This window comes from Neovison vison, chromosome 11 (assembly GCF_020171115.1).
Source record: "Neovison vison isolate M4711 chromosome 11, ASM_NN_V1, whole genome shotgun sequence".
NCBI classification, from domain to species: Eukaryota; Metazoa; Chordata; class Mammalia; order Carnivora; family Mustelidae; genus Neogale; species Neogale vison.
Window position 1 is genome coordinate 68,444,070 of NC_058101.1, and position 68,598 is coordinate 68,512,667.

At 57.4% G+C, this 68,598-nt stretch overlaps 2 protein-coding genes across 5 annotated transcripts; both read left to right on the forward strand.

Moving 5' to 3' along the window:
• The first annotated feature begins 11,584 nt into the window (after positions 1-11,584).
• Positions 11,585-36,949, forward strand: CTBP1 (C-terminal binding protein 1). 3 transcript variants are annotated; one of them, XM_044267972.1, is made up of 10 exons: positions 11,593-11,736; positions 21,056-21,251; positions 22,810-22,964; positions 29,799-29,943; positions 31,319-31,525; positions 33,152-33,366; positions 34,306-34,436; positions 34,984-35,111; positions 35,608-35,725; positions 36,019-36,949. In XM_044267972.1, the coding sequence occupies exons 2-10, from the start codon at positions 21,245-21,247 to the stop codon at positions 36,203-36,205; spliced, it is 1,293 nt and encodes a 430-aa protein (XP_044123907.1). In that variant the 5' UTR covers positions 11,593-11,736; positions 21,056-21,244; the 3' UTR covers positions 36,206-36,949. The 3 variants fall into 3 exon arrangements, with proteins under 3 accessions (XP_044123905.1, XP_044123906.1, XP_044123907.1); XM_044267970.1 differs by lacking the exon at positions 21,056-21,251 and having other exon boundaries at positions 11,585-11,736; XM_044267971.1 differs by lacking the exon at positions 21,056-21,251 and having other exon boundaries at positions 11,585-11,736; positions 36,022-36,949.
• Positions 36,950-62,309: 25,360 nt separating this feature from the next.
• On the forward strand, positions 62,310-66,361 carry SPON2 (spondin 2). Of its 2 annotated transcripts, none has more exons than XM_044267975.1 (6): positions 62,310-62,541; positions 62,944-63,212; positions 63,427-63,650; positions 63,721-63,912; positions 64,232-64,412; positions 65,625-66,361. In XM_044267975.1, the coding sequence occupies exons 2-6, from the start codon at positions 62,990-62,992 to the stop codon at positions 65,807-65,809; spliced, it is 1,005 nt and encodes a 334-aa protein (XP_044123910.1). In that variant the 5' UTR covers positions 62,310-62,541; positions 62,944-62,989; the 3' UTR covers positions 65,810-66,361. The 2 variants fall into 2 exon arrangements, with proteins under 2 accessions (XP_044123910.1, XP_044123911.1); XM_044267976.1 differs by having other exon boundaries at positions 62,311-62,541; positions 62,987-63,212.
• Positions 66,362-68,598: the final 2,237 nt, after the last annotated feature.

A 68,598-nucleotide genomic window follows, 5' to 3' on the forward strand; every position in this document is an offset into this window, starting at 1 on the left:
CTGATCTTCTGGGTGCTCCCTGAAGGACTCTTGCAAAAAAAGTCTTGCCTCTGTTTCACTCAACTAGGAAGTCTCCAGGACGGAGAAGTAGCTATTGGGGGGGAGGGAAAATTCCTGTTAAAACTTTTAAAGGCACATGTATTTATTAGCTGCTGGTGGCTGGGGGGCAAACAACAGACACATTGAAAAGCTTGGCAGGAGAGGCTGGACTGGGAGCTTCTGTGGGTCTAAGCTGCATGAACATTCCCTGGGCAGAGGGCAGCCTAAGTGGCCTCAACTGTCATTCCTGGGTGGCCTTCAGGCTCCATGCAAATTGCAGTGAGGGAGGAGGCAGAGTATTAAACTGCTTGGATGAGTGTCAAAAGTGTGCCCCAATCCATATACATGGCCATCTGCAAAGACTGGGAGCTTTTGTGGTCTGGGAAGGTATTGCTGTTCTAGACTTCTAAAGAAGTCTTCATAAAATCACTAACTGACCACTAAGCTAGTTCAACAAAAACGTCAATGGCCACATGACAAACAATGCAGACCTCACAAAATTAGTTCAGGAAAGTCATTAAACAACAGCAACCATGAGAAGTGATAACAAATTGTGAGGAAGGAGGAGAATCTGATTTCCAAGGATGCCACACTATAATGTGCAAAATTTGCAGTTTTCAACAACAATAAAGGTTATGAGGCATACAAATAAATGAGAGCATATGGTCCGCACACAGAACAAAAAGAAGTGTCTAGAAACTGTCCCTGAAAAAGCTTAGACACTAGATTAATCATACAAGGGCCTTAAATAAACTAATTAAATATGCTCAAAGAGCTAAAGAAACCATGTAGAAATAACCAAAGGAAACCATGGAAACATTGTCTAATGAAATGGAGAATGTCAGTGAAAATATAGAAATTATTAAAAGGAACCAAATGGGAATTCTCAAGTTGAAAAGTACAATAACTGAAAAGAAAAAATTCAGTTGTGTTTCAACAGGAGATTTGAGCGGACATAAGAAGGACTCAGTGAACCCGAATATAGATCAACAGACATTAGAAAGTCTGAAAAGAAGAAAGAAAAATAAGCCAACCTAAGGGACTTATGGAATAGCACCAGGTGAACCAACATATGCATATTAGGAGGAGGGAACAGGGAAGAAAGAATATTTGAAGAAATGATGACCAAAACCTTCTCAAATTTGATGAATACCATGAATGTACCCATCCAAGAAGCTTAACAAAGTTCAAGTTTGAAAACTACTCCAACGGATCCACATCAAGACATGTGACAATCAAGCTGCTGGAAACCAAATACACTGTAAACATCTATAAGAGGTTTTCTCTAAGAATGACAGCTGATTTCTCATCAGAGATCATGGGCACCAGAGAGCATTGGTGTGATGCTTAGAAAAACAAAGAAATGCCAACCAAGAATTCAGTACCCAGCAGAACTATCCTTCCAAATTTAAGTAGAAATTAAGACATCCTCAGATAAACAAAATTTGAGAGAATCTGTCACTAGGAGACCTGCCATGCAAGAATGCTAAAGAGAATCCTTTCAGGTTGAAATGAAAGGACACTAGATGGCAATTCAAAATCATACAAAGAAATACAGAATAACAATAAACATGAAAGCCAGTATTATTGTGCTTTTGGTTTCTAAATCCTCTTTCATTTCCTGTTGCTTTAAAAGACAGTTACATAAAACAATAATTATAAACCCCGTTGATGGGCATGCAATGTATAAAAATGTGATTTGCAACAAAAGCAACATGGAGGAATGAAACTATGTAGGAGCAAAGTTTGTATACTATGGAAACCAAGTTTGTATTAATCAGACTAGATCGTCATATATTAAGATGTTACTTGTAAGCCACATGGCAGGCCCTAATAATAAATATACAGAGAGTTAAAGAAATGAGAAGAAAATCAAAATGTTACACCAGAAGATATCTACCTAGCCAAAAGATGCAGAAATGGAGGAATCTAGGTAAAATAAAAAAGATGTAAGACAAATAGAAAACAAGTAGCAAGATGGCAGAAGTTCTTCTGTATCAATAATTACACTAAATATAAATTGATTAGACTCTCCAATCAACAATCAACCAAAAGAGTGTCTACATGTCTATCATTTGATGAATGAACTAACAAAATGTATATCTATATAATGGTATTTTGTTCAGCCATAAAAATGATGCACTGATACATGCTTGAAACATTGTATCAAGTGAAATAAATCAGACACAAAAAGCTACGAGTTGTATGATTTAATTTATATGAAATATCCAGTATAGACAAGTTCACAGAGACAGAAAGCAAATTAATGGTTGTCAGGGTCTGAGGGGAGGGGAAATGGGGAGTGGCAGCTAAATGGGTATGGGGTTCTTTTTGGGGTGATGAAATTGTCTAGAATTATTTATTGATGTTGGTTGGATGACACTGTGAACATACACTGGAAGCCACTGAATTATACACTTCAAAATGGTTAAATTTGATGTTATGTCAGTTTTACCTCAATGAGAGAGTAGTTTGCGCTAGATTTTATCAGTTTTTCTCATATGTGTTGTGATGATTCAGTAGAAAAGTTCCATTGATTTGTTAATGTGTTAAATGTTCATTTATTTTCTAATGATAAGTCCTTCCTTCTTCCATTCCTGGAATAAACCTGATTTGGCATAATTATTATTTTTGTGTATGTTGATAGATTCCATTTGTTCATATGTCATTTTATAAATTTGTATTTCTGTTTCTAAATATTATTAGTCTACATCTTATTTTAAATTCAAGATTACTTGGGTAGCCTTCCAACTTCTTAATCATCCAAAACACTTTGTATAAGATTTGGATGGCCTATTCTTTATTTTTGTTTTAAAGATTTTATTTATTTATTTGACAGAGACAGAGACAGAGAGGGGAAAAAAAAAAGCAGAGGGAGTGGGAGAGGGAGAAACGGGCTTCACACCGAGCAGGGAGCCTGATTCGGGCCTTGATCCTATGACCCAGGGACCATGACCTAAGCCAAAGGTAGAGACTTAACAACTGAGCCACCCAGGCACCTGGAGATAGCTTTTTTTTTTTTTGGCCTATTCTTTAAATGCTTGATAGAATTTTTCTTTAAACCATCTGCATCTCTTTCTTTGGGTGGGGTACTTCTATAAACCACTGACTCATTTCCTTTATGGTTATCGAGCTGTTGGGGTATTGTATTTTTTCCTCGAGTGATTTTGTTATGTTCAATTTTTTATAGAATATTGTTTATCTTATTTAAGCTTTGAATCTATTGACAAAATTGGTTATAATCTTTCCTTTTGATTTTCTGGTCTCTGTTCTTTCTGTGGCTGTGTGTCCTTGTTCGTTCTTAATACTGTTCAGGGATGTGCTCTTTCCTCCTTTCTTCTTCTGTCTTGCCTCATTATGACCCTTCTAGTTTATGTTGACCAACCTATTGCCGGGCAACACATGGCATCAGAATTTAGTGGCTAAAAACAGCAAACATGGATTCTCTCACAGTTTCTGTGTGTGAGGAGCCAGGTGTGGCCGAATTTGGTGGCTCTCTCTCGGGCCTGACAGGCTGCAAGGCATTGGCTGGGGCTGCAGTCATTGGAGGGCTCAGCTGGGAGGATCCACTTCCAAGCTCACTCCTGTGGCCTTCAGCTGGAGGCATCAGTTCTTCCCGTGGCAGCTGCTTTCTCCAGAGTAGGGGATCTGGGGAGCACAGAAGCCACAAACTTCTTGTGGCCTAGTCTTGGAGGGGATGTCCCATCACTTCTGCTGTATCCTATTCCTTGGAACAGTTGGCCAGCCTCGCCCTGGCTCAGGCAGGGACTTGGCTGCAAGTGAGTGCCAGGAGGTAGGGTCACTGGAGGCCATCTTAAAGGCTTCTTACCACAAAGAGCCAGTTTGGAGTTTTGTCCATTCTGCCTAATGTTTGCTTTTCTTTCCAGTTTTTGATCCCACAAATCACTTCTTTAGTCTTCATTGTTTTCTTTGCATCTCCAATGAGACAGCTGCTTTTCTGCCTTTCCTGCTCACTTGTGCGTGAACCTTCAGGATAGAAATTCCTTCCCAAGGTCCAACTTGGCTACACCCTCAGAAGTTTTGCACATGGTGTTTGCTTGTGGTTGGGTTCTACCTGTTTTCGGGTCCCCTTCTGATTCATTCCTTGAACCATTAGTCAAATATTATTTTACGGTTTTACAGTTCCAAATATTTGGTGATTGTTTGTCCTGTTGTCACTGCATATGGTCGGAGAACATGATCAAAATAACATAGTTTCTCAGATATTTTGTTTAGATTTGGTTTGGTGGCCATGCAGTGTGCCCCTTGCTGGTAAACATCCCACGTGGGCTTGAAAATGGGGAATTCTTCAATTCCGTGTGCAGGGTTTACATCTACTGAGTCTCACTTGTAACGGTTCCTCAAGTTGTTGTGACCTTATGAATTCAAGGTCTCTCTTCTCTGTCCTGAGAGATGTGCATCTCAACTTCCTTCTGACTGCACAGCACATCATTTGTTCTTGGACTTCTGCCAATATCTGCCTTACAGGTTTTCAGGCCACGTGTTTGGCACATACAAGTTCAGTGTGATTTAGCCTCCCCAGCAAACCTCTCCCGGATTGGAGGCGGCCCCCTCCTCCCGCCCACGCTGTTCCTCTTCCCCTGCCTTTTATCTGCATCAAGAATGTCATCATAGCTCTCTGCTGGTGACCAGCTACGTCTCGCCTCTCTTTCCTTATTGCTTTAGCTGCGTCCTGCAAATGAGGACACAGCTACATTTCCTGTTCTCCACCCAAGTCGATTAGTGATTTTTTAAAAACTGGCTAGTTCAATCCATTGAACTTTACTGTATTCAGAGTCCTGATTGAGTTTTCCCCCATTTTGTGTTTTCCCTTTACCAGACTTCATCTTTACCTTGTTATCCCCTTTTCTGACCCCTGTGAGATCCCCCGCTGACTTGGAAGCTCTCGGTGTCCTGATAGCACCTGACTTCCCTTTTTAAAACCCAGTCCTTGACTTAGGAGCAGGGACGGACGCTGCAGGGCCAGCCTCTTGAATGACGCAAGGGCCTGGTGGAGCTGGGCTGGCTCAGCATGGTCCCTTCAGCTCCACTGCTCTGTTCCTCCATGGTTGGGGCACTGTTCATAGTCTCAGTTGCTTTGTGCCACAAACCTCTCCCTCTGTCCCACTCAGCTCCCCCTGAAGCTCCAGGAGAGCCTTCTACGCGGATTGGGAGGAACAGTCAGCTCTGAATCATGTGTGTGTGTGCAGGTGACTTTGTTTCAGCCCTCGCTGGACGGCAGTCTGACTGTGCGCTTGGGCACACTGCCCATTCTGCCTGGGAGCTAGAGCGTTGCCTACCACCATCAGGTTAGCAATGACTGCACCTTCCGTCCCGCTAGCAGACTCCCCATTGCCGTCCTGGCCATCTGCCATCTGGGAAAGGTGCAGGAGGACTGGAGGTGAGGTGCCTCTGCCTGAGAGCCAGGGGGACTGAGACCATGGGGCGAGCCTGGAAGCGGGCATCACCAGCCATGCCTTTAGATGAGGCCACAGCCCCCGGCCAGTGCCAGGACTGCAGCTGAGCAGAAATCTGTCAGGAAGAGGATCCAGCTAAGCCACACCTGGGTTCTGACCCACAGGAGCTGTGAGGGAAGAACTGTGCAGTTTTGCGGTAAATTTTACACCACAATAGAAATCAATGCTATGTGTAAAATCCCAAATTAATAGTTTTCATTTTGAAACTTTGAAGACACAGATACACAATTATTATTAGATTTTTATCATCATTGCTGACAAATCTGCTGTCATAATAACTACTTGTGAGGCAATCTGAGGGTTTTTTTCCTCTTAAATTTCATGTTTTTTCTATTCTTGGTTTCATTCGCATCCTGGGCGTTGCGAGCCTCTCTGGCAAGTGCAGTGATTGGCTGCATCCAAACCGCCTTTGAACCCCGGTATTGAGTCATTTTAGCAATTATGGCTGCGTTGTCCAAACACCCCAAATCTGCCCATTCTTCCCCTCCCTTGGAAACTCATCCCTATTCATTCACCTCTCCTCTCGTCCCTCCAGTCCTTTCACTGTGTTTATTGTGTTCACTGTGGGAATTCACATGCTCTTATCCCATGTTATTCCATGTTCTTTGCTGGAGGTCCTCCCTGTTTGCATGTCTGCTCCCCATCCCTCTTCCCCCCGCCCCCCACCCGCTGGCTCTTTCTTGGTGAGTTTTGTACTTTCTGATTGTGAGTTCATCTTTTATTGGTAGGAATCATATGGGGCTGGGCCAAGAGCTTCTCCCCCATGCCGTTATACTTCTTCTGTCCTGGGCCCAGGTTTGTATGCTAGTTTATCTGTTGTAGGGATAAAGCGGCCTGGACTGTGACTGTTCTAGAATTCAGGACCCACACTCTGTGAGGCTGCAGGCCTGGGTTATGGGCTCTCCACAGAGATGTGTCCAAGCTGGCCAGGCATTCTTCTGGGCAAGATCTCCTGCTCATGCCCTCCCTGAGAGGTTGTTTTGCCTTGTGTGGGCCTCGCATGCCTCTCTCCTCCCTCACGAGGGTGCAAGACATCTCCGGCGCCTCTGCCCTCCATGGTGCCCATGACAGTCCCAACTTCCTTGGGAGCTCAGCTGTAGTGTGAAAGGTAGTTGTTTCCATCCTGTACTTGCACATTCTGCAGGGACAGGGTCAGGAGGATCCTGTCGCCTTGGAGGGACAGGGATACCACACATGGGAGGCTGTGTCTGCCTTCCTTCCGGGATCATGTTCTGGTCTTTTTCCCCTCGGTGTCAGTCTTCTATCACTATCATAACAGGGTATCAGAGCAGAAACTGACTGCTTCCCAGCTCTTGATGCCAGAAGTCTGAGATCAAGCTGTTGGCAAGGTGTTTCCATCTGAGGGCACCAAGAACAGTCTGTTCCTGCCTCTCCCCTCACATCTGGGGCTTTGCTGGCAATCTCCAGAGCCTTGTCAATGCATCTACCTACACATGACATTCTCTGTGTCTCTGTCCCAGTCATTCAGGTAGGGCCCACCCAAATGACCTCATTTTAACCTGACTGTGTGAAAAGACCCTATTTCTAAGTAAGGTCATATACTAAGATACTGGGGCTCTGACATGTGAATTTGAGGGGGACACAATTCAACCTATAACATCCTCTCTTACCTAAAACCCTGTGAATGGCTCATAAGCTCCATGCTTTTGCTGAACTCAGCTGATGTGACTTGTCTTGGAAGCTTTGTCCCTGAGTATCCGATGTCAATATTGTCCTAACCAGGGGAGTTGCTGGGAGCAAGGGGCTTGCTGTGGCGAGGACCTCCATACCTTCCTCAACCCTGCAGGCTGCGGAAAGAGGCCACCTTCAGTTGCTGTGACTTGTCTCACTGAGCCTAGCAAGCCTGCCAAAAGTGACGTTGTGTTCTCATTTGCTGATGGAGGAAACCAGACTTGGGCCGGTAAAGCAGCAGGTCGACCTCTGGGCCCCACGGCCCTCCCTGAGCCTGTGCGGGTGGAGCCTCTTACCCGTCCCATCTCATGGCAGACAACCGAGGCTTACAGGACTTAGGAGTGTGCAGGACAGTCTCAGTCTGTGTGGGACAAATGCTGCAGGAATTTGTCCACTTCTTTCCTTTTTTAAAAGATTAGTTAATTTATTTGCCAGAAAGAGAGGAAGACAAGCAGGGGGAGAGGCAGAGGGAGAAGCAAGCTTGCCGCTGACAAAGGAGCGCAATGCAGGGCTCCATCTCAGGACCCTGGGATTATGACCTGGGCTGAAGGCAGACTCTTCATGGATAGAGCCGCCGGCTGCCATGGGACTTGCTTACTCCTGTCTCCAGTGCAGCTCATGGTGATTCTGTTTTCCCACTGTTTCTTACTGTAGCTGCTTTGTCACCTCAGAATTTCCAAGGACACAGGATCTAAAGCTCTGGCTTTATTGGCCAATGAGCACAGTCTTGGGTTGCACCCCAGGCCCTAGGTGAAACGTGGCTGCCCCCAGTGTCTGTGCCAGAATGAGAAGTGACGGCAAGGGGAGTGGATGTTCCCATCTTCCCAGTGGCAACCCGTGTGAACGCTTTGAATGGGGTTCTGCCTCCACACGTGACCACAAGAGACTCACAAATACGTGGAATGCAAGGTCACAAACACGGAGCTCTACGAAGAATCATCCACACGTTAGTGGCTCTTTGTCGACGTGGTTTCTTCCAGGTCGTCCCCCAGGGGCTGAAGCTGGTGCTACAGGACCAGAGCTCTGGGCCCCAGCTTCTCACTGAGGGGACTCCTCAGCAGCTCCGGGACAATTGCGTCCATTGCAGGGCAACGGGGACTGGGTCCCTGCCCTGGGCAGGCCCAAACACTCACGCCCAGAAGGGGCGGGTGCGGAGATGGAGGGAAGAGAGTCAGGCAGGGCCTGCACAAAGCTGGGCTGCCTCTTTTCTGCATGGGAATCCGTGCAAATCTAGTAACAGTAACTGAAGAAAGCCCCTGGGGATGGAGGGTTGGGGTCTGGGGCCACATAGAAGCCATGATCAGACACTGACAAGGCCACAGAGAGTGGTGTTAGGGAAGGTACCAGAACTCTGGGGGCGCCTGGGTGGCTCAGTGGGTTGAGCCTCTGCCTTCAGCTTAGGTCATGATCTCGGTGTCCTGGGAATGAGCCCCACGTCGGGCTCTCTGCTCGGCAGGGAGCCTGCTTCCCCCCTCTCTCTCTGCCTGCCTCTCTGCCTCCTTGTGATCTCTGTCAACTAAATAAATAAATAAAATCTTTAAAAAAAAAAAAAAAGAAAGAAAATATTCTGAAATTCCTTAAGGAAAGGAGTCTGACCGCCAGGCAACATCTCCGTGGACTGGTGGAGTGGGCCTGGCCTCTTTCCCAAAGAGGAACCCAGGCTAGCCTTCTTGGGCTCAGGGCTGTCCTTCGCAGTCACAGCGGAGTCTGTGTTTGGGTTTGCTTCAACAGATGGTAGAGCTGAGTAACCAGGGTATACTTTGGCTGTTAAACCCAGCCTCAGATCTTCTTGTGAGGAGCAAAGGAGTGGCGTTCCTCCCATGCTGTCCTTCCAGGTGGTGAGTTTTCGGGGGGAGGGGGAGCTTTACCTGGAGGGGACAGTTTCCTGGGCCAGGCAGGGTGGGGTGTGTACTGTCCTAAGTGTCAGGGTCCACCCTGTGGGCTGCGTGGGGACACCCAGGGCAGGAATGAATTTCCCTTGGGCCTTCTTATCTGCCCATCTCAGGTCCTTGTGTTCAGGCCAGTTCTCTGAAGGTAATTCAGGGTCTTCAGGGTCATATGCAAAGATGGGGAGTGACTGGTGACCGGGGGTGGAAGGCATCAGGGTGGCGGGCTCCTGGAGGTGGCTTTGGTGCCTTTGGCCAGTCCTGAGGACAGGGGAAGCATGCAGCATGGCATGGGCATGTTTGGAAGAGCACGCCACTTCTTTTCACATCTCCATTGAGCAGGGTCCCACCTCAAATACATGGAGGTAGGGGAGCAAAAACCCCTGCCTCCAGGGAGCTGGCAGTACCGCAGGGAGAAAGTTCAGACAGAAAGGTAATTTCCATACCAGGCAAGAGAGTAAGGAGGGAAGAACAGGGGAAGGCAGCGGAAATAGCATGTACAAAGGTCCTGAGGCCAGGGGGAAGAAGGGCCATATGGCTGGAACATAGTCGACAGGGAGGGACTCCTAATTGAAGGATGAAAGGGAGGTTAGGAGAAGGTTAGGTGGCCCAGACCCAGGGCTCTCTGTGATAAGAAGCTTGGACTTCCTGTTTGGTTCATAAGAAACCACAAAGGGATTTGAGCAAGGGATGACAGCATCAGTTTTACATTCTAGGGCCCCTCTCCAGTAAGAAGCCATGCCCTATGACCCTGGGCTGTGTGAGAGTGAGATGGAGGGGATAGGCATTGAGGGGCACCATGGGTCTTAGCACAGGACAGGAGGAGCTGGAGCTGCTGGTCCAGGCCATGTCGAAGGCTCTGGTCCTAGACTCTGTTAAATGAGAGACCACAGCCTGAGGAAGTGAGGGAGATGTGGGTAATGCACCCAGGTCTGGAGTTTTGATCTGTCCCCTGTGACTCATTTTGAGCCTGTGTTTAGGAAAGTTCTCGGAGACATTTGCTAAATGTGCACTTGTACCCTGTTTTTTTCATTTCCCCGGTGTTCTAGTTAATCTGATTTGAGAGGTATTTTCATAGGTGAGTACGAAATAAGGTTTAAAACCATTTGTTTTGCAAATAGATATCCAGTTCCCTATTACCTTTGATTGAATCCACCCAAGCTTCCTCTTCAATTTTAGAATTTAAAAAACAATAGCAGGATTGATAACAGGATTTCTGGATTGTTCCCCGTGTCCCAGTGAGCAGTACAGTAGGTCAGTGCTAGCAACGCAGTGTCGCAGTGTCATGTGCTAATGTGTTTTCACCTGAGATGACAGTTATGTTGCCTATGCTCACTGTCACCTGAGAACACTCCAGCTCCCAGGATCAGGGTCTGCCAGGGCTGGCCTCAGTCCCTTTTCCATCTCCCCATCATCTCACCCTAGGGGCCTGGCTAGCTCCCACCCCAGGGCAACTCTCATGACCCTTCCACTGGTGCCTTTCTGGAATGAAGCATAGGTTGCTTGGGCCGGGGGTAGGGGAGCGCTGGGGACTCTGCTTCAGCCACATCTGGCCACCTCTGAGGGACCACTGGGATCAGGAAGTCCCTACTGAGTCTACTTTATGCTGACTTCTGGCCGCTGTGTTCTCTGCAGGATCAGGTGGCTCACCCTGGGGCCTCCCAACCAGGGGTGCACCTCCTTCTGAGCCCCAGGAATCCAAGTATAAGGCCAAGTTTGCCCAAAGAAACCCTCTGGGATCCCTGCTGCAGCCTCCTGCATGGGCCCAGAGCCTGAAGGCCAACAGCTGTGCACTTGCAGTGTCTTCTCGCGGTGGCCTGGAAGCGCTCCAAGGTATGGGGCAGATGCGGGTCTCACACCACGCCTGGGTTGCCCTGGATGCGGGGGTAAGGCAGGTGCGGCCTGGCGGTTAAGGCTCAGCAGGTGTGGAGCAGATGGGGCCTGGTGAATGTGTGTGTATGGTTAGTGTGTAGATGGATGGTTGTGCGGGTGTGCGGTTCTGCAGCAGCTATGTGTGTGTGTGTGTATATGTGCGGGCAGGTGGGCCCAGTGCGGGGCAGATGCGTGTGTACGTGTGCGCGCGCACGGGGCAGGTGGGGCCTGGTGGTTGCAGGGCAGGTGCGTGGCAGGTGCACGTGTGTGTATATGTGTGCGGGCAGGTGGGGCCCGGTGGTGGCGGGGCAGGTGCGCGTGTGTGTGCGCGCGCGCGCCCGGGTGCGGGGCAGGGGGCATCTGGTGGGTGCGGGGTAGGATTCTGTGCGGACTTAGGCAGGTGTGGGCAGGCGCGGCCCGCAGGAGAGCCTCGCTGCCCGGGCGGGGCGGGCGGGGCGGGCGGGCGCGGCCTACAGCCGCCCGCGTCGTGCAGCGCGGCGCCCGCGCCTGGAAACAGGAGACTGCTGGGCCGGAAGCCCCGCCCGCGCGCGCGCCGCCTGTCCCCGCCCGGTGGAGCGGCTGCTGGCGCGGCGCGGCGCGGCTCGGCACGGCGGCGCCCGGGCGCAGGCGAGCGGGCGGAGCAGCGGACGGCGCCCAGGCCGCCCCACGCGCCGGGCTCGCGGCGGAGCGCGCCGGACTCGTCGGGGCCCGCGGCCGCCCGCGCCTTTCAATGGGCAGCTCGCACTTGCTCAACAAGGGCCTGCCGCTCGGTAAGGCCGCGCGCGCGCATTTCCGGCCGCGGGGGCGGGGCGGCGGGCGGGGCGGGCGGGGGCGCGCGGGCCCTGGCTTTGTGTGCGAGTGCGCGTGCGCGCCGGCATCCGCGCGCCGTCGGGGGCGGGGTCAGGGGCGGGGCTGCAGAGGGGCGTGCGCGTGCGCGAGCCGCGCCGTGTGAATGCGCGTGCGCCGGCGCCGCCGTCACGCCCGCCCCGCCCGCCTGCTCGCCCGCCCTCCGCCGCCGCCGCAGCCGCCCGCGCAGGTGACACAAAGGGGCGCAACACTCGGGCCCCTGACCCCTGGTCCAGGCCCCGCCACACCCGCGGCGCGCCCCGGCGTCCGGACCCGGCTGACCCACGGCCCCCTCCCGGGCCCGGCCCCCTGCCTCCAGGCCCGCGCGCACCCTGCGGGGGCCGGGCTCCTGGCAGTCGCGTGGGCTCGCCCCGCCTGGGCCTCGGGGGCCTTTGCCGGCGTCCCTGCTCCCCGGGGCCCCGGCGCGCCGGCGTGCGGAGCCACCTCAGGGGCCGGCGTGGGCCGGCGGGGCGCGGTCTGCGTGTGGGCCCCGATCCCCGCGTGCCCCCGGGCGGCCCCGCACCGCGGCATCTCGTTTGCCGCACGTTTACAGTCAGGAGGTCGCGCCGGTGGGGAGGGCGGCCCGGGCGCACGCATCCCAGCTCGGCGTCCTGGTAGCCGCGCGCGCCCTTGGCTCTCCCGTCGCCCCCGCAGTCGCTCGGAGCGGTGGCCCAGCCTCTGCTGCCCCCACGGCAGCTGTCCCCCTCGGTGTCCTGAAGGGTGACCGGGCCCCTGGCGGCAGCTCGGGACCACACGGGGGGCCTGCGACTGGGGGCGGCGGGCCAGCGGGGGACGCGCCGGGTGGGTCCTGGCTTGCTGGCCAGCTCCGTGCCTGGTGCCCCTGTCGAGCCCGAGCGTCGGGGGCCATCTTGCAGTTCCTGGTCCACTTCCAGTAGCCCGGGATGGGGCCTCGTCCACAGGGGCGCTCCTGGGGGCGGCCGGGGAGGGGCCGGCCTGGGTGGGCCCGTGGCCGCCGCTCCTCCTCTTCCTCCCCTCTGCCGGGCCGTCGGAGCCTGGGGCTCCCTGCAGCCACACCTGAGCCTCCGCGTTGGAGGTTAGATCTTTCTCTGGTTGGGTGCCCTGCCCAGTCCTCTGCCCGCCTGCTGAGAAATGAGGGCACCACCTCTGGGCATGCCTGGGAGACGGCCTTCACGCTGGCAGCATCTTGGAGAAGCCCGGAACCTGGCCAGCAGCCAGACCCTTTTGTAGCGATCATTTTCCCCGTGGTTTAGGACAGATTAACCTTCTGGATGGGGAAGAGAGGAACCGTTTGCCATCCAGAAGCTGAACAGGATTGTCTTTTTTCCGGTTAGTCTGAATGGAGTACTCAAAGACATGAAATCCTCACTCAGCTCCCACTTCTTGGGGTGGCTGGAACGTCCACATCCCCTTTTCCAGGATCAACCTCCCCTTCAGGAGCAGTGACGTCGTTTGTATAAAAACATACACGAGAGAGTTTTTGGGAGTGGCTGGCCTCCAGCAGTGCAGGCCTTGGAGGCCCCTGGATCTGTGCACACCCATCCTGGGGTCCTTGCAGGCCATCCGTTCTTGGGGGGGGGGCGCATCTCCTAGGTTCTTGGGGGAGTGATCAGAGACGGTCAAAACACAGACCCAAGCCCATCCCAGGGATATCCCAGCCAAGCCGTTGACCAGGGTCTGTAAGGTGGAGATGGCCAAGATGGCCATGTGAAGCCATCTAGGATCACAAGTGAGCATCTGCCAAGTGTTGGGGTCTGGTGTCAGGGCCATGGTGGGGACAGGGTCAGGGTGAGGGGCCCGTGCTTTCCGTAGCTCCTGTGTATGCTCACCATCATTGTCCTGCTGTTCCTAGAAGACATCCTGGCCATACGTGGCGTCTATGGTTTGTCTTCTTTCTGCCCTTCAGAGCTTTGCCAACGTTGGCCATGGTTCTCTCTGGAGCCAGGCTTTGGTCTGTCCCCATTCCTTGCAGCCCCTGGCCGTGCCTGCTATGTGCTCCACTCCATTGGCTTTCCAGGTTTTTTCTCACTTGGGTTTTAGCACCATCTTTGAGCACATGGTTTGCTTTGGGCATCTCTATGAGATCTTGGGAGAGATGCATACCTGGGGCATCACTTGCGTCTGCTGTGTGCAGGCATGTCCCGTCCAGCCTCCCTGGGGGTGTCTGTGCGGTTCCAGCCTGTTCTGCCTGGATGGGTTGCTGCTTCCTCTCTCTGAGAAATGAACCTGTGCTGGAGTGACTTGTTTCAGCCCTGGACCCCCTCTCCTGGCTGCATTTGGGGTTTTCCTTACAGCCTCTTCTTGAGTTTGAGGACACACAGGGGTGGGCGCCTGGAAGCCCAGAGCTGCTGAGGTCCTGCTAACTGTTCTGAGAGCCCCAGGCCCTGGGAGGCTGGAGCCGCCCTATTTCTATCCGTGTGTACACGTGGCTTGGCCATGGGGTGAGCTGTCAGATGTTCACTGGGGGAACCCCGGGGCAGAGTTGAGCACATCCCTGTAGGAGAAGGGCCCTTGGGGCTCAGAAGTGGGTCTGGCCTTGGCGCCCCACCAGCCAGGTGGAAGCTGAGATTGGCAGCGACTTCCTGTGGCCACCCAACCATGAGCAGAGGGCTGGGCCCATGACATGGCCTTTCTCCGCGTGGCCTCTCACCTGCCTTGGAGCACCCTGTGCCAGTGCCCTTGGGGTGTTGCCAGGTCTGAGCAGCTGGAGCATGGCTGGTTGCTGGCTGCCTGCAGCTCTTGGGTGTGGAGGAGCTACCCAGTCCAAGGCTTGTATACCATGAGGCGTTTTATCCTGTGACAGATGCCTTTCTAGAAGACTCCTGGTTTCCCTGTACTGGTGGTGTGAAGGAGGACCCATGGCAGGCTCCGGGGGAGGGGAGGCTGTGTCTGGCCCTGGCACCGTCGTCTGCATGGGTCGGGGGCAGGCCGCAATGCACTTGCCTCCAGGTCCCAAACGGGACTTCACATCCCATGTTACTACTGTCTGCGGAAGCTCAGCTGTGGATCTGCCCACAGGCTGTGCCCTGGCGTGGGGCCTGTGCTTGTCTGCCCCGACGAGCCCCGAGATGTACTGAGGGGGGCACCAATGTTCTGCCAAGCCAGAGAGCTCACAGACTTCTCGTTATGTGCCAATGCCAAGGGGAGGCCGATGCACTCCTGTGGCCCCCTGGGGGAGGTCCTTTATGTCCTTGCCAGCCCTACAGCCTGGCCCTAGACTGGGGCTGGGAGGACCGTGACTGCCTGGTAGGACTGGAACTTGGGACAGTTGAGAAGAAATCCTAGTGCGGGTGGGGCCGCTTTTTGGACACCCCCAGGCATGGACTCTGGAGCCATGTCAGACCCCCGCTCCTTACCCCTGGGCCCTTTGTCAGGCTGCCTGCTTTGGGCTGCAGAGCTGTTAACTCTGGTCTTCCTGAGTCTGTGACGTTCGTGTGGTGCAGGGAGGCCTGGCCTTGGGAGACGCGTCCCCACTTGGGGTCTCCTCACAGCAGCTGTTGAGTGTCACACGCAGAGGGCAGGAAGGTGACGGTCCTTCAGCCCCAGATTCTCGGGTGTGGGATTCTGAGGCACCACCAGGCTAGCAGGACACGTGTGCACACACGTAATAGTGCGAGAGAATAGCATGTGGGAGTCTTGGGATGAGAACATGCGTCTGCAGTAGACTTACTCAAGTGTGGGGGAGTGAGTGCCTTGCTGGTTCACCATGAATTAAGGGGACAGTGCTGTGCCAGTGGCCGTCAGCCCATCAACCAAGGGAGCAGGGAGCGGAACTCCTGGTCTTCTAGGAAAGGGTCCCACACAGCAGGGAGTGATGTCTCCCTGCCACCAGCTCTTCCAGAGCCCCTTCCTGGGAGGCTGTGAACTATAATGGGAAGCCTGTTATGGCCGAGGGCCTGGCTTCATGGAGGTGGAGGGAAGGGCTAGCAGGAGCCAGCCATACTAAGGACTTCGTGTTTATGCTGAGAGTGTTACAAGCTCTGGGTCTCCTTTCTGAAGCCTCTGATTTGGTGGGGGGGCGGCACTGCTCTGGGGTTTGGGAGACCGGAGTCTGGGGCCCGAGCAGGTGGGAGATGGCCTAGTTTCTGAGGTTGGAGAAGCATCAGGGAGCACTCTAGGGGCAAATTCTGGGTGTTGAGTGTGGATGCTTGTCAGAGTTGCAAGGGGGAGGCTTGACCAGCCAGGGATGGGATCCCAAGGTCAGGCGGGGCTGGGTTCTCAGCACCCCCCAGGGGTTCCTGCTGGTGTAGATGCCAGGGAGCTGCTGTAATTCGTCGGGGAGGGGGAAATTCCTCGGGTGTCTCCAGAGTGTGCCAGCTGCACCCCCAATCCCTCTAGGGGTCTGGGGTGGAGCAGGAGGGGCAGCCTGGAGGTCAGCTGGGTGGGGCTGAGCAGAGGAGAGCTCCGCCCAATTGCCCAATCACGGGTGGGGAGGCCCTGGGGGCTGTGGTCCCTTCCCTTGCCTGTTGTCTTTAAAATGAACTTTGAGACCAGTTGTAGACTGGCAGGAAGATGCTGAAGGCAGCATAGTCGGTCTGCAGTCCCCGCAGGCAGCTGCCCAAGTGGGACCCCTCCCACTGCCGCCAGACCAGCACTTGCCTGTCTGACCTGAAATTCTGTGCCCATGTTTGGGGTCCTCCTGCTGTCCCATGCCCTACCTCACCGCAAGGGCCTCCTGTGTCATCAGCCATGCTGACTGCTGCATTTCCCCCACCACCTTACTGAGTTGTAGGAGTGTAGGTGTGTGTGCTTGGTCACCTCCCTCCGTGGGCGCCCAGCCCCCCAGGGCCACCACCTCTCAGTACAGCTTATCATAAGGGAATAAAGCCTGTGCACATGACAAGGAGGTGGTCAGGATTCAGTCACTGCCTATGAGCTGCGGGTGCGGGAGCTGCTGTGTGCCCCATGCCTGCGAGGTGTGGAGCTGGTGCCCATGAGCCCCTTTTCCAGTGAAGCTGTGAGCAGCCCAGGTGTCCATCCAGAGTGGGACATCAGAATCGGGCCGGAGGTGACTACGGAGGAATCCTGGGGGAAGGGCTGGGGCAGCAGCAGCCTGCCACGGGCATGAGACACCCACCCTGCATCCCACCCTTCCAGACCCCCTGGCTGGTTTCTGAGCCCCACCCCTGACACTCAGGCCCATCCCTGGTCGAGGGGCTCTCGGGCTGGCTGTTTGGAGCAGGTGGCTCCCAGGAGTCTCATGTCAGTGGCTGTGGGACAGGCACCCGGGAGATGTGGAGTGGAGATGAGGGCCACAGGCCAACCCAGGGTCTGCCCATCAGCTGTCCCTTTGTAAATGTGTGCTATCCCCTGGTGGCAGACAGTGAGCAGAGGCCTGGCCTCCCGTAGGTGCACGCATGAGTACCGCGTCCCTAACTGCCTGCCAGGCGTTTTGCTCTGGAAGAAAATGACTGCATACGCTGTAGCTGTATCGGCTTCCTTGACTGGGGGGCATTTCTGTTTTGTTTCGGTGGTGGGGGAGGACAGGGTGCCCCTTGGATCTTCTGTAATGTGTAGCTCCCTGATGGCTTCCTGGGGTGTGGGTCTGAGCCACCATGGCTGTGCTCCTGGTGGGGTTCAGCATAGGGGCAGCACCTGCCACCTGGGGGGTGGCTGCAGAATGCAGCCAGTTGTTAGCTGAGACCACCTGAACCTGCCCTCCGCAGTTTAAATGTGTTCAAATAGCAAGCATTTTACAGTAACATCTCTATGATTTTGTTTTCTGTTTTTTGTGTTTTATTACATTCATTTTAATGAATGTCCTTTAGTTTTTGTGATTTTATCCTTTACGGCAAAGCTGTCTTACAGATGGTTAGGCATGTAGTGCAGATGCTTGAGAAAAGATGCTTTCATTGAAAATCTCAGACCTGGTTGGGCAGCGGTGACCAGAAGACCCATGGCAGGCGCCGGCGGCCTGCTGGCCCTGAGGCCCTGTCTCCCCAGCCCTGTCCTTAGCCCCCACATTGCTCCTCCACATCTGGGTGATGGCCACCCCATGTGTTTCTGTTGTCCTTCTCCGTACCCCCTCTACCGCCTGTGTCTGTGGTCGTTCTGCACCGTGAGGTCACCTGGCAGAGCTTCTGTTGGGCGTTTTCCAGGAGCGAGGCAGAGTGTGGTATTTCCACGCCCCCCGCACTAGCCCAGATGCTTCTTTTTGTCACTTGGTCTCACGCTCTCCGGCACAGTCGGGTGGATGGCAGGGTCCCATGTCACTTGCTGTTGCTGGGCTGGGCTCAGCCTCCCTCGCCCTAAGATGCGGTCATGCTGTCTGTGGGGCCCCGGGGCCAGGATGGGCAAGAGCCAGGCTCACCTTTGTGTATGTACAACCTGGGCCTGGAATCACCATGCATCTGCACACTGGGTCCTGCGACCTGACCTTGGGGCCCCATGCCTGCCTGCGCTCCCCTGGGTGGGCACATGTCACCACCCCTGGGAAGGCAGCCTGGGACGCAGCCTGGCCTATTAGGCTGCTTGTGCGCTTCTGAACCTCAGTCAGCTGTTGGCAAAGCAATGCTTTCTTTTGAAATCATTTTCACGCGAAAGGTGAGCCGGGGAGAAGATCGAGCACATATCACTGGTATGTGCTTTCTGCTGGGGCCACGCCGACCATGGAGGACTCAGTGGGGGACTCCGGTAGCTGTCAGGCATGCCTGGTGCTTCCTTCTCTAGGACTTAGGAAGAAAACTGCAGAAAGCCTCGTGACCATGACCGCGTGTTTGGTGTGACCCCTTCCAAACTCTCTGTCGCCTGCACATGCTGAGCATGATTCACGGGGCCCTCCAGGCTGAGGAGGGCTGAGCGCCCTGGGCTCTGTGGAGGGGATGGCTGTGGTCTTGCCCAGTGTGAGGCCACTGCTGTCTTGTGGCTGCTGTTGGAGTAGGTGTGGGGCCCATGCCGGAAAGTTGAGGAGCGCGGAGACCTGGCGAGATGGAATAGACTTGGCTTGCAGGGCCTGGGGTTCTGTGGCGCTCTCTCCTGCCTCTGCCTTGTCACAGCCCCAGTCTGTCTGCAGCTGTGTCCACCCTACCCTCCCTTACCATCTGCAGGCGCCTGGCAGCATGGGGTTCCTGTGGGGCCTGTTCTAGGGCGCTCACCACTGTGCGGGGGCGGGAAGCCCTGAGGAAGCTGGGCCAGCCAGCCAGACCAGAGTGCTTTGTTGGACTGAGGTTGGTTGACCCCTGATCTGAGGCCTACATCCTTAAGGTGGCTACGTCCTTGGCGGCCAGCTTGCTGCTCCATGTCCAGACACCTTGCACTCGCTGCCACTTCCTACACCCATAGAGGCCAGGGCTGGACGGTCCCTGTGGGTCCTTGAGAGCTCTCTGGGGTGTCACCCTGTCACAGAGCACCCCCTCCTGAGTCATGAGGTGTGAGTGACGTGTCTTGTTTCGTGGCTCATCGGGCATGTTCTTTGTGGAACAGAGTTAAAGGAGGGTCCATCACGGACAATTTCCCACATTTTGTATTTTCTTGAGCCAGGTGTCCTGAAGATACAAGTTTGTGAGGAGAAGTTCATGTGCGTCAGGAGGATTCAGGCCCTTGGGGCCTCGAGCCCCTTCCTGCCATCTGTGCCTGACCTCAGAGTAGCACTGGTGTGGATCTGACCTGGGCAGAGCATGTCACGGTCCCCTGCCGGGGGCCCACCCGTTGCTGCTCACCTGCCTGTGAAGGACTCTTAGCTGTGACTGCAGTGACAGGGAGAGAAGGGGCTCCGACATCCTCTACTGAGGGAGGGTCCCTCCTCTCACAGAGGGAACAGCTCAGCCCCCAACAGCACAGGACAGTTTGGCAGTTTGGCCAGGCCTGAGCTGGCCAGTGGTCCCTGCCCGGAGGTCAGCTATGGCAAGCTGTGGCAGGGCATGGGGAGCGGGATGCTGGCCTGGGCAGTCTGGCCCAGCCCAGGGAAGGGCCTCGGCACGCAGCCTCATGGAACTGAGGGTCTTTGCAGACCCTGGGCCACCTGTCAGGACCCCTTCCTCCCACATTGGGGCTTCAGTGCCCTCTGACCAGGCAGCCCAGTGTGGAACCCATCTCGGGGATAAAGGCCTGTGAGCCATCCACGTCCTGGCAGAGAGCCAGTGTACTCAGCCACCTGGGAGCTGGTCAGGAGTGCTTGAAACTCACAGAAGGAATTGAGGGGAGAAGCACTCAGACTGGCCCCAGCTTGGGCCCGAGACCCCCAGCACACATAGCTGCCCTCCTGCCCTGTACCCCCACACATCCTGGCGTTGTTGCCAGCTGCACGTGGCTGGCCTGGCCAAGGCTTCCCCACAAGCCAGTCTGGGTCCTGTGTGGTTGAGCCCAGTTGCAGTGTGGGTTCACAAGCACATGCGCATTGGGGTGGGGACAGAGGAGCTCAGTCAGAAATCACGCCTGCAGAAGCCCAGGCTCGCAGGGCAGGATGGCGGGACACCCACCCTAGGTGTGGACATGCTGCTTGTAGCAGGAGTCTGCCCGGGTTGCGTGGGCTGCAGGCCCGTCCCTGCAGGGGCTCATCTGCCTGGTTTCCATGTGGCCAGCATTTGGGGGTGGGGTGCACCTAACCCTCGCATCCATCCGTGCAGCCTCCTACCCTTGTGACGTTCCTGCTCTGTGCGGGGCTCCTGAGGTACACGCTGGTGGTGTTGTGGGTCCTGGTCAGTGTGGTGTCTAGCCTCGCCTTGGGGGCCAGCCCAGGTGTGGGGTCCTCATGTTGGGAGCAGGGGTCCCATGTTTGGGGTGGATCTGGAGCACTCCTGAAACCTCAGCCTATCCCTGACAGGTGTGCAACCCATGTGCATGCATGTCCTCTGTGCCTTGTCAGGCGAGCTGTGCTTGAGTCGAGTGCCTCTCCCCTGGGTGTGGCCTACAGGGACTGGCCAGGGGGCCTGTGTCACAGTTGGCCTCCCCTGGTCCTTCCTGGAAGCCTGATCTGCATTCCCCTCTCCCTGCGCAGTTACAGGCCCAGGAGGCTGTCGGCAGAGAGGTACTAATGTGTGGAGCTGACCACAGACCTCACACGTCATGGACACTGGTGGCACCTGGGGCGGGATTCCTGAGTCCTTGCAGGGGACGCTGGGGCCAGGCCTCTGGAGGGAGACTTGCACCCTGGCTGTGCCCCGCTGTCTGCTCGGACTACTGGGGGTGGCCCCTCCTCACTCGCGGGTCCCAACCTGGCCACAGAGAGATGCAGTGAGAAGCTTCCCCCTTGTGGACCTTCTGGCGTCTGCAAGTTCCTGTTGGCCCTGGATGGATTTTAACGTGTCTCTTGTGTTTAATTTTTAGTCAGACTTTGACCCTGGTGCAGGCTTCAGTGGTTGCTGCGGATCAGGAGCCTAAGAGCTTTGGTTCGAGACAATTAAAGACGTGGGATGAGGATCCAGTGACAGGACGCGGTTCTGCCCGGGGATTCTGAAGATAAAACGCTTTGAAAAGTCGAATTCATGGTCGTGGAAGCCAAGCCCATATTAAGAAATGTCAGGTTGGTAGGGGTTCCTGGAGCGTGCAGCCGCTCTACGCCAGTCCCTTGGAGACTGCGCGGCGCTCATGTCCGTGCAGCGCAGGGCGGCCCGTGCAGCGCAGGGCGGCCCGAGCACCGGGAAAGGGCCGGTGGACTCTGGGGTCTCCCTATGGTGAGTGCGGTGGGTCAGGGCAGCGACACACCCCGCGGTACGCCGTCCACAGTGAGGCCCCCCCAGGCAGCAGAGCACAGCAGTTCCTTGGGGGTCTCGGACGGAGGCCTGAAGCCACTGGTGGGCCAGGCCTCACAGGTTGCCAGTAGGTCTATTCTGGTTGTCCTCCCATGAGCTCTGTGTTCCTGTAGCAACCCGAGGCCTGTTCTGGTGCCGACTTCGGGGTCAGGAGGCAGCATCCTCTTGTATGCTGCTCAATGGGTCACGGTGGGTTCTGGCAGCGGGGGGGTCTCGTACCTGGCGGCAGCTCCCCCCACATGCTGTAGCTTTTCTCACGGCCTCGTAGCTGCGCCACAAGCTCCCCTCACAGGCGGTCCATCAGGCCGTGTTCTCTAGAAACTGAAGCCAAAGGACGCGATGGTAGGCATTTTCCAGTTCACTCAGAAGCAGTGATGATCAGCGCGCTCCAAGCACGTAGATAACCCTCCCACACGAGACATCGCCGTTCTCTGAGGGAGGCCAGGGAGAGGAGTGTGCGGTCCCCACAGACAGGACTCCCGTGTTGTCTGCCCGGCTGTGGGTGACCTGTCATGTGGGTGGACATAGCCCAGGAGGCGCTCTGGCCTCACAGGGCCTGCACGGAGCCGCCAGCGGGGCTGCCAGGTCTGTGCCTATTACGTGGCGGAGGGTGATCCTCCTTCCCTGGGGGGAGAGGCCACAGCTGGGCTCCGGGCCCCGGGCAGCCCGCTTTCCCTGCCCCCGTTCTCCTGCGTGGGAGGGCTGCCTGTGTGGTGGTTGGGCTGGTCTTGGCGAGGCCGTGGGTCTGGTCACCAGGGAGGCCTCGTGTATCCGCTTGGTGCAGGACAAGGCGGGCTTACCTCTCCTACGGAAGGAGCTGTTGGTTGTTGTTATCTTGTTCCAGGCAGGTTGGGGGTTCCAGCTGCGTCCCCCATGTTTTAGCCCTTCCCCACCTCTGTACCTTCTGTGCGTAAGAGGGTACCGGGCCTGGGGGATGGTCCCATCAGTGTTTCTGGCAGCCATGTGGCAGCCGCGGATGGAAAAGGGCCAGTGGGTGCTGTCTGGAAGCCGGTGATGTCATAGTCTGCGTGTGGCTGGTCAAGACGGTCCAGATCCTGGCGCAGGGCTGCCTTGGCATGTCCACATGTGGCTGGGCCCAAAGTCCTCTGGTGGGGATGCCGGTTGGCTGGGGTCCTTGTTTGCTTGGAGTCAGTGAGCCGTAGCTGACACGGGCTGGCTTTTAGGAGAGGTGTTTTTACTCAGGTTTGACAAGATCCCAACGGGTGGACACTTGGGACTCGTGGGGCCGTGGGTGGTGGTGGGCGGCAGGGGAAGCGAGGTCTCTGCTGGGGCCACTATGGGCACTGAGCATCACTCCTGTCTCTATAGGCGTCCGACCCCCGATCATGAACGGGCCCATGCACCCCCGGCCCCTGGTGGCCCTGCTCGATGGCCGGGACTGCACGGTGGAGATGCCCATCCTGAAGGACGTGGCCACGGTGGCCTTCTGTGATGCACAGTCCACGCAGGAGATCCACGAGAAGGTAACTGTGTGGGGTGCTCGGGGGAGCAAGGAGGGCAGGGTCTCAAGCATGTACCTCCGTGGCTCCCAGGCCACCAAAACTTGGGGCCCCTGTCATACCCCCTGCTGACGTGGACCCAGGCCTACTCTGTGGCTCTGTGAGCCACTGCCATTGTAACCACATGTTCCCAGAGCGTGGACCCTGGCGCCATGGATGAGGCCGACAGCAGTGGGGGCCAATGAGCTGTGTCATCTGGTCCCGCCTTGGTCTCCCAGGTTGTCCCTGGCTGGTGGTCAAGTACCTTAGGCCTGAGGTGTCTGCCCTTCTGGAAGTGGAGCTGACGCCCTGGGTCTAGGTCCAGGTCGTGGCGCCAGGATGGATGGGACGCAGCTGTGCCCACATACTGTCTACCATGCAGCCTGGTAGCCGCCACAGCAAGCCTTGAACTGGGAGACCCATGTTTCCTGCTGCATGTCTGTCCCAGGACCAAGGACATGGGCAGAGAGAAAGACTGGGCTTGCAGCCTCATGAGGAGCTGACAGCTCCAGGAGCCGCTTTGGGGAAAGTCTAGAAGACCCAGAGGGTCCTCACGCAGCAGGAGGGGACAGATCAGGAGGGGGCGGGGGTGGGGCAGCTGAGGGTCTGGCGCCGTTGACAGAAACCTTGGGACCCATTGGGGTTGGAGTTGTGCAGGAATGTGATGAGGTGTCACCCACCAGCCGGCTGTGGTCCCTCTGGATCAGGCACATGCCGTGATGTGCCTGCCGGTGACACCCCTGGTGTCTGCCCCAGAAAGGCGAAGTTCAGTGTCCGCCGAATCCTGCCCTCGAGTGTGGCCATGGCCCTGCTCCCTGGAAGCAGAAGAAGCCAGTGGCCTTGGCAGCATGGGGGCATCCGAGTGTCCTGGGCCATGGGAGGAGCATGTGCGATGCTGCTGGCACCTGGGGGCTCGGTGCTTTGTGTTTCTGCTCGGCTCAGCGACAAGGTCAGAGGATGGAGCAGACTAGCCGGGGTTCGGGGTTGGGAGTGCTCTCACCGCCGGGGGCTAGAGCCTCTCATCTGCGCACGTGCAGGCACAGTGGACAGACAGGCTGTAGAGTTGGGGAGGGCAGCTTCTGGCAACTTTCTGTGAATTTGAAACAGTTCCGAACTAAAAAGATAAAAAAAAATCAGAGATAGTAAATGAAAGAGACAGGTAGAAATGTTTAAAAATTGTGAGCAATATTTAAATAAGTTCTGTCAATAAATCTGAAAACCAAGACAAAACGGATGTTTTCCTTTAAGATTATGATTTACCAAAATGATGTCAAGTTAGCATATGACCCAGAGAAGCGAGTCAGAGCCCCGGGGTGGGGCAGGGACAGCCTCAGCGAGCTGGCAACTCTGCCCCATGCCAGGTCATGGATGGCGCCCATCTGGAGAATGGGTGAGTGTGCAGGAAAGCCGCCCTGTGAGTGGTGCTCTGGGGATGAGTGGGAGTGAGCCCTCGCAAGACCCATGCAGCCAGCAGTACCGAAAGGGGTCATCCGAGAACTTGAAGGCGCTCTTGGAAGTTAAACGTGCGACTGGAAGATTTAAATTTTAACAAGGAGCCTGGAAGACGCAGTTAAGGGGAGCCTGAGAGGAAGACGAGGCGAGGAGGCTAAAGGGGAGCTCCTTGCCGGGTGTGGCCAAAGGCCTCAGGTAGCCCATATCCGGGGAAACGCGCTTCCTTTCCTGAGCCTTGCTGGTGCTGTGGCCAAGTGACAGAGTTCAACCAGGGAGAGCACAGCAGAGCTCCCTTCTCTGTGGGAAACGAGACGTGATGGCTGGAGCCTGTGCAACCACCTGGACCATAAGGGGAACCATGTTTGGAATTGGCCAAGCAACAAGACAGAAGCCCTGGCCCTTGCTGGCTGTGGAGCTGACCCAGGGCCCTGAACCACCTGTCTGCAGGCTTTGGCTTGGAGGGAAACGACGCATCTCTGTGGACCCTTGTAACTAGCTATATGGCAGATGCTGAGTGTCACAGAGAACAGGCCGTGCCATCCTCAGCATGTCATGCTGAAGAAACCTTCTAAGGTCAGCGGAGACTAGCTCTCACAATGTGAACCCAGGACAGGGTTCACAGGATGCTCTGCTGCCCCCGTGTTCCCGGCAAAGAGATGAGAATCAGACCAGCCCCACGCAAGGTGCTTTATAACTTCGGGGGAAAACAGCTTTCACTTAGCTCTGTGTGTCCGACTGAACTGGAGCGGGGTGTTCCCGTTACTCTCTTGGAGAGCTCTTTGAAGACCTCCAGCCCCAAAGGAAGGGATCCTAATGAGAGAGGGCTACAGGGGGTGGGAGGGTGCTCTCTGCTGACCTGGAGCAAGGGGCCCCCAGGAGCACATCTGGGAAAGCGGGACACCTGTAGCAGTGGGCAGTAAGGCGGCCCTTCAGGGACATGCCAGGGGAAACTGTGAGGAGCCAGTCCTGGGAGGGAGACGTGAGGGGAGCGTCTAGGCATTTGGAGAAATAGGCTCAGATGTGAGCAGAGGGTGGCAGGAGAGCCCCAGCAACTGGGCAGAAAGTTGGGCTGTGTCGGTGCCTGTGAGTCCATGGGACAGACCCCCTGGGAAAGGGGAGAGGGTGGGGAAGTGAGGCCTGGCACAGCTGCAGGTGTGCACACGTTGCAGCAGATGTATTAGGGGACCTTCTGGAGGGGACGTGCTTCCTACCTGAGTGAGATATGTGGGTGCACAAAATGGGGCTGCGTACAGGTTTGATTCAGAGGCAATCAGAAACAATCGTGGTTAAAGAAAGAACAGAACATATGAGAAGTGGGTGGACAGTGGCAGTCCCTGCAACAGCCAGGGCTTGATGGCGGATGATCAGACTCCCAGAAGAAGGTGGGTGACAGAGGGGGCGTTTGGGCAAAGACAGAGTGACTGCCGGTAAGCAGATAACACTCTCCACCCCATGGGCACACCTAGAGGCGTGAGGTACCACTCCTGCTCCGCTGGGGGCATGGCCACATTGGCTCTGGTGGGCTTTTGGCATGGCTGTGCAGACCTGAAGAATGCGGTTCTCTGGACCTGCACGTGGCTTTTTGCCACAGGGAAGTGTCTGGAACCATAGAGAAGTGTGTTGGAGGCCCTGTGCCACATTTTTCTGAGCTGAAGCCGCACAAAATGACCCAGAAAGTAAGTAAAATCTACAGAAGTCACGGGACGCTTATGAATCATGCATGTCTGTGTGTGAAGGATATGAGCGGGGCACCCACCTCTGGGATGGTGAGGTGGGCTGTGGTGAGAGCCAGTAGGCATCCTTCTGGCCAGCCAGACCTGGCTTCCCTCAGGCCCTGCTACCACTGGGAACACCCAGGGCTCTGGGTTCATTCTCCAAGGTGGGCCCCGTGCACCCCATTCTGGGGCTAAGGACACAGGTCACCCACCTGGTCACATAGCTGGTGGAGGGTGATATGAATGGACATTTGCTGGTTTCCAGCTTACAGAGACAGACTGGGCCCTGGGGATTCCTGCTGACTTCCTCCCTGGGAGGTCTTGGTGATACCTGGGGCTATCCTGGCCACTTTGCAGTCACAACCAGGAATAAGAGGAACCTGCAAGGACAGTGGACCTAGGGGCTGGCCGGAGCAGTGTGGTGGCCCAGGCCTGCATCCCTCTGGACATAGCTGCCCATGCAGCAGGCTTCCAACCTGCAGCTGAGTAGGGCCTCCCTGGCCCAGGGTCAGGGATGGGCAGCCACCAAGTGGGTTCTGGTCCTGGTTCTGAGAATGCTTCACTGGGTTCCATGTGATGAAAAATATGCTCAGCAGAAAAACAACTAGGACGTGAAAAAGTAATTTATCAAGAGACTTATGTGGGCAAGTCACCCTCAAATGCAAATTAAGGTGAAAACAATGGATTCCAGTTTGTATGCACCACGTGTGGGGTTTTGCTCTCCAGCCCACCCAGGGCTGTTTAGTCCATGCCTGAGGGTGGGTATACTGCTGGGGGCAGCTGGGGGCCATCCCCGGAGCCTCACAGATGGATCTCCAGCACACTCGCTGGTTTCCACCCTATGGACTCAGCTCAAGGAAACCATGCATTTTTACCATGGCCCAGCCAACGGTGGAAGCAGTCCAGAAGCCCTAGCAGTAGGGAATGTCCGGAAGAATCATGGCTGTCGGTGTCAGGGTGGAACTTGGGACAAAGTTGTGATTTGGAGACCGACTACTGCCGTGGTTCAGTGCTCCAGATAGAAGGCTGCCATCTGCGCACACACCGCTGGCCTGTGCTCTGAGGCTCTTCCTCCCTGTCTCTTCACAGCTAAGCCTCCTCCCCATGGTCATCTCAGGAGGAGGTCCACATGTGTCCCACTGCCCAGGCCAGAGACCCAGGCTCACCTCTGGAGAGTTCCTCTCTACAGTCTTTCTGTCCCTGAGTCCAGGGCTGCTGCTGCTTGTGCTGGCCTGGATGCATCTTTCTGTTCCCAGTGCACGGCTCTGTCTGCCCACAGTAGGCACTGACGAATCTGTCCACTCGCCCCCCACTACTGTGGCCACCTTCCTCTCCAGTTCACGCAGCTCAGCACAGGGTGGCCAGAGGAGGTCTTGTCAGCAAGGTCTGCTCTCTCTCCTCCATCTCAGGCCCTCACCGTGTCCACTTACTAGCTGCCGCCCCCATGCACTTTGCCCTGTGGGCACTCACCGCCACTCAGCTGTCCCATGTGGGCCCGTACCCCACCTACACCAGGTCCAGTACCAGGAGTCCATGCCTGTGCGGCCTTGATGTCCTCCCAGGAATCCAGGACTGAGCTTCCTGGGATCTTTAGTGTGGGAACCAGGGGTTGAGCTTCCTGGGATCTTCAGTGCGGGATGAGGAGCCAGAGTTGCTGGGACCTTGGGTGTGGGATCAGGAGCTGGGGTTCCTGAGATCTTCAGTGCGGCATCAGGAGCCAGGGTTCCTGGGGTCTTTGGTGTAGGAACAGGAGCAGAGATTTCTAGAATCTTCAGTGTAGGAATCCTAGCGGGTGCCAGCAACACCCAACCATTCCCTTAATGTCAGGACCACCAGTGCTCCCAGGACCAGGGACCTATGCCGCCTCTGTCCTGCTATTTAACCGTCTCTTCCTCCACCTATTTTGTGTGGTCCCCTAAGGACAAGTGCTCTTGGCCCCATCTGCCATTAGAAGGGGGAAGGAGGTTATGCCAGCCTCAGAGGGAGCTGTCCACATTTTGGGTTGCCATTTGTCTGATAGAGACTCAGCTCTTGGGGAGAAGGGGATGAGAGGAAGAGTGGGCAGCTCACTGTAGGCCATGAGACACTGCTCTGGGCCACTCAGCACATCAACCCACATGCAGGCTGGGAGGGGTGTGGTGCCCCTGGCTCACTCAAAGGGCCTGTGGGCCAGCAGCTTGCGCACAGCCCCTGGGGCAACCTCCCTCACCTGCTGTTGGATGGGCCTCCATCGCCATCCTTGAGACCCCCGTATGGAGGAGGATGGGGTGGACCACACTGGGTTATAGATGCCCTGTAGCATTTCACTGACTGTGACATGTCCTCGTCTGTAAGGCTCACTGTTGTATCCACCAGGGGCGAGTAAAGCCTGCCCCTCAACCATGACAGGTCATGGATTGCGTCCTGGGCCCCCTGCCCTTGGGCCGGGAGATTGGACAGTGCACGCCCTCTGCCAGCATCTGGCTATCGTCAGAGCGTGTCCCAGGTGCAACATGACAGCCCTTTAAGGCAACGCTCATGGCCCTGGGGCACAGGCCCACCACCCTGCTGAACCCGGGACAAGCCCCCCAGAAGCTGGGTGTCCCCAACCGGCCCCCCCAGCCTTGCTGGGGCACACCTGAGGGCTTCAGTCATTTCCAAGGCACCGGGGGGGGAGGTTGCTGGGGACAGTGCAGCAGCAGTGTGGGGCGTGGTCTGCTCCAGCCGGCCCTGTGTGGGGCGTGGGTATGGTCTGCGTGGGTCCTGCATGGGCCTGCCTTTTCAGGGTTTGTCCTCACCCATGGAGAATTCAAGTTATGACTCCTGTGGGGGCGGGGCCATGGATGGATCCCCAACTTTGGGGAGGGTTTTCCCCACTGGACAGTTTTACAGAGTGTCCTTAGTGCATGTCACCCGAACCCTGGGGAGACAGGATACCGACCTGATCATGGGGCTTCTTGCAAGGTCACCCAGGCCCATGGACACCAGGGCAGGCGTCCAGGGCTGTCGTGGAACTCACGCCCATTTGTGGAAGCTGCAGGGGAACACGTGGGGTGGGCATGGGGGACAGTGACCTGGAGGCCGGCCCTTTCCCGGGGGCAAGTTGCCGTCTGGGGACCCTGTGTGTGTTTGTGCTGGGACCGTTTGTTGTGTCTGCCCCCCTCCACACCCACTGCCCCATAGTGCGACAGCGTGGCCCTCGCAGGGTCTGGGGGTTTTTGGATGCTGTCTGTCCTCAGCATCCTGTTTCACTAGTGTCCACAGGGAAGGTGAGCCCACATCCCTCCTTCCCCCCTCCCCCCGTACACACACAGTGGTCTCCCCTGGGCGGGACCCTGCGCTGCTTGGGGAGTCGCTGCTGCTTGGGGAGTCGAGCCCAGAGCCAGCAGGGTTGCGCATCTGGATGTCCCAGCAGGGGCTCCTGCCCTGGGAAGGCCACCTACAGTGCAGTTAGGGGAGGAGACCTGTGAGAACTGTGGGCCTCTAAGGACTGTCCCAGCCTGCCTCCAGGCTGGGGGTGGGGGGAGCGTTTGCAGTACCCCCTGCCCCCCAGGGGGTTGTCTGGGCTGGTTTGGGGCAGCTGGAGCCTGGGGGCAGCAGGCTAGCCGGCAGGCAGCCAGGCTCAGTCCCTCAGGGCCAGCTTCTGACTGGGTGGCTGCTGTCCTGACGGCAGGTGCTGAACGAGGCAGTGGGAGCTCTGATGTACCACACCATCGCGCTGACCCGGGAGGATCTGGAGAAGTTCAAGGCTCTGCGTGTCATTGTCAGGATTGGCAGCGGCTACGACAACATCGACATCAAGTCAGCTGGGGATCTAGGTAGGGTGTGCGCAGCCTTTCCTTTAGCGGCTGCATCCCAGGTCTTTAGTTTTGTGGGCTGGCTTCACTTTACACCAAGGATTGTGTTGCAGCCCCTAGTTTGGTTGGAGGTGACTTGTGAGCCCGCTGTCAGGGTGCGGCCCCCATGCCGCCCCCATGACCCAGGTCACTCAGTTCGCAAAGGAAGTCTTGTGGGGGGCATGCATGTCCTGTGCGTCCTGCTTGTGCAGAGTAAACCTGCCCAGGACCGTGGGCAGCCCCTGCCCAGCACCGGCTCACATGGTGGAGCCCTCTGGCCCTACTGTCACCCGTCCCTGGGCAGCCTCCCAAGGAAGGCACCTGCAGCCGTGGGGAACCGTGGCCTACGTGCTTTCTGCCCCGTGGGCTCCTAGGGGCCTTTGTCGCTGTGCACCAAGTCTGCCTGTTTTGTGATGTTACAAGCCAGGGCTCTGCTTCTGCACCTGGGACAGGCAGGGCCATGCCCTGTGGTCAGTCCTGGTAGGTGGGGACTTAGAAGTCCCAGGACCTCATCTGTGCTCTCCACCAGCAGTTTTGTCCCCAAATCTAGGGGATGGCATAGCATGGTTCTCCTGCTTCCCACCTGTCCTTGCATTTCCCAGCAGGCTGAGTTTTTTCTGGAAGGGAGTAGAGGTCCACCTTGGGCCCTCTCATGGAGCCCTGTGGGTGTGTTGAGTATTGTCTTGGCATTTGGAATAGCTCAAGGAGCATCAAAGCTCCTTCTGGCAAGCAGGGAGGTGACTAGTCCCCAGGCAGAGCGAGGAGATGGCAGGACAGGGCAAACAAGGGTGGAAGGGGCCAGGCTTGAGAGAGGCGCATAGAAATGTGGAGGGGCTGGATTCACCTCTGGACCATGAGGCCCTGGCGAACTGTTGGCCCCCAGTCATAACCAGCCCATGCGGGCATGGGATGGGCCAGCAAAGCTCAGTGTAGAGGAGAAGCCTGGACCAGCTCTCTGTCTGTGGCTTTTGGGGCTGATGGGTCTGTGGGAGCTGGGAGAATGGGACCCCCCAGTCCAATGCTGGCTCCCAGTTGGCCTGGGAGCCAACGAAGACAGGCGGGATAGGGCCTGTGTGGGTATGTGAGGCTGCGGAACGCTCCGGATGCCAGCCAGCCCGTGACCCCTTTGTGGAAGGTCCAGTGGCCAGCGGTTCAGGCAGGGCAGACCCAGGTGTTGGCATTTGCCTAGGTGGCTCTCTTGTGTCCTATCCTGTCTACTTGCTGGACCTACAGGCAGCTTTTCCAGGTGGCTTGGGGTGTGTCCCCTGCATTTGTGTCATGGTCTGATCTTTTGTGGGGAGGGGGGAGTGCCAGGACTAGCTTGGGTGACTGCCCCCATGTGTCTTGTGTTTCTCAGGCATTGCTGTCTGCAATGTGCCGGCAGCGTCTGTCGAGGAGACGGCCGACTCCACCATGTGCCACATCCTGAACCTGTATCGCAGGACCACGTGGCTGCACCAGGCACTGCGGGAGGGCACGCGGGTCCAGAGCGTGGAGCAGATCCGGGAAGTGGCTTCTGGAGCTGCCAGGATCCGCGGGGAGACCTTGGGCATCATTGGACTGGGTGAGTTCCGCTCCATCTTCACCCTTTGCAGGGGCTCAGAGCCCGTGAGCCAGGGCTTGGTGGGGCTGCCGGATAGTCTTCCTGCACAGGGCCTGCGTGGGGCTGACCTATCTGCCCAGGAGTGCGGAGTGTGGATCATATACACATATGGGTGACAGGGCCCCGATACCATTCCTTTGCATACAGCCGTGCACTCATGCCTGTCACTCATACACTGACAGGTCCTCACCACACTCGGACATGCTCCCCCTGCCTCCCTACCGCCCCACCCCATGGTTGAGGGGAATTGGCTTTTAGGTGAGGGGCAGATGGCCCCAGCCCTGCTGTGGGTGGAGCGAGATGGTTCACCCGCGGTGAGGGCAGCCATTCGGGGTTGGTGACAGCCCTCTCCTCTGCCATGTTTGTGGTCCGTCTCCATCTCTGAACTTGAGATCTGTGCACCTGGGAGGCCCAGGGTGGATGGGGCAGGAGCTCACTAGCAGCCCCTTGTCACACTGCTTCCTGCCCTTCCTCTGGGGAGGCCCCTTGCCTGCCCCTACTCCACTTGTCCCCTACTGGGCCAAGTGGGGGACACCTGACAGGTACGCGCTTGCCTTAGTATAAGATGCCAGGCCCACAGCTGTCCACAACATGGGCTTCTTGTCCAGGAGAGCTCACTGTCTCGGTGCCCGTGGGCACGCGGCCCCCAGCGCTGGTCCCCGGGGGCACCCTGCACTTTGGGGCCTGGGGTGGGGTTGTTGGGGGCTGGTGGGGAGCTGGGTTTGCCTGGCCGGCTGGATTTGGGGGCCACCTGGCCTCCTGAAGCAGTGTTGTTGGGAGACTCAGCAGGCCTGACTTCCGTGCAACTCCAACCTAGTGGGCCTGCATCTCCCCACCCTGAGGTCGTGGCCCAAGCCGTGGTCAGGAGTCAGACGCTCAGGCTAGTCTGACACCAGGGCGCTGTTTTGTGACTGTTTACACCGTGGTCCGGGTCTGGGTACATGTCAGGTTCCATCTGCCAGCTTGTATTGGGAGGTAGACAGGAGGAGACAGCCGGTACTTGACCTCACGGTGCTGTGGGTTCGTGTTTTGGGTAGAATTGGCAGGATGGCTCCACTCTGGCCTCACCTGGGGTCACTCATGGGCAAGGTGGTTCCCTGGGGCCTTGGTGACCCTGCCCTTGTGGCAGATGCTCTCTGGCAGGCAGGTGCAGACGGGACCATCCCCTGCTTGTTTTCTTTGTCAGCATCCTCTTGCTCAGAGCAAGGTCCAGGGGTTGGGGGGAGCCCCCTGAGATGTTGGAACCTTGGCTACCACCCCCCAGCGCTTGGCTGCCTGGTGGCCCCCGGTGTCCAGGTTGGCACCCGCCTCCTCAGGTACGGGGCTGTGAGCCCTGTGGCCTGCACCCTCCCAGGTGCAGGGGCCACACCTGCGATGCTGTGGCTGTCACCCCATACACTCCCCGGGGAGCCCCTCCAGCCCCCTGCCCTCCTCTCCAAATGCCCTGTCCACCGCACAGCCGGGCAGGGGCCCCAGGGCAGACAGGGCCTCGCTTCCCTCAGTGTCAGCCTTAGGTCCGTGGGGATGCAGGCTGTGTGGGTGTTGCTCTGTCCGTGGCCATGGTGACGCCAAGTCTCGCCCTGTCAGGCCGCGTGGGGCAGGCGGTGGCGCTCCGGGCCAAGGCCTTCGGCTTCAACGTGCTCTTCTACGACCCGTATCTGTCGGACGGCACCGAGCGGGCGCTGGGGCTGCAGCGGGTGAGCACCTTGCAGGACCTGCTTTTCCACAGTGACTGTGTGACCCTGCACTGCGGCCTCAATGAGCACAACCACCACCTCATCAATGACTTCACCGTGAAGCAGGTGGGTGCACCCACAGGCTGGGGAGCCCACTGCAGACCAGCCTGCACCTGGAGCTGTGCCGAGGCTCCCGGTGTCCCCACGGCTGCAGCACATGCTGCGCTCAGGGTCTCGGGCCTCGTTCCTGGGTATAGCCTGCAGGTGTGGGCATGTGTGCACATCCGTGTGCGTGTGTGTGTGCATTCTTGCACACCGATTGCCGGTTGCCTGTACTTCTGTGCTGTATACCACTGTCCCTGCCCCTTCAGGGAGCATGAGGCCTGGCACCTGGGGTCTTACCTATCTGCCATCAGTGGGTGTGGACAGACGGCCAGGGTGGGCGTGGCCCTGGGGTGCTGTTGCCAAGAACCAGCTGTGAAACCAGGATGGGAGAGCTGACCAAGGAGGAGCTGCCCTGAGCCCCGCGGCAGGGGCAGCTTACTTGGTCTCTAGGAGTCTGTCCCTTCAATCCCCTTGGCGCAGGGAAAGCCCCTGTTACCACGGAGCCTGAAGGGGAGCGCCTTCAGGGCAGCTCTGAGGGCCTTTAGCAAAGGGAGATGAAGCTGCTGTCCAGCTTTGGAAATGGGGGCCTCTGGTGGGGCTGTTGCACTGAGGATGCTGTCTTAGGGCCTGTGTCCCTCACTCCTGGCCACAGTGCGTCCTAGACATGCCGCACCCTTTCTAGGCACTGCAGTGCATCCTAGGGACCAGGCCAGGACACCCTACACCCCAGCCCACACCTCACTGCCAGGAACAGGAGGAGGCAGGCTGCGTATTGGCACCTGTGTCCCAGCTAGGCATCCCCAGGGTGGGGCACCATTCGCACAGACCCCTGAGCCCTCGTCCTGCCGCCAGCCCCTGTCTGCTTTGAGTCCCTGCCAGTACCGTCCCCTGGGTGTTGGCGGGGGCTAAGTGCAGAGGCCTGTGTTGATTCACTGCCACGCTGTTTTTATCTCCTCCCAGATGCGACAAGGCGCCTTCCTGGTGAACACGGCCCGGGGTGGCCTGGTGGACGAGAAGGCCCTGGCCCAAGCCCTGAAGGAGGGGCGGATCCGGGGTGCCGCCCTAGACGTGCACGAGTCCGAGCCCTTCAGGTGCCTCTTGGCAGCACCTGGGTGATTCCTGGCTGCCACCTCTCCCATGCCAGGCCCTTGCGCTGGCTCACGGCCCATGTTGGCCCCGGTCGGGCATGAGGCCAGGCCTGATGCCCCCCTGCAGTCTGCAGGCCCCGTCCTACAGCTTCGGGTCCTGCCTGAGGTCCAGCTGCGGGCAGGGGACGGAGCGGGGGGGGCTCGGACCTGTGCTTCATGTAGACTGTCTGGGGGTGCCCCGGTGCAGGGGTCTGGCGACCCCTGTGTGGCCACTTCTCTAAGGACCCCACCACTGAGAAGCCCGTCTGGGGCAGCAGCCAGTCCTGTTGTCGGGAGCCTGTCACTGTGGGGACTGGTGCCCTCCCTATTGGGAGGGCTGGGGTGCTATACCCCAGGCTGGGACTCCTCCCTGCTGCTGACTCCTTCCCCCTGGGCTCATGGCCAATGTGACCCACCTGGGGTGCCCTGGTCTGACCCCAGGGTGGACTGTGGTGCCAGGCGGGGTCAGGTACCCTCTGCCCTACCCTGACCTGCTTCGTACCGTCTGTAGCTTCAGCCAGGGGCCCCTAAAGGATGCACCCAACCTGATCTGCACCCCCCACGCAGCCTGGTACAGCGAGCAGGCATCCATCGAGATGCGAGAGGAGGCCGCCCGGGAAATCCGGAGAGCCATCACAGGTGAGGGGGGCCAGCAGGACCAAGCCTCCTCCCCAGGCAGCCCTGCCAGAAGGCCTGCCCCATGCCATCCCCCCAGGGACGGAGATCAGCACGCGGTTTACACATGGTCTCCCAACGCTGCCCTTGGTCCCCCTGGTGCATCACACTTAGGACACTTGCTCACGGTTCACCCTGTGGGGATCCAGCACGTGTGCCCTTCCTTACCCCAAGTCTGGCTGTGCTGGGGCAGCTGGGCTGGACCTTGTCTGCTGGTCCCTGAAATCCCTGGCCTGGTAGACATGGGGGCACCGGGGAGCTGAGGGCACTGCTTGGGCCTGGGGGGGTCTCTGAGCTGTCGGGACTGCATCCAGACAAGGGGAAGAGAGCTAGAGGGAGGGAGGCCCAGCCGTGGGGACCCTGCAGCCTGCGCACCCCACCCCCAAGCCACCGCACTCCCAGATGCAGCTGTGTGACGTGTAACATGGTGCTGCCCTTCGCATCCCCGCTGCGTCTCCAGGCCGCATCCCTGACAGCCTGAAAAACTGTGTCAACAAGGACCACCTGACTGCTGCCACCCACTGGGCCAGCATGGATCCTGCCGTGGTGCACCCTGAGCTTAACGGTGCCGCCTACAGGTGAGTGGGTGGGGTGGGCTCAGGGGACACAGCACTTCTGTGATGACTGTAGGCGGGGTCCTGGGGGTGGGGGGTTTCCTGGATGTGCGTGCTCCTGTGGGCCCCATGGACCAGAAGGTCTGGGGGTGAGAGCTGGGCATGCCAGACCTGGGGGTGGGGGGTAAGGCAAGGGAAGAGTTGGAGGGGGCGGTCCCACCAGGCAGGGCCTTTGGGAGCAGTTCCCAGCCATCCTAGGCCTGAGCCACGGCCTCAGGAGGAACCCTGCCAGCCTCACACGACGTCCCTTCTCCCAGCAGGTACCCACCAGGTGTGGTGGGCGTGGCCCCCAGCGGCATCCCGACAGCAGTGGAAGGCATTGTCCCCAGCGCCATGTCCCTGTCCCACGGCCTGCCCCCCGTGTCCCACCCGCCCCACGCCCCTTCTCCTGGCCAGACCGTCAAGCCCGAGGCAGATAGAGACCACGCAAGCGACCAGTTGTAGCCCGGGCGGAGCGCGGGCCGGGCGGTGCCCTCGGACAGGCGTGTGCAGAGGCGGTGCCTGCGGTGGCCGCGGCGCTCCAGAGACTGTCCAAGCGCCTGGCGGGCAGAGGTGGCGCCGGCCTCCCCGCGTCAGCCGTAGTCGTCCTGTCCCAAGGGCCAGCCGCTGTCCTGTGTCCTTTGCGTCCTCGTTAAGCAGAAGAAGTTAGTAGTTAACTCTATCATGGATGTTCTTGTCTGTGTACAGTCTTTAGAACATTACAAAGGATTTGTTTGCGTAGCTGTCGACAGAGAGAAAGCTGAGGGAGCGTTCAGCAGGTCGGTCTCAGACTGTGTCCCTTGTGTGTTGGAACGCGCCCTGAAACGAGGCAGTTGGCAAACTTCTCAGGACAACGAATCCTTCCCGTTTTTCTTTCTACGCCACACAGTGCATTGTTTTTTCTACCTGCTTGTCTTATTTTTAGAATAATTTAGAAAAACAAAACAAAGGCTGTTTTTCCTAATTTTGGCATGAATCCCCTTGTTCCAAACGAAGACGGCATCGAGCAGCTGCCAGAGATGAGGCTGCGCCTGGGCCATGGCGCGCTCTGGCCGTTGGCGTCTGTCCTGGGGACGTGGGGCCCAGCGTCCGGCCTGTGCGGGTGCCGTCCTGCTGATGTGGTAGGCTAGCAATATTTGGGTTAAAATCATGTTTGTGACTGTAACCATTTGTATGAATTATTTTAAAGAAATAAAAATCCCAGAAAGAGCCGGCAGGCCCAGCGTCTGTTTCAGTGGCTTTGCCTCCCAGGGACTCTGGCCCCAGTCCTGGCTGCCACGGGTGGCCCTGGGGCACCCTGGGGGTCAGTGGTCCTGGCGGGGGTAGTGGGTCCAGGCTCAGAAGCTGCTGCGATGGGGCAGCCAGGGCGCTGCCCACTCTCTCCCTCACGTGCCTCCCCGGGGCCTGCTTGGGGCAAGAGCAGATGCCGCGGCCTTGACAGATGGAAGTTCTGGAAGGCCCGGAAGGCTGCAGGGACCTCTGGTCCGCCAGCTTGCAGACACTCGTGAAGCAGAGTGGTCCTTTCCTCACAGCAGCTTGGGACCAAATGGTCATCCTCGTCCCAGCCAGCAGTTTTCACGGGTTCTCCTGGAAGGCTCATTGGTGCCCTCAGGTCCTACACCCCTACCCTGCACTGGCCCATGGTCCAAGGGGCACCCTCGAGGTCCAGGCTTGCTCCCGAGTCTCTGGCTAGATGGCGCCCTAGGGGCAGGGATAGGGCCTCCCCCAGCCAGTGTTCCCCCCTACCCCTCACCTCCCTGTGCCCTGGCCCAAGCCACCGCTATGGGAGCTCACCCGTCAGCGGTCTTTCCCACATGGTTGCACCATGGGAGGCACTGGGGACAAGCGCCCCTTTGAGAGAGCTTATGGGGAAATGCCTTGGATTTGTCCACATTTGATTAGACGTCTGCGGGGGACAGGATTCTGGACTGCCTTCCCTCTGCGCACATGCCCTTCCATCATCTTTGGGCCTCCGTCATCCCACACGGTGTCCTGGCCGGGTTTCCAGACCCCTTGCTCCTCCACGGGTGTTTTCCCAGAACTCATCCTCCTGGAGGATGAAGCCCAATTCTGGGCTGTTCTTGGCCTTTTTGTCTTTGGTTGTTTGTGTTTGTTCTGTTTCTCCCAGAGGGAGACCTGCAAGAAGAAAGGACAGCCTGAGCAGGAGTGTGAGCAGCCCTGAAGAGCAGGATCTGAACACCTGGACGAAGAATGACAGATTAAGTCTGAGGTCGTCGACGGGCGGAAGGAACAATCGAGAGGGAATTAATCAGGTGGCAAAGGACCAACAAAGTCAACAGTTGGTTCTTGGAAAAAATTAATAGAATTGATCAAAGTCTGCCAGACAGATGAAGACAGAGAGGCTGCCCCCAAGGTCACGGACACCGGAAATCTCGGGGAAGTGAAAAGTCACTTGTCCAAATCGACAGGGAACATGCCGAGTCTGAGTATTTCTATAACCTTAAGGAAATTGAACTTAGAAACACTTCTGCAAAGAAATTGCAAGTCTAGATGGCTTCTATCATTAGTCTCAACAAATGCTTAAGAAAGAAAGAAATTTCACACACACTGCAGAGGACAAGGAGGAGGACACCCTCCCAACACAGTTTGTGAAATTGACTCGGACTCCGAATTCCTGAAAGAAAAAGCACCATGTAGAATCGTCCTAAAGAGTGTTCCCAAATGGGATGAGCTTGCAAAGTGAATCCAGTTGGTGCATGGGGCGGGCTGCCCGGGGCATCTCCGTGGGGTTGTGTCCTCCCTGGGAGCAAGGGCAGGCTGCCCGGGGCACCTCCACAGGGTCGTGTTCCCCCCAGGAGCAGGGGCAGGCTGCCTGGGACAACTCCGTGGGGTCATGTTCCCCCCCCAACACACACTGGCCCTGGGAACAGGGGCAGGCTACCTGGGGCACCTTGGTTCTCAGCTGCGTCTGCTCTGGTATCCAGGTTTCATTCCCCAGCTGCTAGTAGTATTATCTAGTCATGGCTCACAGCTGGGTCCGCTCTGGTTGTGATCCTCCTGCGGACATTGGTAGAAAGATCTGCTGTTTGGCTCAGTTCAGGACAGTTCTGAAGGTCTGCCAGCTCTGGTCACCTGTGGACCCAGCTTCTCCCTCTGCAGCAATGTTCCTTGTTTCTCCCTCTGCAGCCATGCTCCCTGTTTCTCCCTCTGCAGCCATTCCCTTTGCTTCTCCCTCTGCGGCCATGCTCCCAGCTTCTCCCTCTGCAGTGATGCTCCCTTCCCTATCCCTCTGCAGTCATTCCCCTGCTTATCCCTCTGTGGCTGTGCTCCCAGCTTTTCCCTCTACATCCGTGCTCCCAGCTTTTCTCTCTGCAGTGATGCTTCCTGTTTCTCCCTCTGTGGCCATTCCCCACCCCCACCCCCAACTCCTGCTTATGGGAAGCTGTGCTCCCAGCTTCTCCTTCTGAGGCCTAGCCCTGTGCTCCTAGCTTTTCCCTCTGCAGTGATGTTCCCTCTGCGGCCATGCTCCCAGTGCCCATAGGGTGCTCCTGGGACAATCTGTGGTCCACCGTGTGCAGATGCCTGTCTGATGAGCCTTTCCCGGGCAGGTGGACTCAGTTGTAGCCACAGTACCCCTGCTTCAGCCCCTCTCCCCCAGCACAGACGTAGACCCACAGGGAAGGAGCAGGCAGGTTGGCAGCGGCTCTCCTGAGGATCAGAGACTGGAAACATCGTCTTGTGAATGCTCAGGGGGAGCTGGTGTGTCTTACACAACGAAGCACCCCACAGCAACAGAAACCAACAGGGCAAACCCACTAGCAACAAGGAAGAAAGGGGTCTAGTCACCAGTCCCTAAAGTAAACCCCCTCCCAGTCCCCTTGCCGCTAGCCCTGCCCTTGCCTGGTCACAGTAGGGTGCAGCTCCCAGCCCAGGTGCCAGCCCTTGGGGTCCCCCACCGGGCTCCTGGCTCTCAACTGCTGTGCAGGTCACTGGAGGTGCAGCCAGTGGCTTCTGGTCTTGGGGGCAACCCCATGGGTGGTCCCCGCCTCACTGTGCTTGAGACCACTGCCCTTGGCCCTGCCCAGCAGGTGGGTTCGCTTCCCTGCTGAAGGCCACCCAGCCCATCTCTGTCCTGAGGGCCACCCTATGAGGCCAGCCAGCTGCCTCCTGGAGCCCCCTTGGAAGGCTCCAGGGCCCAAACCAGGAGCCTGAGATCCCCAGACCCCACATCTTCCCCCAAATCCCCACAACCAAGTCCTGTGGATCCCTTCCATGAGCCCACCCGGCGTCTGCTCAGGGCCCCACCCCCTGACAGTCAGAGGGGTCTCTGCCTCTGGGACCCGGGAGCACACAGTGGAGCTAGAACAGCGGGAAGGGAGTGGGATGCATTGGGAGGAAACTGCAGCCCGCTTTGCTGGTGCCAAGGCTGTGGGTGTGGCCGGAGGAGCTGGAAAAGGGACTCCCAGGGTCTGGGGCTGTGGGGGAGGCCTGTGGGAGATGCCGTGCTCTGCTCTGGCCTCTGGCCCACCCAGCAGCCCTCAGAACAAGGCCCCCGGTGTGGGGGCAGGAGGCAGAGCGTGTGGGCCCCCACTCTTCATGGCCCTGTGCCTTGGTTTCCCCATCTGTGCAGTGGAGGCCACAACCACAGCACGAGACCGGAGCACGAGGAGAAGGTTGGAAGGGAAGAGGCAAGCTCCTGACACTCGCCGGCAGGCGTCGGTGTAGGAAACCCAGCATCAACCGACCGCGGGTGCCAATAGGCTGATGGGCAGCCTGCGTACGACTCAGCATAGGCGTTTGGGCCCCTGGTGGACTCTGGGCCATGGCAGCAGCCACAAGGCTGTGCGGGGGTGGAGAAGCCTGACAAGATAAGAGACTCCTTCTCTCCAACTGCACAGAAGTTCCTTACAACTCCAGCTGCAATTCCACCATCTTATCCCCAAACGGGTCTGGAATCACAGGGGTCTGGGCACAGGTCTCCCAGCTTTCCAGAAGTTCAAGTCCGCCCTTTTCTTTTATGAAAGACCCACATTAGTCTGGGGAAGGCTTTTGGATAAATGTGAAAAAACGTGGGCACTGATGTGGACGTTCTGTCCGCGGACTGGCAGGACTTGCACTATGGGCCGCGGCAGCTGCTTCACTCATGCTGCTTGGACCCGAGGGAGGGCTCACGCAGAGAGCAGCCAAGGCAGACACAGCGTCCTCAGGGGAGTCGGGGCCCGGAGCCAGTGTGCTGCCCATATGCGCGCGCGCGTGTGTGTGTTTGTATGTGTGTGTGTATGCGGCTATGCCCCTCCAGTGCTGAGCCCCCTGGCTGAGCATGGATGGGGCTCCAGGGTGGGCAGGGCAGAGGTCCCTGCTGGGAGGGGGTCTCCTGCCCTCAGCCCCCTGTCCTCTCTGACAGGGCTGGAAGGGGATGTCTGGGGGCCGCTTTGAGGGCTCAGGATAGTGGGTGGACACCCAGCAAGGGCTCTGTAAGCACCGGCTGGGCCCTGGGTAGGACGTGGGGTGGGGGTGACCTGAGCAGGGACCAGGCAGGGAGGCAGCCTCGCTCCCTGCAACCTCAGCCTTCTCCCAGGCTGGCCCCGTCCTGCTCCTGCCGCCCCCTCACTTGGGCAGGACGGGGGGGTGTCAGGGCCACATCTGCTGGAGCGTTGGCTGCACCGTCCCCAGCTGCTCCCAGCCAGCACCAGCTGGGTTTGCAAAATTGATTTTTCAGCAAAAAGCATCAGGGAGAAAACAGAGACAAGGGCCAGCTGTACGGGTCTTCTGGGCTTGCTGCCCAGGCGGCCAGCGCTCTGTGCATAAAGGAAAGCATCTGGTCCACTGGGCCAGGGGCTGGTGCCAAGCACTCAGAGGGGGACCTCGGGTCCTCGTGACCAGCACCCCTCCCCCACGCTACCTTACAGACCTCTGCCCGTGGCACAGGACTTTCAGACAAGCTGGGGTCACTAGGCAGCGATGGCCCAGCCAGTGGCCACACCCCTGGCCCAAGCCTGAGCACTCACTGGGGCAGCGTGAGCACCTGCTGCCCCTCCAGTCCACCCCCCAGGAACAGCCAAAGGGGTGCCATGGGCACAAATGACTTGGAATGATATTCGAGAGGCAGGAAAAGATGGGGTGACATCACAAGACCCCTCAGCAGATGCCCTCAGCGGCCAGTGGGCCCCTGGTCTCCACGCATTCTTACACTTGGGAGCAGTAAGTACCCGGGGCCTCCTCTCCACATGGGCAGCACTGGTGAGTCTGTGTAGGATTCCTGGCTGGGGATGAGTCACTGCACTTTAACCCAGGCCCCCCTTGTGCCTTCCTGTTTTTGGTGTTACAAACCAGCCTCCGGCTTGTCCTTGAGTGGTTGTTGTGGGTGAACACATTCATCCAAAGTGGGTTTCCAGGACTGGAATTGCTAATCCAGGAAACGTCCATGTGCAATCTGGGGAGATAGTCCCAAATTGCATGCCGTACAGATTAACCAATGTACACTCCCACAGCCACCCAGGCACCACAAGATCAAACCACATAATTCACATCAGTGGGGCAGGTGAGAAGCTGTGCCTCTATGCACTATTCTTGGCTTTTCTCCTAGTACTAGTGAGACTGCATAAAGCCCATGTCTCCATGTCCTATTTTCAAACTGTTTCAAACTCTATTTTCTATTTGGGAAATTATGACTTGTCTTTTTCTTATTGATTTGCAAGTGCTCTTTATTTATTAAGAAAATCCAACTTTTATTTGTAGTATGAGTTGTAAATGCAGTTTCCTCATTTGTTGTTTATTTAACTGTTTACACATTTATGATCTTTCTCTGCCACTGGACGGCCAGCCCCAGAAGGGCAAGGAATGTCTGAGTGCCCAAGCATATTGTCCCCTTCACCCAGGAAACTGACTGGGCTCTCAGCTAATTTTGTGTCTTCCAGAGCATGGGCAACTCCATGGCAGCCAGGCCAACTCTGAGCTCTGGTCCAGCCTGTGCACCCCTCCCCATTTTGATCCACCTGACTGTTACAGTTCATCCTCCCAAAACCCACACCACATCCACACCAAAACCCACATACTCACACTCCCCACTTCGCCCCACCATATGAAAAGAGAAGGTTCCTCCTCCTCATGGCTCTGCTCCAAGTGGTAGCTCCTCCCTCCCAACCCCCCTCCTCACCAGCCTCTGGCCCAGGGCTGACTATGCGTCCGGGGCCCCAACCCAACCGGAACCAGACTGGAGCTGGTCCTGCCCCCTCCCACCCTCTGCCCAGTGCAGGAAGGCCTCCAGTATCTCAGGCCCCCTAACAAGACCCCCGCAGCCTCAGGCCCCAGCTCTGGCCTAGAGGGGTTGGGGAACGTACCTTCCAGAACCAGAACTCTACTCCAAAGAGAGCCCGTGCCCATGACATGGCCTTGGCAGGGGGCCTGGCCACCTCTGTCCCCGCCAAGGCCATCTGGTGAGTCCAGGGAGCTGAGGGCTACTGCTCCCCTCCTGGGTCTCCCCAGCCAAGCCTGGCACGGCCCACAGACTGTTTTTTTCCTTAGCCATTTCCAGGATCCTCCACTGGTGAAAATACTCACCACTTTTATTGGAAGGCTGCCCGCCAGCCTTGCGTGTGGGCTGTGGCTACAGGGACTCCCCTATCTGGCTACCGGCCCCCAGGACAGCTACCAGCACTGGTGCCCTGAGCAGCTATGGCCCTGGGGGCCATGGCTGCCGCCCTACTTGTGGGGACACTGAGGCTGGAAGGGGGAAGCAGGTTGGACGGTGTCTCTTCCTCCTTAAGGGCTCAGCCTGGCCCGCATCACGGGACCCTGTCTGCCTGCCCCCCGCCTACACAAACCCCTCACACCCACCACTCAGGCCAGGTGGCCCCTGTGGCCCAACTCACCTGCCCAAGCAGCAACCTCAGACACCCATGCTCAGCCCCCCATACACACGCCCGTGTCGGGCTTGGGGGAGTTTGTGTTCCTGGCCTGGGGGGTCCTGGCTCCTCTGCCCCCTAACTGAGACCCCCAGGAAAGCTCTACTGCCCCTCAGGGAACCCCTCCTCCTTGTTTCCCCCCAAGCTGGGCCAAGCCCTGAGTCTGAGGGAGCTCTCTTCCGAGGGCACCTTGAAGGCTTGCTGGCCTGGTTGATGCTCCTGGGGGCCCATCTCAGGCACATCCCTCTTGCTCAGAGATCCTGTTAGCACCAGGGCACCTTGTCCGTGAGGAGGCTTGCTGGGTCCCTGTGTCCCAGCTGAGTCCCTGTGCGGGCAGGCCTGCAGCAAGGGGCGTAGGGGCTTGCATGGGGCTGGGGGTGTCTGCCGCAGGTCATCCCCCAAGCTCTGCCTCCCCACCCCTTCCTTCCGCAGTGGCTCTCACCTCCAGCCCTCATGGGGGGATCTCTGCCCCTGAACTGGGGTTCGCACAGCAGGGTCGGGCCGGGGGCGGGCGTGGGCGTAGGCATAGCCCTGTTGTAGTCACTGCTGTGGTCACTCTTGGTGGCAGAAGTGAATGGATGGGTGAATGGGGCCAGCAGTCAGTGGGGGTGGGGATGGCCACATGACCCATGGCCAGGGTGGCATATAAGCCAGGCGACCTTGCCTGCTGGGCTCTGCCTGTCCTGGCAGAGCCGTGGCAGCCCTGGGCCCAGTGACCAGGTCAGGGACGCAGGTGCCAAGGTGGCCTGGATGCACCAGGGGTCGGCCACTGGGGCCCTCTGCTGCTAAGTGGGTGGGCAGTGCTGGTTCACCCTGCGGTGGGCTCTTTCTAGTTCCAAAGGCCAACTCCCCAGAAGACACCCCGTGAGGTGGCCAAGGCTGGGCTGCTGCTCATGGCCCACATGGTGAGGCCAGGGGACACAGAGTGAGACCCCTTTCCTGCTCAGGCCCCTGTCTGGCCCCGGGCAGGGCAGGGTCACCCTGGTGGCCCCTGGCCCGGGGGACGGAGAAGGAAGAATCCACCAGGAAGAGGTATCACACCCAAAATGAGAACCACATGCTGGGGCCTGGCAGCTCCCCAGGCCCGGGCTAGTCAGCAGGGCAGGGCTTGGCCCGGGCTCCCACCCTCTGCTCTTGCTCCCAGCCCTTCCCTGCCCAGGCTGTCTCTGTGAGAGCTCAAGGTAGGAGACCAGGGACCAAGTCACTTCCTACTACCCTGCCTCTCCTGGAGCCCAGAACCTCGGAGACCCCCAAAACCTGCTAGTCACTAAGCCCTGAGCCTCCCCACCCCCCGCCCTGTCAAAGCCTGCCCAGCATCAGAGCCGGGGGCAACTTGTGGGGGCCTGGGAAGTGGGCAGTCTGGGGTGTATAGGGGTGGGTTGTCCGGATGAGTGAGGACAGGCATGCCTGGGAGGACCTGGATGACACCAGAGAGCATTCAGCCCCTCTGTAGCCAGCTCCCCGTCCCAGGCCACTATCCCAACAGATGCCACTGTAAATACATCAGGGGACTTCAATGGGCACCCAGTGGGGGCTATCGGGGACAGTTGGTGCTGGACCGTGGCTGACATCCCTGAGGGAGACTCAGGGGTGGGGCCCTCAGTCCTAACGCCCATCCAGAGCCTCCAGCTGCCAGGCAACCTCCTCTCGACAAAGCACCCAGCTCTGTGGGCACAAACTGCCATTCGGTGAAGACAGGAAAATGAGACACAGGGACAGGCAGGCACAGGCCCCAGGGTGCAGCTCTGACAAGCGCCCCAGCTTGGAGGAACCTCCTGGGTGATGCCAGCACCGGCACCGGGCTTCCCCCGGGCAGCCGTGCCAGGCCACCCCATGGTCCCCTGTCCCCCGCCCCACGGCGGCTTGTCCAGAGCCCGGACGGGCAGTTTGAGGGGCACATGTGGGGACCAGCCATGTCTCCTGCCCCAGTCACAGGGCCTCACCCGCCCGGGTTCTCCAGAGAACGGCGGCTCCATGCAGGCCCAGAAATTGCCGGAACCATTCCGGAAGGCAGCTGTGCACAAAATGTGTGTTCAGAAACCAGGATCTTCCGAATTCGAGCAGCTTCCAAGAAGAGAGGACAGAAGCCGTGTTTACAGCAGCAATCAAAATGATGGATCGTCCCGGCGTGGTCTGGGCCTGCTTCCTGTCTCTGGGGGACAGAGCTGCCAAAGGAGGGATGCTGGAGCTCACAGCAGCATCCCCTCAGCGCAAGCGCATCTGAATGTGATGCAGGCTGGATACTGTCTCTAACTAGGTACGCCTATCACAGGTTTGGTACTGAGCAGCCAACCTGGATACATAACTAAGGAATTGTGGAAGAAAAAAGCCGCAAGAAAACCACACATCCCTGAAGCTGATGAACACCCTCAGGCGACCACCAGTGGGGTCCACATGGCGCTGGCATCTGTGCACCCGGCGGCTGCCACCAGAGGTCATGACGGCGATCCACACACACAGGGGACCAACTCCCCGGGGGATGGGGACCAACTACATGGGGGATGGGAATGGCTCTATCAGGGGGATGGAGACTGACTCCACAGGGGATGGGACAGCTCCATCAGGCGGACAGGGACCGACTCCACCGGGGTTGGGATGCCTCAGAGTTCAGTCAGCCGTAGGCGGGAACTAAGCTCTGGCACGTGTGTGAGCACCAGTGAAGCTTGAAAACATAGCGGGAAGGAAAGAAGCAAACGTACAGGCCACCTACCATGTGATTCTGTTTACAGACATGTCTGGGATAAGGACGTCCCCAGGCATAGAGGGCAGCTGAGTGCTGGCCAGGGGCTGAGAGGGACCACTAAGGGGACAGGACGTCTTTGGGAGTGATGGAATATTCTGGAAGTAGATAGACGCGATGGTTGCACAACCTCGTGAATAAACTAAAATCCACTGAATTAAATACTTTAAAGGTGAATTTTATGTCATGTGAGTCATATCTCAATGGAGCTTTTTCTTTTTTCTTTTTTTTTTTTAAAGCAAATGTTCTTCCTCCATCTATCTTTCGGTGGCAACCATGGGTGCCTATGGTGAGTGGGAGGCTCGCGCCAAGGCCCAGCTCTGGTGATGCCACGGAGGAGACTAGTTTCCCCAGGAACATATGGCTCCCTCTGACCTTCCTCCTACAGGGACTCCAAACTCCCATGCGGTTTTGCAGGGCTGCCCCCCAAAACATTCTGTCCACACACATCCCCTGAACTGCTAGGCACAGGCCTGACCCACTGGAGGACCCCACAGCCCTATCCAGGGTGGCGAGCTTGGGCTGCCCAGGCCTTTGCTGGGCCCGTGGAGGGGAAGCTTTGGGCTGGAAAGAGCCCACCCAGGGTGTCCAGTAGGGTAGTCGGGAATCCCTGTCTCATCCCAGCTTGAGTGGGCACAGCCCTTAGCCTGGTGGGAGTCCCACCATTCATGCATAGAGCACATCCCGAGTGCGGTGAGGCTCAGGGAGCAGGGGGATCACAGCAGGGACTGAGGCCCAGCCAGATGGAGGAGGCAGTGGTGCCCTGGGCCCTGTATCCACACAGCCCCCTGGGGCAGATTTCACAGGGGTGGGGGGGGCATAGGCTCAAACACAAAGGCTCAGTCTTGTGCAGCTTGTGCTTGTGCAGAAGGAAATTAAAAGCCAGGGAGGAACCAGGCCACACAGGGGCCTCTGAAACTTCCAAAAACTTCTGGTTTGTAGATGTGACCAGTGGAACCCACCAGGAAGCTGAGATGCTTGGGCTAGGGAGAAAGCACCACCCAGAGGCTGATTAGGGGACTAGGGTGGGGGTTTCATCCACCAGCAAGTGCTCAGGCTGCATCTGGTCCTGGAGACCTGAGAGGGTCCCTCGTGCAGTGCCCTCCACAACAGAGAGGGGAACACAGAGCCCTACCTCCTTGCTCCCTTCGCTCCCTGCCCTTCCCCCAGCTTAAGCCTGGGGATGTGATGTCCCGGCAGACGAGAGGGCCCCCACATCCAGCCCTGCCCTCCACCTGCCCAGGCCCTGCCTGCCTGGTCTGGATCTAGAGCTGGTTATGAGTAGGGGTGGTGATGGGAGGGCTGTCCACACCTGGCCTGCAGTTGTTGGGCCTCAGGCTTCCTGTTGGAAAACAAGGGGCAGCTAGAGCCTGGCGCCTAGTGCTACCCTGATGGGGAACAGCTGTGAGCAGCGGGGCAGCCAGCGGAAACCACATTCCCTGAGCCATGAGGTCATGGTTTACATTCTCGGCAGACAGGGACAGGCCACGGGAGCTGGACGATCCTGGCACTGAGCCAGCCGGCCCACCCACGACCTCCTCTTCAGGCATTGGGGTCCCAGCCTCCACACCCTGGCTGCTTGTTCTAAGGCCCAGCCACCTCCTAGGGGTGGCTGAGGCCCCTCATGCTAGGTAGGCCCCTGCCACTCATGGTCCTGGCTCTCCTGGTGCCCTGCTTCTTGCTCATCATCGCTCATTATGACGCAAGCCACTGTCTCCCCAGGGATGCTGACCCTCGACTTTGTCATTCGGGACCCTGTCACACGGTCTGGACTCTGTTCTGAGCAGGAATCACCTCCTGTGTGTCGATGGCATGCAGATTGGATTTGGGTGGGTTTCAGGGATGTTCTGACACCTGCAAACACCACTCAGGTGAGCAGACGTTTATCCAGAGCAGTTCCTTCTCATAGGTTAACGCCCTCTCCAGGCAACTCCCAGGTGGAGAAACTGAGGCACAGGATGGCTAAGTCACCGCACCCCGCACAAGCAGCTGGCAACCGGCAGAGCCAGGGTCAGAACCAGGGTCCACACTGGTCTTTCCTTTCTTGCAGGCCAGGCACAAAGCCTTCTAGAGAGATCTTCAAGTTGCTTCATCCCATTTGAAAAGCTGGGAATCCAGCAGGGAATCCAGTGTGCGCCTGGGGACTCTGGGCTGCAGGCCTTCCTGAGACTCTGCTGTGTCTCTCCGTTTGCTCAGGGCCTGTCTGCCCTGCACTGAGCTTGCACAGTTCTGCTCCTGTCTGTTCCGTATTTCTTGGCAAGTTCTGGACGGTTTCTGTTGTCCTGAGAACACTGCCACTCACCTTGCTCATCCTGTCCGTCCCTGTCCTGGAGGGCCCCTCCGCCCCGCCAGAGAACCGCCTGCCGTGTGGGGTCCACGAACATGAGAACAGGAAAGTGGGCCTTGGAAGAGGCGGCAGCTGCATCCACCCATTCCTCCCATCCTGGAGGCGGAAGCAGTGAGTGGTCCATCCAGCACCTTCACGTCAGCTCCCAGGTTCCTCCTGGGACTGAATGTCTCGAGCTCTCACCCTCAGGTGCTCCCTGCTAAGTGACAAGTTGCCCATTTTCATATATTTATCTCGTATCAATGTTTCTTACTGGGCTTTACGTTTTTAAACTAGGGTCTGGTGTCTTACGGTCATCAAGGCACGCAAATAATTTTATCCACTTTTTCTGATGTTTACACCATTTGTTTGATTTTTTATTATATTTGGTAGAACCTCCAAGAAAACGTTGAACAGTAAAGGCAGAAGCAAGAATCACCATTCACACCTGCGCTGGTTGGAAGTTTTGTGTTTTCTAGGCAGAATGGTCTCGGCCAGTGCTGTGTGCAAAGATTTTCATTTCTTTTTCTATTTTATTATGTTACAAATAATGATTACTGTTACCATTATATTGAAGTAGATTACACAGATCAATAATATGGTAATTGATTATTATGTATGATAATCTGTAGTATTAAATGATTGCTGAACTTTGTCACATTCCCTCAGTATATATTGATCTGGTTCTATGAATTTTCTGTGCTATTTTGTCAATGAACTTATTGAACTCAATCACTGAGCCGCCGCTGGAAGCCTGGAACACACCTATATATTTCACATATACAGTGTATAATTCTGCAGATACTGCATTGGATACTTTCTGCTATTCTCCTATTTAGATATTTTTCTCATCTGCGTTTTTAAGTGATATTTGTCTGTAGTCTCCTTTTTCTTTTTTTAACAACATCAGGTTTTTAGATTAAATTATACTGGTTTTATAAGATGAATTGCAGAGTTTTCCATCTTTTTATGTGTCTTGGAAAAGTTAAAATAACACTGGGACGACTTTTCCTCTGACTTAACTTAAAACATACTCAGTTGTGGACATCTTTTCCAGCTGCTTTCCTTTTTTCCTTCATGTTTAACCATCTTTCCACTGTCTTATAGATGTCTGTCCATGTTTCCCCTTATATTATAAGTTATTTCAATAATTGGTATTCACTAGAAAATTACCTTTTTGCTCCAGGTTTCCAGGCAGCTGCCCCAGATTTGCAAGTCATGCTGTTAGATCTCCCAGCTCCTCCCTGGCTCTCCTTCCAGCTCCCGGTTGCATGCGGGTTTCTAAATTTCAATATACACAAATTCTAAACAGAGCTTGTCACTCCTTAACCAGGCTTTTAGGCAGGACTAGGGGGTTCTATTTTATTTTCTTTTAGAAAAAACACTTAATCATCTCTCCTTTTTACTTGTTTTCTACTTAATTAATTTCTGGTTTTCTCTTCATAATTCCTTCTTTCTGCTTTTTAGGAAGTTCTTTTATTGTTCTCATTCTAATTTCCGAAAATGGGCACAAAGTGCCTCACTTTCATTCCTTCCTCTGGGCATCTGAGCGTTGTCAGTTGAGCTTCTGGGCTGTGCTGAGAGGTGTTTACATTTTCATAGCTTTCCAGAGACCTTTCATGTTCAGATTCGATTTCCTGATTTATCTGAGCATTACCTAGGAATGTGTTTTTTAGTTTCTGAGTTTGTAAAAGTGGGAGTGTGTATGTGACTTTTCGTTATTTATTTCAGGATTTGTCACATTATAATAAGATCATTTTCACTGACCTACTTTTTCATTCGAAGGTTTTCTTTCCGTCCAAGTATGTAATGCCATGGCCGTGTAGAAAGTCCTATGTCTCCCCTCAGAGGAATGTGAAGATCACAGTCTACATCCAAGTCTGTTGTGTTTTTCAGTCATTACTAGACCTAAAAATGAAAAGAACTAGTGGTCGTTTCTTTGTCTGCATTGCTCAGTCCCTGCACTGCCTTTCAGTTTGGCTTTATGTGTTTAGTTCCTATGTTGTGTGGTACATAGGGGTTGATGACTAATGTTTCCGTCATTCCCAACGTGTGCTCACTTACTCAATGAGTACATTGGTGTGCCCCAGTGTTTGTGCTCAGGCTCCTGTCCTCTTAGTGCTGTCTTGACATCAATCTTGTATCCTCTGTTCTGATTCACGGTCAGTTTCCTGGACTTCTTCTGGTATTCCCCTTGAATGTGGGATATGATGACATTAGTACTAATATTTCCATGCTCACAGCAACTACTTCTGGGCTAGTATAAGATGCCTGGGGTGGAGTCCTTCTCCCTCTATGACCCATGGATGACATTTCACTGTCCATGCTTCCAACATTGCAGATGAGATCTCCAGGCCTTGTTAAGATTTTCTCTCTTGAATTAACATGTTCTTCCTGTCAACAAGCATGTTGACATTCGCCCATTCGCCCACAAGGTTCCAGGACTTCATGGGTTTGCAAGGGTGTGAGGAAGGACAGGCAGAGGCTCCAGTGGAGTGTGTGGGTCCTAGCGATGGAGGCCTTCAGCCCTCTGTGGTGCTCTCAAGCCCTCCTCGGGTCTTGGTCAATAATGCTTTACTGGAACACAGCCATGCTCATTTGCCCACAGCTGCTTTCTCATTGTGGCAGCAGAGTGAGAAGAAGGTTAGCTACCCCTACCCCGGTGCTTTAGAGACTGGCAGGCCCTGAGCTGTGTGAAGTGACCTCCGTGAGGTCGAATCCCCCAGCCCCTCTGACCCCAGGGCACTGACGTCTTTCCTTTGCTGGGAAGCAGAAAAGAGAAGGTGAGAGCCCTGTCTGGGTGGAGGCGGGGGGAGAAGTCTCCAGCTTCCATGAGCATCCCAGGGGGCAAGTACACCAGGACAGGCCTCCCCCTGTCTCTTGTGCAGGACCCCAATTCAGATCACGGCCGCAGAGCTGAGTTACCGCCTTCACAATGGGAGTGGAAGGCAGGCCACCCTCCTCCACACACACGCTGCTGGGCCCTGCTAAGTCCAGGGGCTGCTTCCCCAGGATGGGCTGCCCCCACGGGATAGCTGAACCAGGTGTTGAGCTAGAACACTCACCACTTGTCACCATCCCAGACCCAAGAGGCCTGACCAGTGGCTGCAGCCACACATCTAGGGCGTCCAGTGTCCAGACTGCCAACTCCTCCCCTATGGAGGCAGGACCCTCCAGAGAAGGAAGAAGGGAGACTGGAAGGCGTTGCCTGCGGAGAACCCCCATTCAGAGAGTCCTGAGCACTGTCGGAACTTCTGTAACTCCATCTGTGGTGTCTGTGCCTGGTTGGACAACGCCCCCTCCCTAGACGGCTGACCTTGGGGACTCATTGCCCAGGCCTTAAGGTAGTGACAACAATAGGCACGACTCAGGACCTGGCTCCTGAGAATAGACACTCCCCTCCCACAGGATTCCTGCCCAAACCAGTTCTGGGAAAGAGGATCAGCAGACATATGCAAACATGGGATGAGACAGAACACTGACCAGTGCCCTTCATAGCCCACCAGCCCTACTCCTTCTTTCCCTTTCAGAGGCTGAGAGGAAAGGGACAGCTGATCCTTTCTTTAAATCATTGAGAACAAGACTTTCTATGCTTTTAGATCTCCTTTGGAATCCCTAGAAGGCAGGGAAGCAGACACCTCAAGAAGTGCAGCGTGACAGCGCCCAGAACCCGCAGGACGTCCTGGCCTCTCCCCTGCCTGTCTCCCAGCCATCTCCCAGAACCTATAGGGCATCCTGACTGCTCCTCTGCCCATCTCCCAGCTGACCGCTAGGTGGACTTTCCATGGTCTGAACAGGAGGATCCTGAAGAAGGGGCTGCAACTGGCACAACTCCAGGGTGCCCCCCTGAATATGGGGTCCAGGACCCCTCATGAGCAGTGCCCCTGGAGGCTTGTGGAGGATCAGGGCACCCACGGAAAGCAGGGTGCTGCAATTCTAGGAGATGGTACAGACACCTGGGAGGGGTGAAGTTGCAGGGTTCTGGGTGCTGGAGGGCAAGGGGCCCACCAGGCCAGCCTGTCTGGGTGTGGTCTATAGGGTCACCCACTGGGGTCACTGGGCTCAGTCCAGCTGCCTCTGGGGGAGAAGATGACCCGGGACAGTGTGGGTCTTCCCTTAGTGAGAGGCCTACCCAACCCGGAACCTCACAGCCAGACCTAGAAATGAATGGATCAGGATGAAGAGGTGGACCACCTGGGCCTGCGGAGCAGGATGGGGGGTGGCGAGGGGCGGGGGTGCCGCTGGAGTAGGGCAGGCTGCTGTGGGGACTGGCCCCGCCAGACAGCCCCCAGGCTGTGCTCTTCCATTCGTGGGGTATGGCCCCAGGCCAGGGGAGCCAGAGCTGACCCACATTTCCACTGGGCCCAGGCGGAAAGTCGGCCACCAGCAAGCATGGAGCCAGGGCGTCCAGCCGCAAGGCTGTGGGGCCGCCAGAGCCTGCTCAGAATTTCCAGGCTGGGAAGCAGGTCCCTGAGTGGGGAGGAAGGCCTTCCCCTGGTCCTCAGGGGCTACTGGCCTCCGAGCTGGGGATCAGGCTGAGCCCTGCTGGGAGGAAACTGTGTGTGCACCGGTTCACTTGGCCCTGTCAGGGAGACCGACCCTCCGCCTGCACCTCCAGGCCTCCCAGGGTGGGGGACAGCGTGGGCAGGGGACAGGGAAAGAGCCACTGGGCTGGGCACCGCAGCTGCTCCTCACTGGGGCGAGGTCCTTTGGTATTCCCTACACCTCTGAAAGGGGCCCCTTCTCTTCAGTCCCTCCTCCCTCGCGGGGCGAGGCTGGACCACTTCCCTGACCAGGAGGGAAGGGCCTGGACGTGGTGCCACACACCCCAGAAAGGGCCGGTCCTCCTGGCTGTGCACCCTCGCCTCACCACCACATCACCCCTCCGAACCCAGGGCTGTCCTTGGAAGGTGCTTTTCCTGTGGAGCTAGCAACTGGCGCCCTGAAGCCTGTCAGAGCCGGCCTCCAGCTCTGGCTCCGCAGATGACTTCTCTGGCCCACGAGGAGTGAGGGAAGACCCGCGGGGACGGAGAAAGTGAGAATGAACGCAGAGGTCCCCGCGCCTGAACCCGCTCCCAGGAGGCAAGGCCAGCCTGGCTGCCAGCGAGGCCTGACTCAGAGCTTGGACGGAGCCCTGGGCGCAGCACGGCGGCTTGGCTGGGCCTCGGGGTCATGAGGCAAGGGGTGATCTCAGTGCTCAAGCGTGTGGGGGCCAGATGGCCATCTGGTGAGCCTGGTCCCTCCCACGCCCTGCAGAGGGAGAAATTGAGGCCCCGAGGGGGTGTGGCCTGCACAGGGTCAGGACGTGGGGAGCCCATGTCCTGCTGGGAGGTGGGGCGGTGGGTGCACCTGAGTGGGTGCGGGCGGAGGGGAGCCTGGAGGAGGGAGGGGACCCAACTTTGGCTGGAGTCCCAGGGCCTTAAGCAGAGGCTCAGTCCCCAGAGAACCAGGGCCACCAAGGCTAAGATGGTCTGCCGAGGTACGGAACATTCTGGGGAGAGATAGGAGGACTGTCTCTCCAGGGGATCCTGTGCATCTCCTCCCAAGGGCAGGGGTCCTGCCAGCAGCCCTGCTGGACCTGCCCAGTGACAGGCACTGCCCAGAGCAGCTCATTGTGTCCCTATGACTTCCACCCACTGCTCTGTAGAGAGCCCTGCACAGCCTCAGGCCCTGAAGCCCAGAGAAGGAAAGAGATGGATCAGGTAGCCAGTCAGGGAGCAGCATGGCTGGGCTTTCAGGTGGGACCCGTGTCCCAGGGAGGACCCCCCATCCCAGGGAGGACCTCTGTCTCAGGTAGGATGCTCTGTCTCAGTTAGGACCCCCTTCCTGTCCCAGTTAGACCCCCTGTCCCAGTCAGGACTCCCTGTCTCAGCTGGGACCCCCATCTCAGGACCCCCTGTCTCAGGTAGACCTTCAGTCTTCCAGAAGCTCCAGGACAGAAGCTAAAGCCAAATTTTGTCCCGTTACTTTCTACTTCCTTCCACTGTGGTGAGAGAACTTACACACATTATTTCGCTCCCTTTAAATGTGTTGAGACTTGTCGTTCAGGCAGGTGTGGAGAAGGTCGGAACAGGTAGAGGCCATAGGCGTGTGTGGGATCCAGCCGGCTTGTAGAGTTACTCAAGCCTTCTGGGCCTCTGTTGCGTGTTCTTTCCTTCTCTTTTTGATCTTGGTGCTCTATCCGTTATTAAAAACAAACTATTGAAAGTCGAAAGTCTCCAACTTGGCCCTCCAACCACAGGGTCTGAAGGGTGCGGATCCCCCATCAGAGGGATTCTATCTGCAGACAGTCCGGTCCCGTACACTTAAGTTTCTTCTCCCTCACAATTTTCGTTGTCACGTCTGTTCTCTTGCGTCCCTTACCCTCAGACAGTACCCAGCGCACCTGGCACCACTGTCCAGGCTGAGCGGCCATTCGTGGCTGCGGTGAGCCTCCCTGCACGAGCAGGTGAGCTTGGGAGGGAGGCCAGGACTTCAGGTGGGTTTTCAACAGCGCAGGTGCGTTCACATGGTGATACGTTCCTGACGCATTTACCCTTCCTCATCTCCAAGTGTCCCTCTCGGTCTCTAGGAACAGCGTTTGTCCCGAAGCCATGCTGCCTCTTGGGCACAGTCTTGTTGGCTGAGCACGGCTCATTGTCCATCGTGTGCTGAGCTTGCTCGTGTGTGGAGTGCGACCCCCGTCTCCTGCAGACAACATACAGGGACATCGTGTGTGTCACTTGTCTGTTCTGGCTTTCTGCTTGAATCGGTTCTGTTCCTCTCTTCTCCCATATGGGCTTCCTTTGTGTTAAATAGGTAGTTTCTAGTGTCCCATTTGAATTCACTTGTCATTTCTTTTATTGTGTTTCTAAGATTTATTTTGTTAGTGGTTTCCCTGGGAACTGTAATTAATTTCTTAATTTATAGCAAGCCCCTTCCCGATTAATACCACTTTATGCTCAATAGCGTAAAAAACTTTGCTGGTACACAGCTCTGTTCCCTCCTCCCTTAGAGCCATCGTGGTCTATAAATCACACATGTGCACATTCCTTGCCCATCAAGACATGTAAACCGGTAGGCCTATCACTGTGTGCAGGTGTGGGGAGGAAGGAGGCAGAGCACATTCACGCTGCCTTCCACACTGACCTCTGCCTCTGCCCTTGGCTGTGCCATTCCTGGGGTTAAAGCTTTTGTCCATACTCCCCTCATTGTGGTTGGACCCTTTCGTGTTTCTGCAGAACAGGTTTCCTTATCTGGGAATGTCTTCATTTCTCCTTCAGTTTTGAAAGGTAGTCTTTTCACCTGGAGAATTCTCCATTGCCGTTTTGTCTGTCTGCACCTTGAAGACCTGTCCCGCTGCCTCTTGTCTCCGTGGCTTCTGCTTCCAAAGAAGTCAGCTCTGAACCCACCTGCAGATCCCTCGCACGTGGGGAGCTCGTCTCTCTGTGCCTCACAGGGTTTGCTTGAAAGGCATCTGGGTGTGGACCGCCTGGCAGTTTCCTCCTTGGGAGCCAAAGCGCTCCTTGGGTGCACATGGGCGTGTTTTTCCTCTACTTGGGGACATCTGGCCACTGTGGCTCCAAACAGTGTTTCTGCCCCATTAGCTCCCTCCTCTCCTGGGATTTCTGTGACCACAGGTGGCATGTGGGACCAGGCCTAACGGGTCTCGGGGCCGCTATTCTGTTTCCTTCACTGCTCTGTTCCTCAAGCTGGGCAGTCCCCATCTTTCTACCTCCCTCTAGCTGATTCTGTGCTGCTCCCACGCTGTGGACTAGCTCCAGCAAATTTCTCAGTTCTGTTCATGCCCCTCTCAGCTCCAGAATTTCGATTTGGTCTATCATTTCTATTCATTCCCAATGTTCTCTGTTTGGTGAAACATCATCTCATAATTTAATTCTCTGGACATGCTTCCCATGTCAAAGTCTGTGGCAAGTGCAGCCCCCAGGACACCACAGACATTCTTCCTATTGGCTGTTCCCTGCCTTCTGCTGGCATGGTCACGCGCTCGTGTCTTCACGTGTGACATAGTATTTGGTGAAAGCTGAAGATTTAAAATAATATAAAGCGCCAATCCCAGAAGTCAGATCCTACCGGCTCCTCTCGCTTTGTCCCATTTGTTGCCTGTTGAGTGACTTCTCTGAATCAATTCTGCAAGATCTGTATTTTTGCCACATGTGGCCACTGAAGCTCCGCTTCATTAGCTTACTGGACAGGTAACAACTGGACAAAGACCTCCTGAGATGCCCAGGACCTTGCCATCACATCATGGCCCTGTGGCGGGGCAGACTGTGGGTGCTGAACCATGGCCTGCATGCACCCCTTCCTGCTGGTGCAGAGCCTCTGGGCTAGTGGGAGGGAAGCTCGGGTCTTACCTGAACACGTGTTGCCCTAGGAATTTGTGTGGCCTTCTAGACCCCCGGGGAATACGCTGGTGTTTTCCATGGCTCTCTGTGGACGTCCCATCTCTCAGACTTTCCTTCTCAGCTTTCTGGTGAGTCTCTTGTTTGTCCCCACTGTTATCCACACCTCAGGCCACGGCAAAGTTCATTAATTGTCTGTGACCATTTCCAACCATCACCCTTGGGGAAAAGTCTTATCTGCGGGGTCATCTCTGGACCAAGTCAAATGCTGACAGTTCTGCTAATGGGGTCTTCCAGGAAACCACGAGACAGAAACTGGGACCCTTTTCTAGGAATGCTGCTTTGGCTCCATCCAGGGGCTGAGAGGCTGCTCATTTTTAGGCTACTAGACAGCTGAAGAGTGGGGGATGGACCAAGTGAAAACACCTCGTAGCTTGGTGAAGACATGAGGACAATAGAAAGCTGTGCCCCATTGGTGGGAATGAGAAATGGTGCAGCCGCCATGGAAAACAGTGTGGAGGGTCCTCAGGATTTTAGATGTGGAACCACCATCCCCCCAGCCACTCCACATCTGGGTATCTACATCGAAAGGAACTGGGAGCAGGGTCTCCGAGGGATGTGTGCACACCCCTGTTCACTGTAGCATGACTCACAGCGGCTAAGACAGGGAAGCACCTGAGTGCCCACTAACGGATGAATGGGCACCCATATGTGTGTACACATCGTATGCTCAGCCTCAGAGAGAAGGACAATCTGCCACCTGTTGCTACCTGGTGAGCCTTGAGGACACTGTGCCCAGTAAGAGCAGCTGGCCACAGAAGGACAAGTCCTGTCGGACGCCACTTGCATGAGGTACTTAGAGGAGCCAAAATCACAGAGACTGACGGGGTGCCAGGGACCGGGAGGAACAGAAACGGGAGTCACTAATGAATGGCACTGAGGTTCAGAGTCACAAGATGAGGGAGTCCTGGGATGGATGGTGGTGATGGCCCTTCAGCAGTGGGAACGTGTTTAATACCACTGAACTGTGCATGTAAAAACGGTCAGGATGATAGCAAACAGAACAAACACCTTAAGGCTTGCTGTTCTCACCAAGATTCAGCCAATTTTCTGGATTACAACCCAAAATAAGGAACTCTCCAAAGCCTGTTGCAGCCGGGTTCGTCTCCAGGTGCTGAAAAGGTCCATGCGGCCACTCTTACCCGTGTTCTCACTGCTCTCACAAAGGAAAGCATTTCCAGAGGTTCTCACTCTGCCGTGTCTGCGGAGGTCTTGCCATCTTCATTTGGATGAAGGTACCATGGCTACCGCTGAGAGCGGAGGACCATGTCCATGGGAGGCAGACCCTGCCTGTATCTACAGCCAGATGGAAGCTGGTCCCCTCCTAGGCTGCAGCTCAGCTTCCACAGCCCCACCTCCTCAACAAAGTGGGCCTGGCAGTGTTGCCAGTCTCTCCCAGGCGTGTGGGGCTATCCAGAGGCGGCAAGGTCTGGCAGGTGCAGACAGGGATGCTTGGGACAGTCCTGGGCTCACGGGGCCCCTGCAAGTCAGGCATGGTCACAGGGATCTGCCTGCAGGGGAAGCCCATTGGGCAAGGCGCCCATAGCTCGGCAAGAGAGGAGGGCAGGTGTGTGCTGTGTGGGGTTCAGCTTGCTAGCACCCGGCCCTTCTAGTGCCTTCCTGGACTGCAGAGGTGGCAAAGCTAAACCCAGGATCCAGGATTCCCAGACCCAGTTGGGCTTCACATACCAGAAGGGCTCTGAGAAACCTGGCTCCAGAGCAGAGAGGTCAAGGGTGCAAGGGAGGCAGGGGACTGGGCAGGTGGGGCCAGGCGGCCACCCTGCACACAGTCCTGGAAGTCATTCTTGGAAGGTCAGCCTTCTTAAAGGCTCTGGAAGCCACACCCTTGCTTACATTAGTCAGACTCACCCTGTGGGAGCCCTGATTGGAAACAAAGCCATGACAAGACAGGGCCAGATGGCACTCCCTGAGACTTTCACATGGGGACCTCCAAGGAGCTGCCAGGGCAAAGGCCCTGGGGTGGAACAGGCGGGATGTGTCTGTGCACAAGGAGGGGGTGCTGCGACAGCAAGCTGGGGAGACCCCCTGGACAGCCGGCCTGTTGCTGGACTATTCAGACATTCAGAACCGAGGTGGCCATTGGGAAAGGTGTGTGTGCAGAGACTGTGGTGTCTGGCAAGACCGAGGCCCTTGGTAAATGTCTGGTGAGAGGGCAAATGAGCAGACAAATGTGTGCCTGTCTATCTGGCGGGATCTCCCTGGGGAGCCAGACACCAGTGCTTGAGACAGCCTGTCCCCGGGTGGGGTACCAGGCAGGCCTGTGCCACGCCTGGAGAGGGCTCTGAAAGGACGCTTGTTATACCAGACCTCAAGGGCCCCCCGCACCCCACGGGGCAGCCTGGGCCCTGGGACCCGGGCGCAGTGACACAGCTCAGGGGGTGCGGATGAGGACACAGAGCTTACCCAGCACTCCCCTGCCTGCCAGGCCTATTCTCAGCAGCCCACAAACACAGACTTCTAGAAATCCCACACAGCCCTCAAGGGCCAGTGAGAGCCCACCAACCCCACCCCTCACACTAGGTGGAAAGGACGTCACAGCTGCCCAACCTCAGCCCAGAGGCTGGCCCATCAATTGCTCATCCTTACTCTAGACTAGTTTGAGCTACAACAGACACCTGAGTGGGGGGCAGGGATAAGGGGTGCCCACTGCTGCCATGTGGAATGGAGGGGGCGGACAGGACAGCTCTGCCACTGGAGAAATGGGGGGTCTACAGAGAGCACAGTGGGTACAGACAAGGAGGTAGGGGTGCAGACAGGGAGGGTGAGGTTCAGACAGGATAGGGGTGCAGACAGGGAGGGTGGGGGTGTGGAGGCCTGAACGGCAGCCACCATCCTGAGTCCCACTGCCTGAAACCAGCTGAGTGACTGATCAAGAAGTGACTTCCAGGGACGCCTGGGTGGCGCAGTTGGTTGGACGACTGCCTCCGGCTCAGGGCGTGATCCTGGAGTCCCGGGATCGAGTCCCACATCAGGCTCCTAGCTCCATGGGGAGTCTGCTTCGCTCTCTGACCTTCTCCTCGCTCATTCTCTCTCTCACTGTCTCTCTCTCAAATAAATAAAATAAAATCTTTAAAAAAAAAAAAAAAAAGAAGAAGTGACTTCCAGGAAGGGGCCCTAGAATTAGAGTCAAGCAATTAATGCAACAGCACCCGCCGAATTAACAGAACCCAATTGACAGAATGTACATGGTCTGCAGCCCCTCCCCCACACCCAGGGGAGTAGGGCTTTGTGGTCAGGCTCACTTCTGGGCCCCCAGCACTGAGACCCAGGAGGTATTCCTCAGGGTTAATGACTGGATAGCTTTCCCAAGGGGGGGCGGGGGTGGGGGGGCAGTGGGGAGGCGCTGCCTAAGTCTGGCGGGACCTTTGTAGTGGGGTCTCTGTGGACAAGTGCTCCCAAAGTTCCCTCAGGGGATTCTGTGATTCTCAAAGGGAGGCAGGACCTGGCAGCTCTAGGTCAGCAGCTGAGCTGACTCCCTGCTGGCCAGGTCCCCACCTGAGGCCCAATGGAGGCCAAGGGGCCACAGGTCAGCTACCTTGGCCTTCAGTTCTCCTTCCCAGGTCCCATTGTATCCCAAGAATCCCCTCAGGCAGGTCCTTGGGGGGGCAGTCACCACAAGGAAAGTGGAGCCCCTCCTGGGGGGAGCCTAAGCAAGGAAGGAGGGCCCCTGCCTGTGGGCTTCAGGCCTGAGTCCTCTGGCAGCACATCCCACCCCCCCATGCCAGGGTCCTTGAGTTGCAGAGGCTTTCCACATGGATGTGGGGGTGCTGGGATCAGAGTCCCCCATAAGATAAGATGGGGCAAGCCTGAGGTCAGGGCCACCCCTGGACAGTGCGTGAGCAAACCATGGCGGGAGAGCCAGCTGCAACATGGCCCTGGGCCCATCTCCTGCTTTCTCTCCCAGAGAAAGGCCCCTGCTTTCTCGAGAACAAGACACAGGTGCATGGACAGCACTTGCCTTCACTCACATTCTCTACAGGCGTGTGGAGCTTCTCCAGAGGCTGCAAGGCCCGTCTGCCCAGGCTGGGCTCCACTCCGCATCTCCTGCCTGCCGGAGGGTCACATGTGGAGGCCCATCTGTCTGCCCACAAAGCCGGGCAGAGAGAGAGCTGCGCAAACATAGAACCAGGCCACTCTTTGAAAAACGTTAGTTGTTTTTCATGAAACATTATGCTATTTATGTGAATGTATTTTCATTAGTAAGCGAGTTAATATGTATTCTGAACATTCCTATTACGATTTCAAATATGGGAAGTATTGATGGCTCTAACCACACACACGAAAGCTCTTTGGGGTTGTCAGTGATTTCTAAGAGTGCCGGGGGGTCCTGAGACCAAAAAGTTTGAAAACCCTGTGTGAGGATCTGTGTTCAGCCTGAGGACCTGCAATCTGTTTGGCTACTTGGGCTGCTCTCTGTGGCTGTGTGTGTATTTATTTGAAATACAGCTCAGGTCACTGGTCATTTGTTTTTGTTTGTGTTCTATTCCCGGTGATTCTTTCTTCTCTGTCCCTCGGTCACCACTGCCCCCCCCACCCCATCTGGAATGTTAACAGTTCCAAAAATCAGAATGCTTTCTGTTTGAGCTTAAAAGCTCCCTGAGCAGTTCTGATAAGAGCTTCCCTTCTGTTCCCAGACCCCACGATTAGGGTTCTAGAAATATTTTAATGACCATGAGCGGTGACCAGCTTTGGTCATGTTCCCCTGCCAGGCATCCATGGAGCTCTACCTCACCGAGGGAAGTAGGGTGGGGACCCTGAGCCACCTCCCTGCCCCAGAGAGCCTTTCCGGAGCTGGGACAACTCTACCCATGTGGTTCTGGCTCCCCTCTGGAGGGACAGCCTCAGGATGCCCTGACCAGCCATGTGGATGGCAGCCGTGTGGACGCTGACGGGCTGTGTGTGCCCAAACCCAGAACCCCAGGCCAAGGGATGCCTGAACTGGGAGCCCCCACTTCTCCAGCTCATCTCCAACACAGGGACTGACGTCAGGCCAGGAATGTGGCCCCTCGGTCCCACCCTGCCTGGAGGGTGTAATATGCTGGCACTCCCCAACCCAGCTCGCCTCCCAAGCCTCCCAGCCACGACTGTGGCAGCACCTCCCGGGAGACACTAAGCCGGGTTTGTTGGGAAAGAGGAGCGGCCCGGAGAGGAGCGGAGGGCGGGGAGGCGGGAGGGAAAGACAAAGAAAGGGGTGCGGCAAGTGGCAGGCGCCCGAGGGAGGAGAGTGACCTCAGCTCCGGAGAAGCATCTGCTCGGCATCAGAGTGAGGGCGGACAGCACTAGAGGAGCCCCTTCTCTCCCTCTCCCCGTCTGAGCTTCGGCTCTGGCGCGCGCCGTGGCTGGCTGGGGGCTGTCCTGAGTGTAAATTAGAGCTCTGGGCTCTGGACTCCCGCAGGGATCATTCGCCGCCACAGACCAGCCGCCAGCCCTCCCGCCACTCCTGCTGGGTGAGTATGGGTGTGAGGGGGGATGTGCCCCTGTCCCCATCAGGAGGCGCTGGGCCTCCCCTCACTTTCCTGGGCCCAGCAGCCCGCAGCACCGGGAAGCCTGTGTTTGCTGGGGTCATCCCCGGAACCGCGTGCCTGAAGTACACCCTCCAGATTCCCCCGACTTAGGGATGCTGCCCCCCCCAAGCACCTCCCTCCCCCTCCATCCCCCCTCTCCCCTGCATGGCTGAGACCAAGCCAGGACTTCGAATCTACTGGGCTTGGGATCCAAATGTAACCTGACCCGGCTTGGCTTTCAGGGATGGGGCAGGGGTCCCCCTGAGCCTGATTTGGGTGGGGGTGAGAAGGCATAGGTGGGGAACGCTGCACTCCAGGAGGTCCTTGCCTCTGCCCCCTCCCCAGGGACCTGCGGTGCCAGCTGGTGGAGCTCTCCCTCTGCTCCTAGGTCATGGGAGCCCCAAGTCACGCCACCACCTGGGGCAGGGCCCTCTGGGCTGTCCTCCTGACCACACTTGGCTCTGTGGCCAGCCAGCCGCTGGGGGGAGAGTCTGTCTGCACAGCCCGGCCCCTGGCCAAGTACAGCATCACCTTCACGGGCAAATGGAGCCAGACAGCATTCCCCAAGCAATACCCCCTGTTCCGGCCCCCTGCACAGTGGTCCTCCCTGCTGGGTAAGTGCAGCGGTGCTGCCCGGTCCCGCCCAACGCGCGGTGACCCTCGCCCCACCCCAGCGCTGCACCGCACTTCCCCGTGGGCAGGGTGGGCGCGCTCATCCCGCTTCCTGCAGTGCCAGAAATCTCTGCTGCGCACGTCCTGCCGGGCTTGGGCCCTGCCCGGGGAACATGCGCCCCTCGGCCGGCGGCTCACACGCCCCCTCGCGCGCAGGGGCAGCGCACAGCTCGGACTACAGCTTGTGGAGGAAGAACCAGTACGTCAGCGACGGGCTCAGGGACTTTGCGGAGCGGGGCGAGGCCTGGGCCCTGATGCGGGAGATGGAGGCGGCGGGAGAGAAGCTGCAGAGCGTGCACGAGGTGTTCTCGGCGCCTGCCGTGCCCAGCGGCACCGGACAGACGTCCGCGGAGCTGGAGGCCCACTCGCGACACTCGCTGGTGAGCCGGGCGGCGGTGGGGGAAGGAGGGGGGCCGCCGCTGCCGGGCTAAGCGCCCGCCCTCCCCCCAGGTGTCCTTCGTGGTCCGCATCGTTCCCAGCCCGGACTGGTTTGTGGGCGTGGACAGTCTGGACCTATGCGACGGGGACCGCTGGAGGGAGCAGGTTGCTGTGGACCTTTACCCGTACGACGCAGGGACCGACAGCGGCTTTACCTTCTCCTCCCCCAACTTCGCGACCATCCCGCAGGACACGGTGACGGAAGTAAGGGGAGACGGAGGGGAGGGGATGATGGAGGGGAGGGACCTGAGATCCCCCCCAACAGGTGGCTCTCAGGTTAGTGCGCCGCCTCGTCCCTGACCTCCAGACGCAGGTCTGCACGCGACCGCTCTTCAGGGCGGAGGGCCTAGGCTGCGCACCAGACTGCCGGGGCTGACCCGGCGGTCCCACCTGGAGACCCCGCCCCGAGACCCCGCCCCGCGGCCCCACCTTCAGACCACGCCCCGCGGCCCCGCCCCATGCGTGCTCTCGTAGGCCGCCCGGTGTCGCCTGGCAGCCACGGATAAGGCTGCTCTCTCCGCAGATAACCTCCTCCTCTCCCAGCCACCCTGCAAACTCCTTCTACTACCCCCGGCTGAAGTCCCTGCCCCCCATCGCCAGAGTGACCTTGGTGCGACTCCGGCATAACTCCAGGGCCTTCGTCCCGCCTGCCCCAGGCCCCGTGGGCGCTGGCGGGAGCAATGAGATCGTGGACAGCGTCTCAGGTGAGCGCGTTGGCGCCGCGCCGCCAGGACCCCTCAAGCTCCGGCCGCAGCACGGCAATCCTGGGCACCAGGGAGGCCCTGATGGCCCGCGGGCTGCAGTGGGGAGAAGCACCTCTCGGGTTTGCGGGCCACACAGGGACCCATGACAGGGCAGCTGTCAATACTGACCCCTGTGAGTGAGGTCCTTCTGTCCCACCCGCACAATAGTCCTTAATGGCGAGTGGCCACCACACTGAAACAGGAAAGGACACTCGGGGCCAGAAACTGTCCCAAAGGGACCTCTTTAAGGAGTCAGTGACACCTCCACACACTCCGCTTCCCAAGGCCACACTGGTAACTTGCTCCCCATGGGGGCCAGTAATCCAGGGACCACGCCCCTCTGTGTCTACCCATTCCAATGATTCCCACAAGGGAGTCCCCCATCCAGCTATGGCAGAGCTGGGAAAGGTGCTCCCTCCCAAGCCGGCTCCTGGGTGTAATGTGCCCTCATGGCTACTGGGGGCCGTGGGGGAGGGAGAGGTGGCGGGGCAGGTGGTATTGGAGTGTGCAAGGGGCTGAGTCAAACCAGCCAGAGGCTGTGTGAAGAAAGACAAGGGCCCAGGTGTTGGGCATAGGACGCTGTGGGCTGTTCAGCATCGGATGGCAAGGGCTCTGAGGTTTAACCCTCCCCTTAGGAAGCTGGGGCCCCTGGGGGTTTGGAGCCCTTAGTGCAGCACAATGGGGATTTGGGGAGATGTGGGTTTTGGCTGACCAGTGAACTCTTGTACATTTGCCCAGGAGTGAGTGGTAAAGCAGGCCCCCGTCAGTGGCATCCCCACGTGTGACCTGTATCACAGCTGATGATCAGGACACCACTGAATGGATCCCTCTCTGTTCCCCTCCCCTGCCCCCTGGCAGAAGGGACAGTGGGGGTCCAGCCATGAGCAGGTGTGGGGGTCTGAAACACAGAGCCCCCTGCCAGCCCAGCTGCATCAGAGCAGGCCCCTCCCCTCGCCTCCTGGCCCCGGCTGCCAGAGCTGGCATCCCAGAGTCCCCCATGAGGGGGAGTCCCTGGAGGTGTCTCAGTGGGGGGTTGCAGACGGTGTGATTGGCGGTCTTACAGCGGGCTCTAAGGCATGCTGATAAATCCCCGATCCTCGTGATGCCCACGTGGGGCTGGTCTTGTACAAGAGACACACACCTGCTCACAGGCCTCTCTTGTGTTCGGTCCAGTTGCAGAAACGCCACTGGACTGCGAGGTCTCCCTGTGGTCATCCTGGGGGCTGTGTGCAGGTCCATGCGGGAAGCTGGGAGCCAAGAGCAGGACTCGCTACATCCGCGTGCAGCCTGCCAACCACGGGGCACCCTGCCCCGAGCTCCAAGAGGAGGCCGAGTGCGTCCCTGACAACTGTGTCTGAGACCAGAGCCCTGCAGACCCTCCACTCCTCATGGTGGCTGAGCCTGGTGGTTCAGTGGACCACATGGGGCTCTGTCCACCACCTCTCTGAGCTCCAGTGCTGACCAAACCCCCTCACACAGATGGGTCTCCAGGGGCTGGATGGAGCAGGACCCCGGGGGAGGCACCTCCTTTCAAGGAGCTCTCCCCTCGGGCACCCAGTCCTGGGACCCACCCTCCTGGGGGAGTTCAGCCCTGAGGTTACATTGCGCTCCACTCTACTTCCTGCTGGTCGGAGGTCGTCTTGCGTGTGGACTGTGTGTCCACAAGGCCCACAGCATCCACGGGTCCACCTACAGGAGAACTGCACACCCAGCCCCAGGAGCCCCAGGCTACCGCGGATATGAAATACCTTGGACCTGCTGTCCATGGGGGCACCAGCGCCCACAGGCCGAGACTGCCCTGGACAGGTCACGTAGGTCAGGTAGATAAAGGAAAACAGGCTCTGACACCTCGCCTTGGCATTGTCACATGACCCATCTCCTTTCACTTGAATAAAGACTGTTTCCTGACATCAGGGGCCCTTGTCTTGCATTTCTTGGCAGGGCCCTGGGAGGGTCACTGTCCCACCCCAAGTAGGGTCTCCCCTGCCTGGAGGGCATGCCAAGATTCCTGGAAGGACACTGGGCAGCCTCTGACTGGCACAAAGGAGGTGTTCACACACACCCAGCACGCGGGGGGCTGCTGGCAGGACTAGTGGAGACTTCAGAGGAACAGCGAGGCCATGTGCAGCCACCCACAGCTGTTCCCCAAGGCCGGCCGGTCCCTGTGCCTGGCCACTGACTGCCAAGCCCCACCGCCTCATACAGCTTCCCTGAGGACTCACTGTTCCTCTGTCCGGGCCCTTGTCTGAGGTCAGGGGTCCCCATCTCACCCACCAGCATGGATCCCATGGGAGTCTCTGAGCCCTGGGCTGGGCTGGGCTGGCCACTCAGAGAAAGACCAGGAGATAGGGAAGGCCTCCTCTCTATTCCTAGAACATTCTTCCACCTGCTTGGACACATGCAGAATCAGATCCAACAACTACTCCCTCCCTTTTTCTGTCCACTGCCCTCTCCCACCCACCTCCCCCACCCTTGTCCACCACCCTCTCAATGTCCCTGCTGATATCTGGTTACTTCCATACAGAGACACCTCTCACCTCTGCTTCTCTGTTTTCTCTGACACTTCTCCCACCCACCCTCTTGAGGGGCAGTCTCGGGTCCTCACATGCTCAGACCTGCTGAGGAGCCATCCACACCTTGTAGAAGCAGCTCATGCAGGACACTATACCCAGCCTCAGACACATCCAGGGCCATCCCTCTCCTGTCCCTTACTTGGTCATTCTCAGCAGCCAGTGTCTTCCCCTCCTATCTTGAGGGTCATTTCTCTTGGCCTCCCTTTTCCCGTCATGTCCTCCTGCTCCTGTGTCTACTTCCACCCACTCACCTAGGAAGGACTCTCCCCATTTCTGGTTCCCAGTGTCTCCCTCCACACGGGACTCCCTACTTTGCTGCCATGGGGGGCTCCATGTCCCCTGCACCGCTGCACCCAGGGTCCACGCTCCTTGCTCTTTGGCTTCTCCCTCTCGGCAACCCCTCCCCACCCACCTACCCTCCCAGCATGTCCCCACTGGATAGGCCATTCTCCTTCCCCATCTCTTCTGATGGAGCTCCTCTAACCTGGACACCCCTCCACACTGTGCTCCTACACTCCCCCGAACACTCCTCCCCACTGCTCTCCTCCACACCCCCCACCCCTTCCTGTGAGCTTGATCTCAGGCCCCTCCTCTCTATATTGTTGCTAACCTCCTTGTACCCATTCCTCTCTCCAGAAGAGCTGTATGTCCCCAGTGGTCACCTTGACCTTGGAAGCAGTGAAAGAGTGGCTTGTGACCCTTTATCCCCCATCGGGAAGTAGACTTTCAGCCAGCACCTCGGGTATGTCCTGCCCAACAGACTGGGGGCTGTAGCCTAGGAGGAGAGACTCACCTGAAAGATGTTCTCAGCAGATGGTCCCTGAGGGCCTCTAAACACATCACCTCAGGGCACAGCTGAGATAACTCATGACACCTCACTTTCCAGGGCTGGGGTGCCTGCCTGTGCTCCTCACTGAGAGCCCAGAAGGACCTGGAACATGCAAGAAGGCCCAGCCCCCTCGTGGCCATGCCTCAGCCTCCCACAGGCTTGCCTTTCCGCCTTCCAGGGGAGCCCTGCTCTGGGTAGACTCCTTGGGAGTGCTGTAAGCAGACGTTTCCGTCTGTCGGCTCAGGCACACAGCGTGCCCATGGGCAGCGGTGGGCACAGTAGGCCCCTGGCAAATAGCCTGGCGTGAAGGGCATGCACTTGGCCGCGGTCCGCACTGTGCAGCCCGGGCATAAGGCACAGCCACCGCACGCCTGCCGAATGAATGAATGGAGAGCTCAGTCATCTTTGTTTCTCTTCCAAGAGGCCTGATCCTGAGCCCCTGCAAATACTAGACCAACCAAGACTTCTTCCAGACACGTGTGATACGTGTGCATCATGGAGTGACTGAGGGCGGGAAGCAGGCAGTTCCTTGGGGGCTGCAGCAAGAACCAGCAGGAGCTGGGCTCTTGCAGGAGGCTCTGCTGGCCTGGGCACCTTCAGCCTGGGGTGTCTGAGGCCCTCCCGGGCACCGGCCCAGAGTGGGGCTGGCCCTTCAGGGGCCCACCCTCTCTTGCATTTGGATCTGTGCAGCGAATGAGCCCATTCCTCGGTAGAAGCCCATACTCACACGGGCATGAGGCTGGAA

What these genes read in the sequence shown, in the direction of transcription:
- CTBP1 (XM_044267970.1), top strand. Translation starts at nt 11,697, where the DNA reads ATGGGCAGCTCGCACTTGCTCAACAAGGGCCTGCCGCTCG. An exon ending in CAACAAGGGCCTGCCGCTCG is followed by an intron (nt 11,737 to 22,809) that starts GTAAGGCCGCGC and finishes CTGTCTCTATAG; the next exon opens with GCGTCCGACCCCCGATCATG. An exon ending in AATCCGGAGAGCCATCACAG is followed by an intron (nt 35,112 to 35,607) that starts GTGAGGGGGGCC and finishes CTGCGTCTCCAG; the next exon opens with GCCGCATCCCTGACAGCCTG.
- SPON2 (XM_044267975.1), top strand. Translation starts at nt 62,990, where the DNA reads ATGGGAGCCCCAAGTCACGCCACCACCTGGGGCAGGGCCCTCTGGGCT. An exon ending in CCCACTCGCGACACTCGCTG is followed by an intron (nt 63,651 to 63,720) that starts GTGAGCCGGGCG and finishes CCCTCCCCCCAG; the next exon opens with GTGTCCTTCGTGGTCCGCAT. An exon ending in GATCGTGGACAGCGTCTCAG is followed by an intron (nt 64,413 to 65,624) that starts GTGAGCGCGTTG and finishes TGTTCGGTCCAG; the next exon opens with TTGCAGAAACGCCACTGGAC.